This window comes from Hypomesus nipponensis, chromosome 2 (genome assembly GCF_054491055.1).
Source record: "Hypomesus nipponensis isolate SF chromosome 2, ASM5449105v1, whole genome shotgun sequence".
NCBI lineage: Eukaryota > Metazoa > Chordata > Actinopteri > Osmeriformes > Osmeridae > Hypomesus > Hypomesus nipponensis.
The window spans coordinates 1,142,501-1,205,000 of record NC_140362.1 but is presented as its reverse complement, the minus strand read 5'-3'; the positions used below and the strand labels follow the sequence as shown (position 1 = coordinate 1,205,000).

At 51.2% G+C, this 62,500-nt stretch overlaps 1 pseudogene; it reads left to right on the top strand.

Annotated features, from left to right (window-relative positions):
• Positions 1-2,821: 2,821 nt before the first annotated feature.
• Positions 2,822-34,312, top strand: LOC146300321 (Na(+)/H(+) exchanger beta-like; annotated as a pseudogene).
• Positions 34,313-62,500: the final 28,188 nt, after the last annotated feature.

The window sequence follows — 62,500 nt, the reverse complement described above, 5'->3', positions numbered from 1 at the left end:
CGGCCTCCTCCACCCCAGCCTCCTCCACCCCAGCCTCCTCCTCTCCAGCCTCCTCCACCCCAGCCTCCTCCACCCCTGGCCTCCACCCCCCCTGGCCTCCACCCTGGCCTCCCCCAGCCCGGCCTCCATCGAAGGAGAAGTGTGTAGCGCAGCTCTCTGCCTGATGTCGAGACAGTGTCTCATCTGGCTCATGGGCAGAACCAAACACACGCGCCAAGACCAATGTGTTTGTATTGTTGATAAAGTGTTATTACTACTACGACGAGTCGTCCTGCACGGCTGACTGCAGCTGCTGCTGTTGTTGTTGTTGCTGGGCTGGGTGGTTTCTCCGGTCCTGAGGGCTGGTCTGGGCAGTCGCAAGGCTGTCACAACATCCTGGTGTCGTCCCGCAGGCAGGAGCTCAGTCTGGCCTCACCAGGAGCCTGGATGACAGCATGTGTTGTTCACATGGCGGGTGGAAGGCCCTCATTACAGCATGTGTTGTTCAAATGGTGGGTGGAAGGCCCTCATTACAGCTCAGAGAGGAGAGACACCCTGGGAGCTGGTGGCAGACCACTGAGGAGGAGGAGGAGAGGAGAAGGACAAGAGGAGGAGGAGGAGGAAGAGGAGGAGGACAAGTGGAGGAGGAGGAGGACAGGTGGAGGAGGAGGAGGAGAGGAGTAGGAGGAGGACAGGAGGAGGACAGGAGGAGGAGGAGGAGAGGAGGAGGAGGAGAGGAGGAGAGGAGGAGAGGAGGAGAGGAGGAGAGGAGGAGAGGAGGAGAGGAGGATAAGTTCTGGATGAGTTATTGATGTGTTATGGATGAGGAGAGGATGAGGGGAGGGAGCCAACATGAGGACACTAATAACTCACCACAGGCCGTGTTGTAATCATTAATTCATTGCAGGTTATACAACATCACTATCCAACTGTTATGCCGATTATTTATTCATCAGCTGATCTGTTTCACTAGCAATGTTTTTACATTTGTGGTGAAATAAATATCTATGTGAGTAAGTGTGTGTGTGTGTGTGTGTGTCAAACCAGGTGGGAATTATATTTTGGTTGTTCTATTGTGGTTTTATCTATGACTGGGGGAGTGATGAGTTTCTCTGACAGGAAACCCAGTCTGAGGTCAGAGACTGGAACCATGTGACCCAGTCTGAGGTCAGAGACTGGAACCCAGAACATGAGTCTGTGTCCAGCTGCAGCTCCATGTTCCACGTTCTCCTGATGGTCACAAGGTTGCTTCCCTTCCTACGCTGGGTTTTTGGGTTCCTTAAAATCCATGTTGTTGTGCTGTTGTGGTGAGTCCCAGGACAGGGCTCAGGCTGGCTGACGTCCCTCTGAGGTAAGGCACAGCAAGCACACAGCAGTCATGCTGCACCTCACCAGGCTGTTGTTAGCATGTTCCATCTGAGACCAGTCAGTGCTGCCGGTCTGTGGTCTCCCAGGCCTTGGGGTATCCATGGAGACTGAGGGGTTGTGGGAAACAGTAATAGCATGGGGGGGGGGGGGGCACCTGCGAGGGGGGTGAAGACCTGGTTCAAGGAATCCCCCCGCCCTCCACTGCCTCAGCTGAACCCTGCCTGTTAGAAACGTTCATGACCATGATGTTCAGAGGGCCCTCTATCATCACCGGGTTGAGAATAGCTGAGGTCCACAGATATGTGTTGGTCTCAGTCATTTGGGTCACATTCTCACCACAGCCAAAGTCACTTGTGTCATTTCCTCAAAGGGAATGCCATTTTAGAATCATGTTGTTGCAATTTGTTTCCAGACACACACCAATATAGACACACACGCAAACACACACAAACACAAACACAAGAGGTGCACACACATATAAATGCCGGTGTGGGTCCTTCTCCACAACACAGGGTGGAGTGAGTGTGTGTACTTATGTGTCCCCTTACAGAGCATGCCAGAAGAAATGCTTGGGTTCTCTCAGCTTCAAATGAGATCAAATTAACTTTGGAGGAGTGGCAGGGTTAGTCCATGTTGGTTCCTGATTCCTGATTATGACCTGCAGCAGAGCACAGCACACAAAAGCTCTTGTTTGTTTTTGTGTATTGTTGCTTTTGTGTGTGTGTGGTGTGTTTGTGAGTGTGTGCACGTGTATATGTGTGTGTATTGTTGCAGTTGTGTGTGTGTGTGTGTTGTGTGTCTGTTAGTGAGTTTGTGTGTGCTTTGTGACATGTCATGACTGAGCAGTGAAAACCACTCTCACAGTTAATCACCCATGTTCATGTATGCAGACACCTGACACAGTAGCTTACACCTGTCGGTCTAGAATATGGCTCAAGCCCTCAAACACAGTTTCAACCATCCTGACCTCTGGCTTAGAGGATTCTGTTATTCATGTAGATCAGGTTCTTAGGTCTGGTCATACAAGAGCAGTAACACTGTTTTAACAATGGGCATTCCAGTATTACATTATCATTCAAACACTGTCTGACACAACCGGAATGTCAAGTCAGTGTTGCTGGATGTGATGGGCACAGCCACTAGTGTTACTACATAACTGGATGTTGAAAGGCCTTTTAATCAGTGAGGGTGGACTTTGAGCTGCAGTCCTCGACTACACAAAATGTATTTTCCAAGATCAAAGTTCTAATTTGGCAGTATAGGCCTACTGTAAGGCTGTGAGCTGCCGTAAACAAATGTGTTCTGTAGTCCAGGGGCAATCCAAGCCACAGAAACCACCGCCCACGCGGAAGGGGTGGAGAACGTGCTGCCTCTAACCGGCTCTGCCTGACAGGCTTGGAAGTCACAGTCGACAGTGAAAGATTTCAATACATTGTAGGGGGTTCCCTTGCACAACTACAGCCTCCTCTCCAGTAGGGGTCACTGTGGTGTAGACATCGACCGCTCCCCACTCTTCTGTCATCTATAAAACCTCCGCGAAAAGGGTGTGCGTTTTGAAGGTTGAATTTCAGTTTGCGGATCATTTCAAACTCAACAGCTCGATCGCCGTGACAGCATCACGGGGAGACTGCGCGCGGGATGCGTTCAAGATGGTAGCAAATTGAGTGTCTTGTGCCCCGTCAGGCATCATCCGAGTTCAGAGGTCTTGTCTAGTCTTGTTGGGACAGGGCTCGCGCGTAACGTAGGCTGCAGGGAATATGCGAAGTTGACATTTTTCCGGATACTTATAAATGTGCAGCGTGACAGCTCTGTGTATTTATCTCAAGGTCAGTATAGATCCGTTGTCCTTTAGTTGGATACGTTTCTTGGCTAGTAGGAGCTTCAGAATGCGACTGTCGATTTTTGTTCGCCAGCATCTGCAATGACCCCTTCAAGAGAGGACGTTCCAACGGCGACAGTCTGAAGACAAACTTATCAATTTGAAGTGGGATTCTGAGCACACGTTTCCTAGCATCTTAGGTCGAGTATGTCGCGTGGAAAACATTGTTTTCCAGCTGTGTAGCTGACGGTTCACCCTGAACGTTTCCTGCTTCACCTGAGAAGGACCCCACAGACCGCTAGCCGCAGTCTGCTAGCCTGGCTCGGTCTGCTCCGTGGGTTCTACCGTAGACCCATCACAAGTTTTACCGGAATATGAGTAGTATTACAAGCAGTCACCACTTCATTTCCTTCGTCTATACGTTTTGACGCCAAATACTACCATGACTACTAGTTACATGTCAGACAGCCGCTCCGGCTACGGCAAAAGTTTCGTGAGACTGTGGCTTCTGGTGCTGCTGGTGTTCCTGGTCCTCGGTACCGTGTTTCCTCTGGGCGCTGCCAGATCGCCCGACACCAGCGCCTCGGACAGCTCTGCGGGACCGGACCACCTGGGCCAAGACTCCAACCACAACCACAGTAAAAAGGCGTTTCCAGTGCTGGGTGTGGATTACCCCCATGTACGCATTCCTTTCGAGATCTCGCTATGGGTGCTGCTGGCATCTTTAATGAAATTGGGTAAGTTCTTGTTTGGGTGTTTGGAGTTGTGTATTTCAAGCACCGAGAGCTAGCTATCAATTAGTGTGGTTTTTCCGGGTTGGTTAACTTAAACACCGATATAATAACAGGGTAATGCATTGGTCAGCTATTTCTTTGAATGTGTCCTCTCCTAGGTTTAGTACAAACGATTCTGACAGTGGTTAATTATTTACACTTGGTACAAAAAATTGTGTTTTAAGCATCAGAATTAGTGGTGTGTTCTGTCTAGTTCCAGCTAGAGACCCAGAACACCTTCGCAGTTGAGCTATGTTTCCAAAACTTGTGTGGATGTGATTCATGGTGACAGCTGTGAAACGATACATTTGGACATCCCGTTTTACCGTGACGCTACGGTGTGCAAGAGCTGCAGAATGCTAGCTCAGCTGGCTAAATGCGATTCAGTGACAGAGGTGGAGACAGAAGTGGTTTAAGTCACTAAACACATGCTTTTATCTGAAGCGACATGACTAAATAGTGCATGATGAAAGTACAGTGGGAAATAAAGGATCAGAAGTGCAGTGTTGATGTTCAGACACAGCTTGACTCAGCAGAATGCGCATCTCTGAGGGAATGACCATGCTGCAGTCACCACATGCTGTTCTGTCACAATCATTATTGCTTTTAAGCCAAGGGGTTGCTACTGAAGGATGTTACAAAACTGGTATCAGAGGGCACACACATACACTGACTGTCATTATTAGACGACTTAGGAGTTTTTCTGTTATGATTGGATCTTCTGCTACTACAACTTTTCATTTCCTCCTTCGTCACTTGCCCCTCCCTCCCTCCCTCCCTCCCTCCCTCCCTCCCTCCCTCCCTCCCTCCCTCCCTCCCTCCCTCCCTCCCTCCCTCCCTCCCTCCCTCCCTCCCTCCCTCCCTCCCTCCCTCCCTCCCTCCCTCCCTCCCTCCCTCCCTCCCTCCCTCCCTCCCTCCCTCCCTCCCTCCCTCCGCTGTGAGTGTCTCCTTATGCATTTCTTATCCTGCAACTTATCAGCTCGTGTGACATCACCATCCTCTCCCAGGGAGGGGAGGGGTAAAGGAGTGAATGGGATATAGTCTGTTCAGAGGTAGGCCTATTTACTAAGGAGGGAGGTGATTTCCTGAGGGAGGTGGGAGGCAGGCTGGAACAATGATGAGGTCGCATTGTGCTGTAGTGGGTTATGACAGCTTCCTGTTCATGCTGGTGACCCAACTCTGCACAGCAACTCACCACTGCTACCAGGCCTGCCCTCCTCTCCTCCTCTGCCCTCTCTCTCCCCCTACCTGCCTCCTCTCTCCCCCTCTGCCCTCTCTCCCCCTCTCTCTCCCCCTCTACCCTCTCCCCCTACCTGTCTCCTCTCTCCCCCTCTGCTCTCTCTCTTCTTCCCTCTCCCCTGTGTCGTTGCTCTTCCTACCAGTCAATACGGTCATTAGGTGTTTTTAGCTGTAAGAGCGTGCGTGTCGAGGTCTCTGTTGGGTTTTCCAGTGTGTCCTCTGCTGTCTGTGCAGAGGACTGGTGTGTGTGTGTGTGTGTGTGTGTGTGTGTGCGTACACTGGGAGGGTGTGTAGAATCAGTGGTGTGTGTCTGCTAAACATTGTTTATCTGTTAACGGAATCTAAGTGTCATGCCTTGTTTAGTGCTAATGACCCTAGCACTGCCCAACATCGCGGAGTGGAAGTTCTCCAGGAAGGTTGCTAGTAAAGGAGATTAGGAGGGCTGTGATTGGAGGTCTGGGGCCAGCCTTGTGTTGTGTTTTACTGCTCAAATCTTTAGCTAATGTGTGACACCACTGTGGCCATGCAGTGTCTACATGAGCTGTCGGCCAGCTCATTACTATACTCTCTTGCTCACACACTCAGTAGTCTTAGTGCCATGGTAGGTCCTGTCCTGCTGGATCAGTAGTCTTAGTGCCATGGTAGGTCCTGTCCTGCTGGATCAGTAGTCTTAGTGCCATGGTAGGTCCTGTCCTGCTGGATCAGTAGTCTTAGTGCCATGGTAGGTCCCGTCCTGCTGGATCAGTAGTCTTAGTGCCATGGTAGGTCCCGTCCTGCTGGATCAGTAGTCTTAGTGCCATGGTAGGTCCTGTCCTGCTGGATCAGTAGTCTTAGTGCCATGGTAGGTCCTGTCCTGCTGGATCAGTAGTCTTAGTGCCATGGTAGGTCCCGTCCTGCTGGATCAGTAGTCTTAGTGCCATGGTAGGTCCTGTCCTGCATCCTGGGTCAGGCAGAATCTCAGCAGGACAGAAATGCTTCAAGCTCTATTCATTATTGATGAACACCGCCAGGCCGGGGTTAGCTCACATTGACCGAGGACACACACACACACACCCTTAACGGGCAGTATCCCCAGGGTTTAGCTCGCTGGTGTCTGTGTGTAGAGGGGAGGCCTGGAGGGGAGGCCTGGAGGGGAGGCCTGGAGGGGAGGCCTGGAGGTGAGGCCTGGAGGGGAGGCCTGGAGGTGAGGCCTGGAGGTGAGGCCTGGAGGGGAGGCCTGGAGGTGAGGCCTGGAGGTGAGGCCTGGAGGTGAGGCCTGGAGGTGAGGCCTGGAGGTGAGGCCTGGAGGTGAGGCCTGGAGGGGAGGCCTGGAGGTGAGGCCTGGAGGTGAGGCCTGGAGGTGAGGCCTGGAGGTGAGGCCCGGGGGGGTTGAGGCCCGGGGGGCTGAGGCTGACCTGATGGTGCTGCCATGGTGACACCTTGAAGGGCAGGAATACTGCAGACTCGCTAGCTGCCAGTACCCAGAAGAATGTGTGTGTATGTTTGTGCGTGTGTGAAGACTGACCCCTATGCGTCTGTGCTGTGCTAGTGCGTGTGTGTGTCTATATACACAAGACATTTAGCACTGTTCATTCAGATGCTGTTGGCCTCATGTCTCGCTGTGTGGGCCGTGTTCCCTGCTTGGTACCAGACCATGGCTGAGTGCAGCAGGCCAGCCCCCATGCTGGCTCCTCTTATCTTCTGTCAACACACAACACGTCTCCCAGGGGCTCCAACCTGGGAGTGTCTGTGTGCTACCACTATTATCTACTGTATCATTTCACTGTGTGCAATCAGTCTAGCGAGGGCTGAGGAAGGAAGGAGGGAGGGGGGAGGGGGTGAGGGAGGAGAGGGGAGGAAGGAAGGAGGGAGGGGGTGAGGGAGGAGAGGGGGGTGAGGAAGGTGGGAGGGAGGGAGGGAGGGAGGAGAGGGGAGGTGGGGTAAGGGAGGAGGGGGAGGAGAGGTGGGGTGAGGGAGGAGTGGGAGGAGAGGAAGGAGGGAGGGAGGAGAGGGGAGGTGGGGTAAGGGAGGAGGAGGGGGAGGAGAGGTGGGGTGAGGGAGGAGTGGGAGGAGAGGAAGGAGGGAGGGAGGGAGTGAGGGAGGAGAGGGGAGGAGAGGGGAGGTGGGGTAAGGGAGGAGGGGTAGGAGAGGTGGGGTGAGGGAGGAGTGGGAGGAGAGGAAGGAGTGAGGGAGGGAGGGGGTGAGGGAGGAGAGGGGAGGAAGGAAGGAGGGAGGGGGTGAGGGAGGAGAGGGGGGTGAGGAAGGTGGGAGGGAGGGAGGGAGGGAGGAGAGGGGAGGAAGGAAGGAGGGAGGGAGGGGGTGAGGGAGGAGAGGGGAGGAAGGAAGGAGGGAGGGGGTGAGGGAGGAGAGGGGGGTGAAGAAGGTGGGAGGGAGGGAGGGAGGGAGGGAGGGAGGGAGGGAGGAGAGGGGAGGTGGGGTAAGGGAGGAGGGGGAGGAGAGGTGGGGTGAGGGAGGAGTGGGAGGAGAGGAAGGAGGGAGGGAGGAGAGGGGAGGTGGGGTAAGGGAAGAGGGGGAGGAGAGGTGGGGTGAGGGAGGAGTGGGAGGAGAGGAAGGAGGGAGGGAGTGAGGGAGTGAGGGAGGAGAGGGGAGGAGAGGAGAGGGGAGGTGGGGTAAGGGAGGAGGGGTAGGAGAGGTGGGGTGAGGGAGGAGTGGGAGGAGAGGAAGGAGTGAGGGAGGAGGAGGAGAGTTGGGGTTAGGGAGGAGGGGGAGGAGAGGTGGGCTTAGGGAGGAGAGGGGGGGTTAGGGAGGAGAGGGGGGTGAGGGAGGAGAGGGGAGGTGGGGTAAGGGAGGAGAGGTGGGGTTAGGGAAGACAGGGGAGGAGAGGTGGGGGGAGGGAGGAGAGGTGGGTGGAGGGAGGAGAGGTGGGGTGAGGGAGGAGGGGGGGGGGTGAGGGGGGAGGAGGGAATGATGCTGCACAACTAACGTGGTCAGGGGCAGGCTGACACCTGTGGGTGTCCTGTTCACTCTGCGTAGAGCTGCACGTTGACTGCTGAGAGCCGCGGTGTCACCCAGGACCGAGAGCACAGGTCATCTCAGCTAGCTGCTGTTTGCTGGATGACTAACCACAGCTCAACACTCAGAGATATCATTCATTGAAACGCCACTCCCTGAGGCGGGAAGAATACATGGTTTCTCTCTGCAAGGTTTGTTGTGTGAAACGTTGGAGGAAAACCCCTGTTCGACAACTGGGCCATATCGCTTTGTGTCCGGCTTTAAAAAAAACATTTTAACAATGTTTTACAGCAGCAGTTTCAAATTGTGAGATTTGCATAGGAAAGAGGTGTCAATGGACTTTGAGGTTCACTGTATGTCCATTTTCCCCTCCAAACTGTTGTTATTCATCTATGACAAGTTAAAATTGTTTTAGCAGTCAATGACCCATTTAATCCAGATTTTAGATTGATGGTTAATATCTGCCATCAGTGTCTCCTCGTCGCTGCGCTCTGTTGTCACGTGACAGGGAGCTAACTAGCCAGCAAAATAAATATAAAACATAAACATTTTAGTTGTGGTGCTCCTTCATATTTGCTGGTGCTCCTAACTAAAGTCAAAAAGTGCATTTCAAGCCCTGGGTCCTCGCCGCAGCCCACTCAGCCTGGGTCCTCACGGCAGCCCACTCAGCCTGGGTCCTCACCGCAGCCCACTCAGCCTGGGTCCTCACCGCAGCCCACTCAGCCTGGGTCCTCACCGCAGCCCACTCAGCCTGGGTCCTCGCCGCAGCCCACTCAGCCTGGGTCCTCACCGCAGCCCACTCAGCCTGGGTCCTCACCGCAGCCCACTCAGCCTGGGTCCTCGCCGCAGCCCACTCAGCCTGGGTCCTCACCGCAGCCCACTCAGCCTGGGTCCTCACCGCAGCCCACTCAGCCTGGGTCCTCACCGCAGCCCACTCAGCCTGGGTCCTCACCGCAGCCCACTCAGCCTGGGTCCTCGCCGCAGCCCACTCAGCCTGGGTCCTCACCGCAGCCCACTCAGCCTGGGTCCTCACCGCAGCCCACTCAGCCTGGGTCCTCACCGCAGCCCACTCAGCCTGGGTCCTCACCGCAGCCCACTCAGCCTGGGTCCTCACCGCAGCCCACTCAGCCTGGGTCCTCACCGCAGCCCACTCAGCCTGGGTCCTCACCGCAGCCCACTCAGCCTGGGTCCTCACCGCAGCCCACTCAGCCTGGGTCCTCGCCGCAGCCCACTCAGCCTGGGTCCTCACCGCAGCCCACTCAGCCTGGGTCCTCGCCGCAGCCCACTCAGCCTGGGTCCTCACCGCACCCCACTCAGCCTGGGTCCTCACCGCAGCCCACTCAGCCTGGGTCCTCACCGCAGCCCACTCAGCCTGGGTCCTCACCGCAGCCCACTCAGCCTGGGTGTAAACACACTGGAGTTGCTTTCAATGCAAGATTCCCATCTTCCCATGTGTGGCTTCAGTTCATGGTTATCTCCCAGAATGTGAAGAGGTGCTAAACAGGCTTTAAAGGCATCTACAGAGTATCCCACTGACCCTGCAGTCGTGAGTAATGATGGCGTCTGTTGAAGAGCTTCCTATGGTGACGTCACTGTCGACCTGTCTGGTGATAAACCAGGAATGAGAGACATCTCATCTCATGGCAGGAAATCTGTTTTGGGTCGAAGAGACGCCTCAATCACCGGCTCTCACTGACAGCTTTTCACACCACACGTCTGTCTGTCTGTCTGTCTCTCTCTGTCTCTCTCTGTCTCTCTCTGTCTCTCTTTGTCTCTCTCTGTCTCTCTCTGTCTCTCTCTGTCTCTCTCTGTCTCTCTCTGTCTCTCTCTGTCTCTCTCCCTGTCTCTCTCCCTGTCTCTCTCCCTGTCTCTCTCTCTCTGTCCCTCTCTCTGTCAGGGTTAGGGAGTGGAAACAGTGAGTCTGATGAGGTGAAACCCTAGCCCTCTCCCTGCCTCTGTCCTGCTTAACCACCACATTTACATTATCTTTGCATTGTGCTGGGTTAACCTACAGCTGCTGTAACACAACACAGGACACACAACACAGCCTAACACCACACACAGGACACACAACACAGCCTAACACCACACACAGGACACACAACACAGCCTAGCACCACACACAGGACACACAACACAGCCTAGCACCGCACACAGGACACACAACACAGCCTAGCACCACACACAGGACACACAACACAGCCTAACACCACACACAGGACACACAACACAGCCTAACACCACACACAGGACACACAACACAGCCTAGCACCACACACAGGACACACAACACAGCCTAGCACCACACACAGGACACACAACACAGCCTAGCACCACACACAGGACACACAACACAGCCTAACACCACACACAGGACACACAACACAGCCTAGCACCACACACAGGACACACAACACAGCCTAGCACCGCACACAGGACACACAACACAGCCTAACACCGCACACAGGACACACAACACAGCCTAACACCACACACAGGACACACAACACAGCCTAACACCAAACACAGGACACACAACACAGCCTAGCACCGCACACAGGACACACAACACAGCCTAACACCACACACAGGACACACAACACAGCCTAGCACCGCACACAGGACACACAACACAGCCTAGCACCACACACAGGACACACAACACAGCCTAGCACCACACACAGGACACACAACACAGCCTAACACCACACACAGGACACACAACACAGCCTAGCACCGCACACAGGACACACAACACAGCCTAGCACCACACACAGGACACACAACACAGCCTAGCACCACACACAGGACACACAACACAGCCTAGCACTGCACACAGGACACACAACACAGCCTAACACCACACACAGGACACACAACACAGGCCAGGAGGAAGTGATGCAGGCCATATGAGGCCTGGGGAGGAAGTGATGCAGGAATGTACAGTGAGAAACCTGTGTGTGTGTGTGTGTGTCTCAATGTAAGCAAGCTCTGGCATGTAAAGTAAGCACTCAGCGAGAACATTAAACAAAACATTCAACACATTGCTCTCCCCTCCTCCCCTGCTCTCCCCTCCTCCCCTACTCTCCCCTCCTCCCCTGCTCTTCTCTCCCCTCCTCCCCTCCTCCCCTGCTCTCCCCCCCTCCCCTGCTCTCCTCTCCCCTCCTCCCCTGCTCTCCCCCCCTCCCCTGCTTTCCTCTCCCCTCCTCCCCTGCTCTCCCCCCCTTCCCTGCTCTCCTCTCCCCTGCTCTCCCCCCCTCCCCTGCTCTCCCCTCCCCTCCTCCCCTACTCTCCCCTCCTCCCCTGCTCTTCTCTCCCCTCCTCCCCCCTCCCCTCCTCCCCCCTCCCCTGCTCTCCCCTCCTCCCCTGCTCCCCCCCCCGTCCCTCCCTCCAGGTTTCCACCTCATCCCCCGCCTGTCCTCCATTGTGCCTGAGAGCTGTCTCCTGATCGTTGTGGGGCTGCTGGTGGGGGGGCTGATCCGGCTGGCGGGGGAGGAAGTCCCCCCCGTGCTCGACTCCCAGCTCTTCTTCCTGTGTCTGCTCCCGCCCATCATCCTGGATGCGGGCTACTTCCTGCCCATCCGGCCCTTCATGGAGAACGTGGGCACCATCCTGATGTTTGCTGTGGTGGGCACTCTGTGGAACGCCTTCTTTGTGGGCGGGCTGCTGTTTGGGGTGTGCCAGATCCGGGGCACCAACCTGGGCCAGGTGGAGCTGCTGCCCTGCCTGCTGTTCGGGTCCATCATCTCAGCCGTGGACCCCGTGGCCGTGCTGGCCGTGTTCGAGGAGATCCACATCAACGAGCTGCTGCACATCCTGGTGTTCGGGGAGTCCCTGCTCAACGATGCCGTCACCGTGGTGAGTGGAGGGGGAGGCCGTCACCGTGGTGAGTGGAGGGGGAGGGGGGAGGGGGGCAGACAGACAGGTCTGGGGAGACTGGAGGAGACAGACATGGGAAGTGGTTTTTCTGCTGTTTCAAATCATTTAAAACTTTATTTGTTTTTTTACAAGCAATGGCACAGCAAGCTACACAGATCAGAAGCTACCAGAGATGAAAAGTAACAAAGTACAAATACTTTGTCACTGAACTTTTCTGGTATCAGTACTTTTACTGCACAATGTATTTTTCTGACCACTTTTTAATACATTTTACTCCTTAAATGTTTTACGCATATCTGTTCTTTTTACTTCTTACATTTTCAAGTTTGTTACTTCAGTTGTAATCTGTATTTGGTGCCATGATAAAAATTATTTCTTGTCATTGTGCACCTTTTTTCATTTTCATGCATTTTCAAGCACAACAAATGTAAGCTTGTCTACTTGGCTACCATGGAGCAAGGCAAACTTGATGAGAACTCTACTGAAGGATTCTACCGTACTCTACTGTGCTCCGCTCTGCTTGACTTTACTCTGTTTTAGGCTTCTCTGTTCTCTCCCCTCCTTTCACTGTGTGTGAAGAAAAACTTTAGAAAAAAACCTTAATCCAAAAAAGTTTAGAAAGGTTCTAAAAATATTTTCAAAAAATAGTTTTGACCACACAATCAAAAATTTGTATTTATTTTTTCAAAAGGTTGCAACAATCTTTTCAAAAAAAGCTTTGAAAGGTTTAAACAATATTGGTGATTTGTTTTCAAACAGGTTTGCATCATTGATGAGTACCTGATGAGGACTGTACTAAACTCTAATGTACTCTGCTTTACTCTGTTTGACTCTACTCTGTTGTAGGCTCTGGTCTTTCTCCCCCTTTCTCCTTTCCTTTCACTGAGTGGGGAAAAAAAGTTTCGAAAGGTTGAAAAAATTGTGAGCTGTGTCTGTGAGCTGTGTCTGTGAGCTGTGTCTGTGAGCTGTGTCTGTGAGCTGTGTCTGTGAGCTGTGTCTGTGAGCTGTGTCTGTGAGCTGTGTGTCTGTGAGCTGTGTCTGTGAGCTGTGTGTCTGTGAGCTGTGTCTGTGAGCTGTGTGTGTGAGCTGTGTGTCTGTGAGCTGTGTCTGTGAGCTGTGTCTGTGAGCTGTGTCTGTGAGCTGTGTCTGTGAGCTGTGTCAGTGAGCTGTGTGTGTGAGCTGTGTCTGTGAGCTGTGTCTGTGAGCTGTGTGTCTGTGAGCTGTGTCTGTGAGCTGTGTGTCTGTGAGCTGTGTGTCTGTGAGCTGTGTCTGTGAGCTGTGTCTGTGAGCTGTGTCTGTGAGCTGTGTCTGTGAGCTGTGTGTCAGTGAGCTGTGTGTCAGTGAGCTGTGTGTCAGTGAGCTGTGTGTCTGTGAGCTGTGTCTGTGAGCTGTGTGTGTGAGCTGTGTCTGTGAGCTGTGTGTGTGAGCTGTGTGTGTGAGCTGTGTGTGTGAGCTGTGTCTGTGAGCTGTGTCTGTGAGCTGTGTCTGCGAGCTGTGTGTGTCTGTGAGCTGTGTCTGTGAGCTGTGTCTGTGAGCTGTGTCTGTGAGCTGTGTGTCTGTGAGCTGTGTGTCTGTGAGCTGTGTCTGTGAGCTGTGTCTGTGAGCTGTGTCCTTGAGCTGTGTCAGTGAGCTGTGTGTCGCTGTTAGCTTCCAGCAACGCCAACCTTCAATAAGTGATTGTAACTGGGTTAGTAGCAGCTATGTGATTGGCCACTAGGCGTCTTCCGTGCCGACCAGCCGCCATGACAGGTGACCTACTTTCTGTGTTTTCTCTACGAGGGAAATCTATTTCCAATTACCACCCCCCCATCCTACCCCCCTGCCCTGCCCTCAGACACACTGCTGCAGCTAGACAGTGTGCGCCCTTGCCTAACCCTACACACACACACACACACAATGGCAGAGGAAGTGGTTAATCCAGCTAACTGGTCAACTTCCTGTTTGCATTTCTTCAATTTTTTCTTCTGAAACGTCCATCCCTTCTCCTCTCATCTCTCCATCTCTCCGTCCCTTCTCCTCTCCACCATCTCCTCATCCCTTCTCCTCATCTCCCCTCCATCCCTCCTCCTCATCTCTCCCTCCATCTCCTCTCATTTCTCCTCCATCTCCTCTCATTTCTCCTCCATCTCCTCTCATTTCTCCTCCATCTCCTCTCATTTCTCCTCCATCTCCTCTCATTTCTCCTCCATCTCCTCTCATCTCCCCTCCATCCCTCCTCCTCATCTCTCCCTCCATCTCCTCTCATTTCTCCTCCATATCCTCTAATCTCTAACTCCTCTCTGCTGTCCTGTCACAGTGTGTGAAAAAAGTTTCAAGTTGCCATTTTTTTTCAAAAATAGGTTTGCATCATTGATGAGTACTTAATGAGGTCTCTACTCTACTGTACTCACTGATGCTCTCTTTATCCCTTCCCCCCTCTCTGTCTCCCCCGTCCCAGGTGCTGTACCACCTGTTTGAGGAGTACTCTGGTGAAGGCACGGTCACCATGATGGATGCCTTCCTGGGTGTCATCTGTTTCCTGGTGGTGTCGCTGGGCGGGGTGCTGGTGGGCGCCATCTACGGGCTGCTGGCAGCCTTCACATCCCGCTTCACCTCCCACACGCGCGTCATCGAGCCGCTGTTCGTCTTCGTGTACAGCTACATGGCCTACCTGTCAGCTGAGGTGTTCCACCTGTCTGGCATCATGGCGTGAGTACGCACACACACACACACACACACACACACCTCCTGTCACCCTCTCTCTCTCCCCTTTCTTTTAAAGAGCTGGAGAGTGATAACTCATTTCCAAGGTAGATGAACTGTCAGGATGTTTGTCAGGGTTATGAATCAGACCTTGGGAGGGGAAGGAGGAGGAGGGAGAGGAGGGAGAGAAGAGGGGGGATGGGAGAGGAGGGGAAGGAGGAGGAGGGGAGGGATAGGAGAGAAGGGGGACCTCCCAGTGCAGCATGGTTCTGGTTCTGGGCAGGCTACAAGCCTGCAGCCTTTCAGCTTCCCTTATCTGCTGGACCAGCCAGAGAACCCAACACACCTGTATACCTGAAGGAGCCTTTTACTCACCCTCTCTCCCTCCAGACTGATTGCCTGTGGAGCCACAATGCGGCCCTATGTGGAAGCCAACATATCCCACAAGTCCCACACCACCATCAAGTACTTCCTGAAGATGTGGAGCAGCGTGAGCGAGACGCTCATCTTCATCTTCCTGGGCGTGTCCACGGTGGCCGGCCCGCACGCCTGGAACTGGACCTTTGTCACCGCCACCGTCATTCTCTGTCTACTGGCCAGGGTCATAGGTGGGTCTGGTCAGGGGTCAGGGGTCAGGGAGGGTCATAGGGTGGGAGGAGAGAGAGGGTGGCAGGGGTCAGGGGTAGGGCTGTCCCCAACTAAGATTTTCTTTGGTCGACCATGACTTGTCTAAAAAGTCTGAAAATCGACTAATCAAAATTTGAAATGCTTTTTTTTTTTTCACTAAACAAAACGTCCAAACATTTTCGCGATCTGACTCTATGGCTGCTGGACATTGCAGATTCAGCCTCTAATAGCCTACCAATAATAAGACTTGTATCACCAGTCCTTTTGTAACCGAATGCCGATGGTATTTAGTATCTCCTACAATGTACTACAAATAAAAAATATTGTTTGTTTAAATCATCAGAGCGCGCTTATCTCTGCCTGAACTTGCAGCATGCGAACTTACGTAGAAGCTGAGTGGGGAACAGTGCAACAGAGAAAGATTTTGTTGTCTTGGCTGGAGAAGATAATGTCATTCGATTTGGATGTGATTCTTACAATTGTCATATTCATTTTTCAACCCAGCGCGTTAGCATGAGCGAAATAGTGCTAGGCCAACTTACGTTTTTCAGGTGGTAGGCTACATCATATTCAACATCGAACTATGAAAAATAAACCGTTGTTGACAGAGTTTGCATTCAACGTTTTTCACCCGGTACTTTGTAAATGTAAATGTACTTTAATGAAAGGCTGCCATACCACAGATTTCTTTGCCATTTTGACTAATAACACAGACAAAGTAGACTATGGCAGAGTTTGTAGTTCTGCAGCCAATTGTGCTCGTGCCGTGTGCAAAATACCAAATCAAACGAAAGGGAAAACAGTAACACTTTTTCTTTTAAATTATCTAGCCTATTTTTAGAGTTGCTTTACTTGTTTTAAATAATATAATCTACAATTTCTGTAGAACATTTCTTTAATTCAGTAATGATGACACAAGCGGGAATCAGATCTCACACTGCCATACGGCAGCTTTACTAAAAAAATCTTAATCAACCAAGAGCATGTCGACCAGAAAACCGACTAGTTGATTGAGTGGGGACAGCCCTAGTCAGTGGTTATAGGTGATGTAATTACTGCACTGAATTAGGAAACGCATAAGCAGAATATCCTCTATTGTGTACAGAACAGAATAAGGCATCCTGTCATTACACAACACTTTTTACCACAAATACAAACACACTGTCTAAAGAACTTCTACTTTGATTCCCTGTGTCTTGTGTTTAAATACAGGATGTGCGTTGTGTTTACACACAGGATGTGCATTGTGTTTAAACACAGTATATGTGTGTTGGACATTGTTCAGTTTCACCAGTGGGGCAAGTTTCATGTCTCTAAATGTGTCAAGAACTTCCCAAACATGTCATCAGCGAACACACACTATATGCACACACACACACACACACACACACACACACACTCTCTACAGTCGTGGCCACAAGTTTTGGCAATGACAAATGTTGTGTTTTGCAAAGTTTTCTGGTTCAGTATTTGAGGAAAACATTTTCACATTTCTATAGAATACTGGAATACAATATGGCACATTTCATTTTTTATTTATTTTTTCATAAGCTTTTTGGGGGTGAACATTCTCACTATATGCAAATAGTCCCCTCTTTAACAGCAGTCAATCGGCTCTTAAAATCCAATCAGAATGATAAGAGTGATTTCACCTGGCTAGAACTAGCTCACACTTTCCCCTGTGCTGATGATCTGACTGACTGAAATTATGTTAGCAGTCATTTTACATTTACATTTAGTTATTTAGCAGACGCTCTTATCCAGAGCGACTTACAGTAATATTACATTACCCCCGAGGCAAGTAGGGTGAAGTGCCTTGCCCAAGGACACAACGTCATTTGGCACGGAGTCGATCCGGCAACCGTCTGATTACTAGCCCGACTCCCTCACCGCTCAGCCATCTGACTCCCTAATTTTATGCCAAGGCCCAGCAAGCTTTGCAAACACAAAATGAATGTCGCTCCCAATACTTTTGTCCACAGCTGCACACACACACACACACACTTCCATTCTAATGCCACTTGTCTCACCTGTGTTCTCCAGGTGTGGTGGGCCTCACCTATGTGATCAACAAGTTCCGCATTGTGAAGCTCACCACTAAGGACCAGTTCATCATCGCATACGGAGGCCTGCGGGGGGCCATCGCCTTCTCCCTGGGGTACCTGCTGGACGAGGTCCTGTTCCCCATGCGGACCATGTTCCTCACCGCCATCATCACCCAGATCTTCTTCACTGTCTTTGTACAGGTGGGAGCAGGGCTAAGGGAGAATCATCTCTCTCACCTCGTCTTTCTCCTCTCTCTCGCTCTCTCTCGCTCTCTCTCGCTCTCTCGCTCTCCCCTCTCCTCCCCCTCTCTCCTCTGTACTGTCTCCCTCCCCTGTCTCACTCTCTACTGTCACTCTCTCCTCTCTTCCCTCTCGCTGTGCTGCTAGGTAAGCATGAGGTTGAGCTAGCATAGTCAGCGCTGTGTTGGTAGGTTAGCATGCAGTTGAGCTAGCATACTCAGAGCTGTGCCGCTAGGTTAGCATGTGGTTCAGCTAGCATAGTTAGAGCTGTGCCGCTAGGTTAGCATGATGCAGCTAGAATAGCTAGCTGCTATGTTGTGCCAAAATGCAAATAGGCTAAACGCAACAGGGCAGGGTTTTAAAAAGAACCCTCTGTGAATGTCAGAATGATCTCCAGTCATGGTCACTCACTCAAAGAATATATAGAATGTTCTAAATTAGAAAAGAGTTTAACTTAATTGGTAAGTGTGCAAGTTTCAAAGGCCTGCTTTGATTTGTTATTCAGAATTTTTTTGTGTGGTCACGACTCATTTCATCCTTGCTTCAGAGCAACTTTGCTTTGAAGTTCACAAACACACACACACCCTGACCCCCTCCTGTCTCCAGGGGACACACCCTAACCCCCTCCTGTCTCCAGGGGACACACCCTAACCCCCTCCTGTCTCCAGGGGACACACCCTAACCCCCTCCTGTCTCCAGGGGACACACCCTAACCCCCTCCTGTCTCCAGGGGACACACCCTAACCCCCTCCTGTCTCCAGGGGACACACCCTAACCCCCTCCTGTCTCCAGGGGACACACCCTAACCCCCCTCCTGTCTCCATGGGACACACCCTAACCCCCTCCTGTCTCCAGGGGACACACCCTAACCCCCTCCTGTCTCCAGGGGACACACCCTAACCCCCTCCTGTCTCCAGGGGACACACCCTAACCCCCTCCTGTCTCCAGGGGACACACCCTGACCCCCTCCTGTCTCCAGGGGACACACCCTAACCCCCTCCTGTCTCCAGGGGACACACCCTAACCCCCTCCTGTCTCCAGGGGACACACCCTAACCCCCCTCCTGTCTCCATGGGACACACCCTAACCCCCTCCTGTCTCCAGGGGACACACCCTGACCCCCTCCTGTCTCCAGGGGACACACCCTAACCCCCTCCTGTCTCCAGGGGATGACCATCCGACCGCTGGTGGATCTACTGGCTGTGAAGAAGAAGCAGGAGACCAAACGCTCCATCAACGAGGAGATACACACCCAGGTGACCTTTCACCCCTGACCCCCCACCCCCCCACCCTGACTCTCCCCTCCTGCAGTGTAACCCTACAGGAGGGTATCTCTCCAGGAGCAGGGTTGGAGTGTAACCCTACAGGAGGGTATCTCTCCAGGAGCAGGGCTGGAGTGTAACCCTACAGGAGGGTATCTCTCCAGGAGCAGGGTTGGAGTGTAACCCTACAGGAGGGTATCTCTCCAGGAGCAGGGTTGGAGTGTAACCCTACAGGAGGGTATCTCTCCAGGAGCAGGGTTGGACAACTCATAGCACAGATTTATAATTTCATGTTGTTAAAGGGGTCATTGATTGCAGACATGAATTTACCTTGTCACAGTTGAATAACGACAGTTCAGTGGGTCAAATGGACATACAGTGAACCTCAAAGTCCATTGACACCTCTTTCCTATGCAAATCTCACAATTAAAATTAGCTGTAAAACAGACAGTTTTGAAAAATCCCCCGTTGTGACATCACAACAGGGGATTGTCTCTTGCTCGAACCATTTCACCGAGGACAGTTTTGAAAATCTGGGACAATGTAAAGCAGGATGCTTTACAAGAGGTGCTGTTCAGACCTTATGTTCATCACAACCACAAGCTGTAGTATGATGCTGTCGCTAACAGTTATTAGCAATGCTAACGTATCCTGCCTGTATCTAGCATCGGTAGAATGTAGTTTATTAGCAATGGGGCTAACGTTATTTCATTTTCCTGACTGTTTCATTCAAATAACCTGTGTTGTCATGTAAATCTACAATTCAACATGCATGCATGTATTTCCATATCTATTTTTCAACAACGTTACCCACCTAAGTCGATCCCGTTTGCTTCGACAACAGAAGTGGAAACAACTAACATTATCATTTCAAATGATATCTAGTCAGTCTGTTGAAAACAGTGTTGTGTCGACACGATATATTTATTTGTACGTTTTTTTTTCAAGTCTCCACCTTCGATGTTTCAGTGAGTTCTGTTGGCCGTGTTGCGTCTTTGCTCCGTAGCTTCACTCGTTGTAAACCAACCAATCAGCACGCAGCTTATCTATATATATTCATGAGCATACCATAGAAGGAGAAAACATCTTGTTTTTTCCACAGGGCTATTTCACAGGATGCATCAGGGCTCATAGAACAGCACCCAGGCCATTTTCAGCCCAACTAATGTTACATACCCTATTCGGAGACCATAAGCAACTGTGTGAAATACCCCAAAAAACAATGACTCCTTTGAATGGCCTGTTGCCTCCCCCTAGTGGTCAAGCAGAAGTAGAACAGCTTTGACCTCTATAACAAGTCTGTTTTGGTGGTTTAATAAGAAGCCCATGTTATTCCCCGATTCTGCTTCACCAGTAATTGAGCTGTTCTTTTCTCTTATGAAGTGATGAATGGTTCTCATCCACTCAGGCCTCCCTGACATCCTGCATGTTGCCAGGTTTGCAGTACAGTAACCCCCTCTTGGCGCTGTGATCCCTGCAGTTCACATAAGCGTCCTTGAGTTACCAGTGTTCAGCTCTGAGTGCCTTCTGGTGCTATTAATACACCGGGGATAGAATTATGCATAAACACACACACACACACACACACACACACACACACTACATGCACAGCCTACAGAAACACACAGCGTCTCTAGAGGGTGAGTCATCAGCTCACCGGACTACAAGAACAGACCTCTAATGGCTCCCCACCTCCTCCTCTCCCCTCCCCTCACCTGGAGCATTTCTCGCATGCAGCCAAACACAATACCTTCGCAAACAGAAATAAAATCTACGCAGCTATTAAGTGGTCTGTTTCCATAGCAGCGCCTGGCATCAAACATGTCAGTGGCAAACTGCCGCAGCAGTTATCACCATGGTAATCACCATGAGGCATGAACTCTGTCTCTGTCTCTGGTTAGAGGTGTGTCTGTCTGTCCGTCTGTCTCTGTCTGTCTCTGGTTAGAGGTGTGTCTGTCTGTCCGTCTGTCTCTGTCTGTCTCTGGTTAGCGGTGTGTCTGTCTGTCTTTCTTTGTCCATCTGTGTCTGTCTGTCTTTCTTTGTCTGTCCGTCTGTCTCTGTCTGTCTGTTTCTGGTTAGAGGTGGGTCTCAGTGAGCTGATCATGTGACTTGCTCTGTCCTGGTCACGTGACCTGCTCTGTCCTGGTCACGTGACCTGCTCTGTCCTGGTCACGTGACCTGCTCTGTCCTGGTCATGTGACCTGCTCTGTCCTGGTCATGTGACCTGCTCTGTCCTGGTCATGTGACCTGCTCTGTCCTGGTCACGTGACCTGCTCTGTCCTGGTCATGTGACCTGCTCTGTCCTGGTCACGTGACCTGCTCTGTCCTGGTCACGTGACCTGCTCTGTCCTGGTCACGTGACCTGCTCTGTCCTGGTCATGTGACCTGCTCTGTCCTGGTCATGTGACCTGCTCTGTCCTGGTCACGTGACCTGCTCTGTCCTGGTCATGTGACCTGCTTGTCTCTGTCCATAGTTTCTGGACCACCTGCTGACAGGGATAGAGGACATTTGTGGCCACTACGGACACCACCACTGGAAGGACAAGTAAGACACACACACACACACACACACACACACACACACACACACGCACTCTCTCTAGCAAGTAGGCAGCTTCTTCCCTCAATAAACAAATTCTGTCTTTTACACACTGTAACAGGAGTTATATCTTACAGCATCTTTCACCTGCCCTGTCTCTCCCCTGTCTCTCCTTTCTCCCCTGTGCTCTCTTGCTTCATCTATCTTTGTGTTTCTATTCTCTTGCCCTCCCCCCTCCCCCTCTTCCCTCCCTGTCTCCCTGCAGGCTGAACCGCTTCAATAAAAAGTATGTGAAGAAGTGTCTGATCGCGGGCGAACGCTCCAGGGAGCCGCAGCTCATCGCCTTCTACCACAAGATGGAGATGAAGCAGGCCATCCAACTGGTGGAGAGCGGGGGGGAGTCAAGCTGCCAGCCACCGTACCTGCCGCTGTCTGCATGCAGTGAGTCTCCTCCTCCTCTCTATCCTCCTCCTCCTCTCTATCCTCCTCCTCTCTATCCTCCTCCTCTCTATCCTCCTCCTCCTCTCTCTATCCTCCTCCTCCTCTCTCTATCCTCCTCTCTCTATCCTCCTCCTGTCTCTATCCTCCTCCTGTCTCTATCCTCCTCCTCTCTCTATCCTCCTCCTCTCTCTATCCTCCTCCTCTCTCTATCCTCCTCCTCTCTCTATCCTCCTCCTCTCTCTATCCTCCTCCTCCTCTCTCTATCCTCCTCCTCCTCTCTCTATCCTCCTCCTCCTCTCTCTATCCTCCTCCTCCTCTCTCTATGCTCCTCCTGTCTCTATCCTCCTCCTCTCTCTATCCTCCTCCTCCTCTCTCTATCCTCCTCCTCCTCTCTCTATCCTCCTCCTCCTCTCTCTATACTCCTCTCTCTATCCTCCTCCTGTCTCTATCCTCCTCCTCTCTATATCCTCCTCCTCCTCTCTATATAGTCCTCCTCTCTCTATCCTCCTCCTATTCTCTCTATCCTCCTCTCTATATAGTCCTCCTCTCTCTATAGTCCTCCTCCTCCTCTCTATAGCTCCTCTCTCTATCCTCCTCCTCTCTCTATCCTCCTCCTCCTCTCTCTATCCTCCTCTCTCTATCCTCCTATCTCTCTCTATCCTCCTCCTCCTCTCTCTATCCTCCTCCTCCTCTCTCTATCCTCCTCTCTCTATGCTCCTCCTGTCTATATCCTCCTCCTCTCTATATCCTCCTCTCTCTATATTCCTCCTATCTCTATATAGTCCTCCTCCTCTCTCTATATTCCTCTCTCTATCTTCTCTCCTCTCTATATCATCCTCCTCCTCTCTATATCCTCCTCCTCCTCTATCTCAATAGTTCTCCTCTCTATATCCTCCTCTCTATTATGCTCCTCCTGTGTCTATAGTCCTCCTCTCTCTATAGTCCTCCTCCGTCTATACTCATCCTCTCTATATCCTCCTCCTCCTCTCTATATAGTCCATCTCTATGTATCCTCCTGTCTCTATCCTCCTCCTCTCTATATATAGTCCATCCTCTCTTTATAGTCACTCCTATCCTCTATAGTCATCATATCTATATAGTATCATCCTCATCTCTGTATAGTTCATCTCTATATAGTCCATCATCTCTATATAGTCATCATCCTCTCTATATAGTCCATCATCCTATCTCTATATAGTCATCCTGTATATAGTCATCCTCTCTCTATATAGTCCTCCTCTCTCTATCCTCCTCCTCCTCTCTCTATATCTCCTCTCTCTATCCTCCTCCTGTCTCTATCCTCCTCCTCCTCTCTCTATCCTCCTCCTCCTCTCTCTATCCTCCTCTCTCTATCCTCCTCCTCTCTCTATCCTCCTCCTCCTCTCTCTATCCTCCTCCTCCTCTATCCTCCTCCTCTCTCTATCCTCCTCCTCCTCTCTCTATCCTCCTCTCTCTATCCTCCTCCTCTCTCTATCCTCCTCCTCCTCTCTCTATCCTCCTCCTCCTCTCTATCCTCCTCCTCCTCTCTCTATCCTCCTCTCTCTATGCTCCTCCTGTCTCTATCCTCCTCCTCTCTCTATCCTCCTCCTCCTCTCTTTATCCTCCTCCTCCTCTCTATCCTCCTCCTCTCTCTATCCTCCTCCTCCTCTCTCTATCCTCCTCTCTCTATCCTCCTCCTCTCTCTATCCTCCTCCTCTCTCTATCCTCCTCCTCCTCTCTCTATCCTCCTCTCTCTATCCTCCTCCTCTCTCTATCCTCCTCCTCTCTCTATCCTCCTCCTCCTCTCTCTATCCTCCTCTCTCTATCCTCCTCCTGTCTCTATCCTCCTCCTCCTCTCTCTATCCTCCTCCTCCTCTCTCTATCCTCCTCTCTCTATCCTCCTCCTCTCTCTATCCTCCTCCTCCTCTCTCTATCCTCCTCTCTCTATCCTCCTCCTCTCTCTATCCTCCTCCTCCTCTCTCTATCCTCCTCTCTCTATCCTCCTCCTCTCTCTATCCTCCTCCTCCTCTCTCTATCCTCCTCCTCCTCTCTCTATCCTCCTCCTCCTCTCTCTATCTTCCTCCTCCTCTCTCTAGCCTCCTCCTCCTCTCTCTATCCTCCTCCTCCTCTCTCTATCCTCCTCCTCCTCTCTCTATCCTCCTCCTCCTCTCTCTATCCTCCTCCTCCTCTCTCTAGCCTCCTCCTCCTCTCTCTAGCCTCCTCCTCCTCTCTATACTCCTCTTCCTTGTCTCTCTATCCTCGGGGGTGGGTGGGGGTCAGATCACCTTGCAGGTTCTAACCCCCCCCCCCCCCCCGCAGGAACATCCACCCTAAGAAGCCCCCCGCTGAGCGAGCCCTGCCTCAGCTGTCCAGGGGTCGTGAGGAGGAGATCAGGAAGATCCTCAGGGGCAACCTGCAGAAGACCAGACAGAGGGTGACAACACATACACACCTATACACACACATACACACATATTCTAAATTTGAATATATATTCGAATAGTTGTTAACAGAATTTTGAATATGAAAATTAATATTCGAATGTAAAAAGAAAAAAAAAAACTTGCGTGACTGTGCTTTGCGGGTTTTCCTCGTAATTGTGTGCCTCATTTTATTTAACGTTAACAGAAACATTACTAGTGTGGGCTAGTTGCTACTGTACTGACGCTTAACATGCAAAGTGCTCAGTGCGCCTGCATATACCTGCGCCATGATATCAACCCTCTGAACGCACGTGAGAACTTGACTTACAGTGGACACACAGGCGTTCACACACACAGGCGTTCACACTTCACACGCACGTCACGCTGGCGTTGTGCACACGTATGTTGCTGACGTGACAACAACTTCACACAGTGTCGTGTACACTACACCTGCCACGCCTCTCAAATACGCGAGGCCTACGCCTAGGTGAACACTCTGCCTAACTGTTTGATAGATATCTAGGTGTGTGCACAGGCAGGTGACATGTGTGCTGAGCTACTGACACCATAGCGCAGCACTGAAACACTTATGCACACCTGCCCGTCTAGATGCGTGAGCTATTAAGGCAATGCGTAAATCGCTGTTTCGAAATTAATGTTTTTAATGTTTTCGAACATGAATTACATATTGGAAATTACCTAAGGAAAGTTAATTTTTGGACAATGAGTTGGTAAAAATGGCTCTGCGCTTCTAGTGATGAGGATGTTCATCACTGATCAAAGTATGCAAAGCACAGGTCACCTGCCTATACGCAGGCCTTATCAAATATAATATGCACAATTTACGCTTGTTTATATGCACACCTAGTTATCAAAGTGTAAGGTGTTTGCTCCAACTCTCCAGAGTAGCCAACACGTACTTCAACAGTATCAGGTACGCGGTGAACGCCCTGAGTGCAGCTACGCTGACTCTGATCACACCCCATACCTCCACACACTACACACACACTACACGCCATACACTCTCACACACACACACCTACACACACACTACACGCCATACACTCTCACACACACACACACATATACAAACTACACACACAATACAGACACACACTCATCTATATATATACACACACAAATATAAATGTATTTCCACACACACACGTATGTGTGTGTGCTGCTGTGCCTCTGTCTGTGTGAGTGAGCTGAGGGTGCGCTTGTTTTGTGTGTCTTAGCTGCGCTCCTACAACAGACACACCCTGGTGGACCCATACGAGGACGGCTGGGGAGACTTCCTGCTCAAGAAGCAGAAGATGATCGACCTGGAGAAGAGGGTGAGCTCACACGCGCACGTTCTACACTCACTCACACACACACACACACACACACTCCACTGTGGTGGAGGATTTGCAGCAACTGCATGATCAAATAGTCAGGATGCTTTGGGAAATCAATTATTAACTAGAGAAGGTACAATTTCCCCAGAAATTGTGGGGTGTGCTCCTGTTTTTTTGTCCAGCTGCCAGCAGGTAGCAACGCTAGTGCTAAATAAGTACCGTATTTCTTAAAAAAAAAACGCTGTGGCGTTTATTACACAATGATCATTTTTGGTGTGGCGTTTATTCAAGGGCGGCTTTTAATTGGTAAAGACATTTAGAGAATTGTAGCTGCGGCCATAGACAAACAAAGAATAGACAAGGAGGTCAAACACAAAGTCTAGTGTAACATTGAAGCCGCGCGTGTGTCTACATTGTGTAGAAATCTGAAGCGGCATGCAGAAACATTCTTACATTTCCAGCTTTCAAACAGAAAGCTGTGCAGAAAGCACTCACCAGCAGCAACAGAACTGTGGCACGCAAACTTGGGGTTGACGAAAGGCGAATTTGCCAGTGGTGAAATCAACTAGTTCACTATATTGTAGGCTACATGTAATTGTTGCAATTACGATTAGCCTATTATAATGTAAATTTTGATTTCAACCAATGACATAATTTAGAATTATATAATTGCATTCAGTATTAAGTGACTTTATTTAATAAGAGTATACAGTACCTTTATTTTGAAGGTCTTTTGGAATGCTCGTGAGAGAGAGTCAATAAGCTAACAGCAAGCGAAGCACAGGCAATTTAATAATAATATATATGTGAGAGAACAATGGTTGTGCTCGCCAAAGGCTTGAGCACACCTAATGAACACCAGATGGTAACAAAGATCTAACGTAGATGTATGAAGAGGCAGCTCGCTAGTGGACGTGCCCCAGGATAGAAGGATCCTAGACCCAGACAGACACTGCCTTTTATACAGGATAGGTCTAACATCTCTCAATCCAATCAGTTTACGTCTGTCACAAAGTCCTTTCTATGATCAACTAATCAATAGTTTGGCTCCATCCTGACTTTACAGGATAAAGTCACCCCTATGGTTTCTAAAACTAAACAGTCTCTATTGTTTCTCACGGATCACAACATTTCCCCTCAGCAGCTCAAATCACATTATTAACCCATGAACCCTGATATGTCTCTTCCTGTGTCTATCTCCTGTCTCTTCCTATGTCTATCTCCTGTCTCTTCCTGTGTCTATCTCCTGTCTCTTCCTGTGTCTATCTCCTGTCTCTTCCTGTGTCTATCTCCTGTCTCTTCCTGTGTCTATCTCCTGTCTCTTCCTGTGTCTATCTCCTGTCTCTTCCTGTGTCTATCTCCTGTCTCTTCCTGTGTCTATCTCCTGTCTCTTCCTGTGTCTATCTCCTGTCTCTTCCTATGTCTATCTCCTGTCTCTTCCTGTGTCTATCTCCTGTCTCTTCCTGTGTCTATCTCCTGTCTCTTCCTGTGTCTATCTCCTGTCTCTTCCTGTGTCTATCTCCTGTCTCTTCCTGTGTCTATCTCCTGTCTCTTCCTGTGTCTATCTCCTGTCTCTTCCTGTGTCTATCTCCTGTCTCTTCCTGTGTCTATCTCCTGTCTCCTCTCTGAATTCACTCAGTCAGTCAGCTGTTTGTAAAGCAACTGTGAACTGTCTGTTCATCAGTCAGCTCTTCTAAGCTGCGTGACTCAAACCCTGACCTCCTGCATGCTGCAGCTCTTGGTCTCAACACGTCTCTTATCAATAGACTCAGACTTCTCTCAGAATAAACCTCTCTGTAACACATACATCTTACACACAGCATTAGATGTCCTGTCCCCACACGCAGGCTTGTGTTTCTATCCCAGTGGGGACTGACCGGTCACTCCCAGGGTTTCCCTTATTGTAACTCTGACACTAAAATCTCCTGAAAACCCTTGTGAAGTCGTTGTATGAGGCCCAGCATAAATGCACCACAAGGTTCTTCATGTTTTACCACTGCACTTGTGAGGGCATGTGGTCCCCACAAGTGCAGTTAAACAAGACCACACACACTCACACATAAACGCACACACATTTTGCAACTTCTAATTGATCACTCTATAATTATGTCAAATTAATGAGCTGATGTTTTGATTAATCTGATCATCATAGAAGCCTTGTTTGTGAAAGCCAAACCTGAGAAACTTAAGTTCAATATTCAGATCAAGCTGGTCTCATAGCGATGTCTAAATTAAAGTATTTTGGTAGGAAAACTCAATAATCCACAACAGTTGTGACTGTAGAGCTGAGATCCTTGGTTTGCTGCTGTGCGTGTGCCTCGTGGGAGCAGCATGTGCTGAATAAGGTGTTGATGTCAGTGTTGTTCCCCCAGATGACAGAGATGAGTAACTACCTGACAGTGCCAGCGGCCCCGCCTGACTCCCCCACACAGTGCAGAGCACGCCTTGCCTCAGGTGAGAAGTCCTGCTGGCTGTCCTCCAGCACGCCCCCTAGCCCCCCTCAACACCTCTCTACCCCACACACAGCCCCCCTCAACACCTCTCTACCCCACACACAGCCCCCCTCAACACCTCTCTACCCCACACACAGCCCCCCTCAACACCTCTCTACCCCACACACAGCCCCCCTCAACACCTCTCTACCCCACACAGCCCCCCTCAACACCTCTCTACCCCACACACAGCCCTCCCCTCCCCATCTCTCTACCCCACACACAGCCCCCCTTAACACCTCTCTACCCCACACACAGCCCCCCTCAACACCTTTCTACCCCACACACAGCCCTCCCCATCTCTCTACCCACACACAGCCCTCCCCATCTCTCTACCCACACACAGCCCTCCCCATCTCTCTACCCCACACACAGCCCCCCTCAACACCTCTCTACCCCACACACAGCCCCCCTCAACACCTCTCTACCCCACACAGCCCCCCTCAACACCTCTCTACCCCACACACAGCCCTCCCCTCCCCATCTCTCTACCCCACACACAGCCCCCCTTAACACCTCTCTACCCCACACACAGCCCCCCTCAACACCTTTCTACCCCACACACAGCCCTCCCCATCTCTCTACCCACACACAGCCCTCCCCATCTCTCTACCCACACACAGCCCTCCCCATCTCTCTACCCCACACACAGCCCCCCTCAACACCTCTCTACCCCACACACAGCCCCCCTTAACACCTCTCTACCCCACACAGCCCCCCTCAACACCTCTCTACCCCACACACAGCCCTCCCCTCCCCATCTCTCTACCCCACACACAGCCCTCCCCTCCCCATCTCTCTACCCACACACAGCCCTCCCCATCTCTCTACCCCACACACAGCCCTCCCCTCCCCATCTCTCTACCCCACACACAGCCCTCCCCATCTCTCTACCCACACACAGCTCTCCCCTCCCCATCTCTCTACCCACACACACAGCCCTCCCCTCCCCATCTCTCTACCCACACACAGCCCTCCCCTCCCCATCTCTCTACCCACACACAGCCCTCCCCATCTCTCTACCCCACACACAGCCCCCCTCAACACCTCTCTACCACACACAGCCCTCCCCATCTCTCTACCCCACACACAGCCCTCCCCTCCCCATCTCTCTACCCACACACAGCCCTCCCCATCTCTCTACCCACACACAGCCCTCCCCATCTCTCTACCCACACACAGCCCTCCCCATCTCTCTACCCCACACACAGCCCCCCTCAACACCTCTCTACCCCACACACAGCCCCCCTCAACACCTCTCTACCCCACACAGCCCCCCTCAACACCTCTCTACCCCACACAGCCCCCCTCAACACCTCTCTACCCCACACAGCCCCCCTCAACACCTCTCTACCCCACACACAGCCCTCCCCTCCCCATCTCTCTACCCCACACACAGCCCCCCTCAACACCTCTCTACCCCACACACAGCCCCCCTCAACACCTCTCTACCCCACACAGCCCCCCTCAACACCTCTCTACCCCACACAGCCCCCCTCAACACCTCTCTACCCCACACACAGCCCCCCTTAACACCTCTCTACCCCACACACAGCCCTCCCCTCCCCATCTCTCTACCCACACACAGCCCTCCCCATCTCTCTACCCACACACAGCCCTCCCCATCTCTCTACCCACACACAGCCCTCCCCATCTCTCTACCCCACACACAGCCCCCCTCAACACCTCTCTACCCCACACAGCCCCCCTCAACACCTCTCTACCCCACACAGCCCCCCTCAACACCTCTCTACCCCACACACAGCCCCCCTTAACACCTCTCTACCCCACACACAGCCCTCCCCTCCCCATCTCTCTACCCACACACAGCCCTCCCCATCTCTCTACCCACACACAGCCCTCCCCATCTCTCTACCCACACACAGCCCTCCCCATCTCTCTACCCACACACAGCCCTCCCCATCTCTCTACCCACACACAGCCCTCCCCATCTCTCTACCCACACACAGCCCTCCCCATCTCTCTACCCCACACACAGCCCCCCTCAACACCTCTCTACCCCACACACAGCCCCCCTCAACACCTCTCTACCCCACACAGCCCCCCTCAACACCTCTCTACCCCACACAGCCCCCCTCAACACCTCTCTACCCCACACAGCCCCCCTCAACACCTCTCTACCCCACACACAGCCCTCCCCTCCCCATCTCTCTACCCCACACACAGCCCCCCTCAACACCTCTCTACCCCACACACAGCCCCCCTCAACACCTCTCTACCCCACACAGCCCCCCTCAACACCTCTCTACCCCACACAGCCCCCCTCAACACCTCTCTACCCCACACACAGCCCCCCTTAACACCTCTCTACCCACACACAGCCCTCCCCATCTCTCTACCCACACACAGCCCTCCCCATCTCTCTACCCACACACAGCCCTCCCCATCTCTCTACCCCACACACAGCCCCCCTCAACACCTCTCTACCCCACACAGCCCCCCTCAACACCTCTCTACCCCACACAGCCCCCCTCAACACCTCTCTACCCCACACACAGCCCCCCTTAACACCTCTCTACCCCACACACAGCCCTCCCCTCCCCATCTCTCTACCCACACACAGCCCTCCCCATCTCTCTACCCACACACAGCCCTCCCCATCTCTCTACCCACACACAGCCCTCCCCATCTCTCTACCCACACACAGCCCTCCCCATCTCTCTACCCACACACAGCCCTCCCCATCTCTCTACCCACACACAGCCCTCCCCATCTCTCTACCCCACACACAGCCCTCCCCTCCCCATCTCTCTACCCACACACAGCCCTCCCCTCCCCATCTCTCTACCCACACACAGCCCTCCCCATCTCTCTACCCCACACACAGCCCCCCTCAACACCTCTCTACCACACACAGCCCTCCCCATCTCTCTACCCCACACACAGCCCTCCCCTCCCCATCTCTCTACCCACACACAGCCCTCCCCATCTCCCTACCCACACACAGCCCTCCCCATCTCTCTACCCACACACAGCCCTCCCCATCTCTCTACCCCACACACAGCCCCCCTCAACACCTCTCTACCCCACACACAGCCCCCCTCAACACCTCTCTACCCCACACACAGCCCCCCTCAACACCTCTCTACCCCACACAGCCCCCCTCAACACCTCTCTACCCCACACAGCCCCCCTCAACACCTCTCTACCCCACACACAGCCCTCCCCTCCCCATCTCTCTACCCCACACACAGCCCCCCTCAACACCTCTCTACCCCACACACAGCTCCCCTCAACACCTCTCTACCCCACACAGCCCCCCTCAACACCTCTCTACCCCACACAGCCCCCCTCAACACCTCTCTACCCCACACACAGCCCCCCTTAACACCTCTCTACCCCACACACAGCCCTCCCCATCTCTCTACCCCACACAGCCCTCTCCTCCCCCTCTTTCTACCCCACACACAGCCCTCCCCATCTCTCTACCCCACACACAGCCCTCCCCTCCCCATCTCTCTTCCCACACACAGCCCTCCCCATCTCTCTACCCACACACAGCCCTCCCCATCTCTCTACCCCACACAGCCCTCTCCTCCCCCTCTTTCTACCCCACACACAGCCCTCCCCATCTCTCTACCCCACACACAGCCCTCCCCTCCCCATCTCTCTACCCACACACAGCCCTCCCCATCTCTCTACCCACACACAGCCCTCCCCATCTCTCTACCCCACACACAGCCCCCCTCCCCATCTCTCTACCCCACACACAGCCCCCCTCAACACCTCTCTACCCCACACAGCCCCCCTCAACACCTCTCTACCCCACACACAGCCCTCCCCTCCCCATCTCTCTACCCCACACACAGCCCCCCTCAACACCTCTCTACCCCACACAGCCCCCCTCAACACCTCTCTACCCCACACAGCCCCCCTCAACACCTCTCTACCCCACACACAGCCCCCCTTAACACCTCTCTACCCCACACACAGCCCTCCCCTCCCCATCTCTCTACCCACAGACAGCCCTCCCCATCTCTCTACCCCACACAGCCCTCTCCTCCCCCTCTTTCTACCCCACACACAGCCCTCCCCATCTCTCTACCCCACACACAGCCCTCCCCTCCCCATCTCTCTACCCACACACAGCCCTCCCCATCTCTCTACCCACACACAGCCCTCCCCATCTCTCTACCCCACACACAGCCCCCCTCAACACCTCTCTACCCCACACAGCCCCCCTCAACACCTCTCTACCCCACACACAGCCCTCCCCTCCCCATCTCTCTACCCCACACACAGCCCCCCTCAACACCTCTCTACCCCACACAGCCCCCCTCAACACCTCTCTACCCCACACAGCCCCCCTCAACACCTCTCTACCCCACACACAGCCCCCCTTAACACCTCTCTACCCCACACACAGCCCTCCCCTCCCCATCTCTCTACCCACACACAGCCCTCCCCATCTCTCTACCCCACACAGCCCTCTCCTCCCCCTCTTTCTACCCCACACACAGCCCTCCCCATCTCTCTACCCCACACACAGCCCTCCCCTCCCCGTCTCTCTACCCACACACAGCCCTCCCCATCTCTCTACCCACACACAGCCCTCCCCATCTCTCTACCCCACACAGCCCTCTCCTCCCCCTCTTTCTACCCCACACAAAGCCCTCCCCATCTCTCACTCCCGGAGCATCTGCATGTGTGAGCTGACCTGATAGCTGGTGTGGTGCTGTTTCTATTGTAGGCAGTCATATGAAAGCTGGCCACATTCACAGGGGGGCTAAAGACAGCTCAGGTATGTGAGGGGGGGGGGGGGGTATTGGGTGAGGGGATGTCCGGGGGGGGGGGGGGTACTGGGTGAGGGGATGTCCGGGGGGGGGGGGGGGCGTCCCCATGCATGAAGCCCTCCTTGTTGCATGCTAACATTGGGCAGAGCTGTAGAGGGGGGCTCTCATGCTGCCTGAAGTGTCATGTGACTGTGTCATGTGACTGTGACCATAACGCAGGGCTCAACATTAAGGCTTGTCCGCTTGTCCGGGACAAGTGGATTTTTCTGTAGGCAAGTGGAGAATAAGATCTCTACAGACCGTGCAGCTAATTTAATTACTACATACTTACTACATACATTTAACTGATACGAATGCTGCTAATGCTTGCCAGGTAAACAGCTGTCGACGCTAGCTAACATCAACACCATTTTTAATTTTTTGTAAAATTATCAATCTTTACCCGGACAAGTGAAACGTTAACGTACTTGTCCAAAGGACAAGCGCCTCAAAAAGTAAATGTCAAGCCCTGCAACGTGTCCTGTCCACCTGTTCTCCAGTGAGTGTTTGTGAGTTCTGTTTGTGTGGTTACTGCCCTGTATGTGGACCTCCAGAGTCATCCCCCTCCTGACTCTGTCTCCCCCCTGACTTTGTCTCCCTCCTGACTCTGTCTCCCCTCCTGACTCTCTCTCCCTCCTGACTCTGTCTCCCCCCTCCTGACTCTGTCTCCCCCCTCCTGACTCTGTCTCCCCCCTCCTGACTCTCTCTCCCTCCTGACTCTCTCTCCCTCCTGACTCTCTCTCCCTCCTGACTCTCTCTCCCTCCTGACTCTCTCTCCCTCCTGACTCTCTCTCCCTCCTGACTCTCTCTCCCTCCTGACTCTCTCTCCCTCCTGACTCTGTCTCCCCCCTCCTGACTCTGTCTCCCCCCTCCTGACTCTGTCTCCCCCCTCCTGACTCTGTCTCCCTCCTGACTCTCTCTCCCTCCTGACTCTCTCTCCCTCCTGACTCTCTCTCCCTCCTGACTCTGTCTCCCCCAGACCCGCAGGCCTACAATCTGAACCCGTCCGACAGCGTGCCCACCATCCAGGTGGACCTGGCTTCTCCCCAGTCCCCCGACTCCATCAACATGCTGGACGAGTTCCACAGGCGGGGGGGCCAGGGGGGCCAGGGGGAGAGCAGGGGAGGTGCCATGAAGCCCCCGGTTCCAGGAGGTGGGAAGCAGGGGGAGGGGGGAGGCGTCAGAGGGAGGGAAGGATCCCCAGCGGCTGGTCCGGTGTCTGAGCGACCCAGGACCCACCGGAGACGAGGACGAAGATGAGCCCTTCCTCCCCTAGCCCCGCCCCTTCCTCCCCTAGCCCCGTGCCTTCCTCCCCTAGCCCGTCCCTTCCTCCCCTAGCCCCGTGCCTTCCTCCCCTAGCCCCGTGCCTTCCTCCCCTAGCCCCATGCCTTCCTCCCCTAGCCCCGTGCCTTCCTCCCCTAGCCCCGTGCCTTCCTCCACTAGCCCCGTGCCTTCCTCCCCTAGCCCCGTCCCTTCCTCCCCTAGCCCGTCCCTTCCTCCCCTAGCCCCGTGCCTTCCTCCACTAGCCCCGTGCCTTCCTCCCCTAGCCCCGTCCCTTCCTCCCCTAGCCCGTCCCTTCCTCCCCTAGCCCCGCCCCGGTGTCTGAGCGACTCAGGACCCACCGGAGACGAGGACGAAGATGAGCCCTTCCTCCTCTAGCCCCGCCCCTTCCTATCTTAGCCCTGCCCCTTTCTCTCTTAGTCCCATCCCTTCCTGTTTTAGCCCTGCCAATCCCTGCCCTGGCCCACACTTCCTGTCCTAGTCCCTCCTTTCTTGTCACGGCCCCGCCCCTTCATGTCCTGGCCCCTCCCTTTCTGCCATAGCCCCTCCCTTTCTACCCTAACCCTGTCCAAGCCCTGCCTTTCCTGTCCAAGCCCCGCCCACAAGGCGACATGGGAAGGGCTTAGCTCAGGCAGAGACAAGAGATAGAGCCATGCATCCAGGACGCCACTGTTCAGCTCTTAATGTGTCACATCCACACTCTGCAACCTGCCCCCTCGTCACTTACTTATGGAGCAGACACACATAGTTATGTAGTTATCAATAGTTGTATATATTTATATAGCTATATGCTATGATGTCACTCTCAGATGAACGTTAAGGAGAGGACTAATTCATGGACAGGAAACAGGAGCAGTTTCTCACGCTTGGAGTCATTGGAAATGTAATCTTATAAATTGTGGCTTCTGAAAGAGAACGTTGCCTTAAATTGCGTCACGCCTAAGATCATCCCTGTCACTTTGGTGCATTTTATCACAGAGAAACATATTTTTCATATTTCTTTTATGAACGTATTTCTCTTCAGGGGTAAACTGTGTCTCTCTGTCTCACTGACCTGTCTGCATAGCTAGGCTCATCCAGGAAGTGAGCAGAGCTCCACTTCCTGTTTGGACCTCTGGGTCAGGCAGACTACAAGATAACCTTTGACCTGGAAGCAGTTTCTCCAGCTGCTGTGTTCCAGCGAGATCTGGAGCCTTCCTCAGATCCAGGACAGAACTCTGCGACGCTCCGAGATCTACGACTTTCTGAGTCAACCCACCCTGGAAGCCAATCACTAGTCACTCCAAATATGTTTGATTGTTGTTGTCATGTTACATACTGTATGTCTTGTACTGTGGTAGCCAGCGCGGGTGTCTGTCTCCTCCAGGGCGGCGGCCCAGAACTAGACCCTAGACCACTAATTACACAGCTGATGCTATGACACAGCAGAGACTCTATAACAGGTGACACAGGCATGACACAGCAGAGACTCTAACACAGGTGAAGTACAGCAGGCACGACACAGTGAAATCTCCTATACACCATTATGAGATGTGAATCGCCACGTGGAGCGTAGCCCCTTTAAAACAGACGTCCCCTGCTGCTGCTGTTTGGAAGCGGCATCCCTCAGACCCAGACACACAACATGTCTCCTTTCTGAGATACTGCATCTGTGGCCCTGTACAGTGTGTGGGGTGTGCTGCACAGTGTGTGGGGTGTGCTGTACAGTGTGTGGGGTGTGCTGCACAGTGTGCTAGTCTTTACACACAGCCGTAGAACTACAGTGGTATTATGTTGTGATGTTGGTGTCAAGGGTGATTGTTGATTACCTGTGACTTTTTAGGTGTTCTTGAGGTTTGTTTTGATTTCAATGCCTTCAGGGAAGCACAGCCACTCAGGCCTGGGAGTCACAATAGGGAGGTGGGGAGGTGGAGAGGGAGGGGGGAGGTGGGGAGGTGGGGAGGGAGGTGGGAGGTGGAGGTGGAGAGGGAGGGGGGAGGTGGGGAGGGTGGGGGGAGATGGAGAGATGGTGAACCAGGTGGGAGTGAGACATGGGAGGGTGGGGGAGGACATAGAAGCAGATGGGTAAAACCAGGCTTGAGTGATGTCACTTCCTGTCATCAGCCCCTCTACTGTGTGTAATTTAAGGACGTATTAATTGCTAAGCACCTTCACGGCCTGTTCCTTCGGACATGTCAGCACCTCCTTAGTGTTCACTCCTGTGACTCTTTGGCGTTTACTTCCTGGTTTAAATGTAAATGACCAATGGAGGAGAGCGGACATTGTGATGTCATCCATGACGACGTCAAACAGTTGAACCATTTCTGTTCAGTCACCTGAAAGAAAAGGTTTACATTTTAACTGGTTTAACCTTGCACACTCATGAACCACGGTTCAACCAAACATAAATGTCTGTTTGTGTTCGCTGGTGATGGTTTAGCAGTTCTCCATTGTTTCTCTGACATCTGACCTGGTTCATCAGAAGTGTCTTCACAGAACAGCCACGAGAATGATGTTGGTCCTGCTGACCTCCCTGCCGGCCTGATACACTTTGTCAAATGCTTTACATTGGTTAATTTGCTTTATTTTGGTTCATGTGCTTTACATTGGTTAATTTGCTTTATTTTGGTTCATGTGCTTTACATCGGTTAATTTGCTTTATTTTGGTTCATGTGCTTTACATCGGTTAATTTGCTTTATTTTAGTTCCCAAATGATCTTGGTTCTAATGCTTTATTTAGGGGTAAATGTTTTTTTTTTTATTATTCAAATGCTTTGTTTAGGTTCATGTGCTGTTATTTGTGTTTGAATGCTTCCCACGGGATCAAGAATAAGAGCTTCATGTTCAGGTGCCATCAGCATCCATCAGGTGCTTCTGTGTTCCTGAGTTTTATTTGTGCAAGTGTGTGTCACATGAGTTGATCTGTCTCTGTCTCTGCTTCATGTTTCAGTCACCACCCTGTCTTCAGTCCTCCCTGGATAGTAATTATGAGTGTAACTTGATAGTGTTGTGGAGACAGGACTGCTCAGCCTAACTCTGTGTTGTGGAGACAGGACTGCTCAGCCTAACTCTGTGTTGTGGAGACAGGACTGCTCAGCCTAACTCTGTGTTGTGTCCAGACATCACATCAACAGGATTGTTCAATCTCTGTATGTACAAGACGTGTTTATGTAGGAACTGTCAACCATGTGATGATCTGCCGCATGATTTGACCAATGAGATTGTAGCTTCAGGCCTACGGAGGTGTTGCTGTCCAGCTGAGCTAGGATCAGGGTGTGTTGAACACTGAGTGGTTGTAACTTCCTGTTCCTCTCCTGAAGACACGGTGGGTCGAGCAGCAGCTTGAGGCCCATCACCACCTACTGTGGAGCCAGACCAGCCTGGTCCTGGAAGCATCAGCATGTTCACTAACCATGTCTGTCTGCACCAGCCACCCCTCCCTCCCTCCCTCCCTCTATCATCAGCTCTTCTCTAAACACCAGTTCTCATATCCTTCAGCTTTACATTCATTCATGTTAAGAGCAATACATTTGTGTTTTGTGAAAAACATTTTCAAAACTACTTGGAGACATCCAGGGGGAGCGTTTAGCCTAAAGCCCAGTCTGGTTTGGCCTGGTATGGCCCAGTTTGGCCTGGTGTGGCCCAGTTTGGCCTGGTGTGGCCCAGTTTGGCCTGGTGTGGCCCAGTTTGGCCCGGTATGGGACGTCCTGGTGGGACGTCCTGGTGGGACGTCCTGGTGGGACGTCCTGGTGGGACGTCCTGGTGGGACGTGCTGGTGGGACGTCCTGGTGGGACGTGCTGGTGGGACGTCCTGGTGGGACGTCCTGGTGGGACGTCCTGGTGGGACGTGCTGGTGGGACGTGCTGGTGGGACGTCCTGGTGGGACGTGCTGGTGGGACGTCCTGGTGGGACGTGCTGGTGGGACGTCCTGGTGGGACGTCCTGGTGGGACGTGCTGGTGGGACGTGCTGGTGGGACGTCCTGGTGGGACGTGCTGGTGGGACGTCCTGGTGGGACGTGCTGGTGGGACGTCCTGGTGGGACGTCCTGGTGGGACGTCCTGGTGGGACGTGCTGGTGGGACGTCCTGGTGGGACGTCCTGGTGGGACGTCCTGGTGGGACGTCCTGGTGGGACGTCCTGGTGGGACGTGCTGGTGGGACGTCCTGGTGGGACGTGCTGGTGGGACGTCCTGGTGGGACGTGCTGGTGGGACGTCCTGGTGGGACGTGCTGGTGGGACGTCCTGGTGGGACGTCCTGGTGGGACGTCCTGGTGGGACGTGCTGGTGGGACGTCCTGGTGGGACGTCCTGGTGGGACGTCCTGGTGGGACGTCCTGGTGGGACGTCCTGGTGGGACGTCCTGGTGGGACGTGCTGTTCACTGTCCTCTTTGTCTCGTCTGACGTCTTGTCTCGTTTTTGGCTGTTTAATTTCTAAGCTAAATTATTTGTTGATCATTTGCAAATGTGTCGTTTGCAATAATAGTAAATAATAGTTTTATTTTGTATACAGTCGAAAAATATTATACAAATCTATAACGGTACTGTACAATCTGAGTCCATGACACTATGTTCACACTGTAGATGTGTAGCTTCTGCATTCCAACCCTGTATTTTAACTAACAATCTGTAATCTAAAAATAAAACTACATACCAAATTAAAAGTTTTACTTTATCACAAGATTGTGTTTTTGTACTGTGTTTTTATTGACAAACTATATGCACTACATGTCATGATAAAAAATAAAATAAAGCGCTTATTACAAACGTACTGTGGCTGGATGTGTAGCTGTAACCAGAGGGGGGCGCTGTGTAGCAAGAAAACGGATACAGCATCTCTATAGTCACCTTTTCAACTGAATGTTTGTTTTGGTTTACGTTCTAACTGGAGCATGACGATTTAATGCTTTTTGAACAGTCAAGGATTGTGTCTGCCTAGCTGGCAGTAACAACCCCAGAATGAGTGCGTGAGCCTGCCAGATTTTAAATGCTTCTCCCCAGCGCCGCCAGACTGCACGGAGAGCCACTTAAATATGCATGAGCGGTCTGGGCGCGGAGCGGCTCCACAGGCCCGGCCAGTATGTTTATTTATTATCGCTCTGAGTCAAATCGCCGGCAGCAGCCTGGCCTGTGCGGACCACAAACATGCGCATGTTAATACAACACGTGGGCGCAATCACCGCGAGGACCAGCTGTCCTCCTCTTCTGAGGTGAGGAAGGGGAAGAGGGGCCTGTTTAAGGATTTCACCCTAAACGCACAAATGCAGTTCGTGAGTATGTGCCGCTGGACTCGAGTATACGGAATATGTAGATATACTGTTAGTACTAGTATACAGTATATGTAGATGTGTTAGTACTACCAGGCGGAAATATTAATGATGTTGATCTATTCTCTGTGGTGTTAGTGTTAACACATGACAATTGAACCTGTGGACACTTCCCCCCTTCCCCTCACACACACATACAAGCTCTCTATCACACGCACACACACTCTCACACACACTCTCACACACACATACAAGCTCTCTATCACACGCACACACACTCTCACACACACTCTCACACACACATACAAGCTCTCTATCACACGCACACACACTCTCACACACACTCACACACACATACAAGCTCTCTATCACACGCACACACACTCTCACACACACATACAAGCTCTCTATCACACGCACACACACTCAGGTTAGAACAGCTTCTATACAGTTATGGAGATCATACAAGCTTCTGTCCACAGCTGCCAGAAATGAACCATATTAGTGGTCCTCTGTCCTTGTGTTCAACAGTCTTAAACCCTGCGGTTGGTTTCCTGTCTGGTTGCCTTCGGAGGGATACAGGAAGCGGTCTGACTGGTTTCCTGTCTGGTTGCCTTCGGAGGGCTACAGAAAGCGGTCTGACTGGTTTCCTGTCTGGTTGCCTTCGGAGGGCTACAGGAAGCGGTCTGACTGGTTTCCTGTCTGGTTGCCTTCGGAGGGCTACAGAAAGCGGTCTGACTGGTTTCCTGTCTGGTTGCCTTCGGAGGGCTACAGGAAGCGGTCTGACTGGTTTCCTGTCTGGTTGCCTTCGGAGGGCTACAGGAAGCGGTCTGACTGGTTTCCTGTCTGGTTGCCTTCGAAGGGCTACAGGAAGCGGTCTGACTGGTTTCCTGTCTGGTTGCCTTCGGAGGGCTACAGGAAGCGGTCTGACTCGGCCTGTTTGTTTGTCCTTCTTCAGCTGTGGTAAAATCACCGTGACTTACCTTCCTGTCACCTTCCTGTCACCCGCCCCCTAGTGGGAAGACCACAAGCGTTACAGACAATATGGCGAGGCCCGATGAATCAGTGTGTTCTCTGGTGAGAGCTTTTATGATGTGAGGGGTCTGTGCCAATCTCATATCACATCATTTGGTTGTCCGGTCTTTCCCAAATCAGAAGCCCTGGGTTGATGCCGCGGTCCGGGCCAAGCTGAGAGCCCGCACTGTCGCCTTTAACTCTGGGGACCCTGATGAGTACAGGAAGGCCAGATACGACCTTCTCAAGGCCATCAAAGCAGCGAAAAGGACTTACAGGACCAAGGTGGAGTCCAGCTACCATGGCTCTGACCCCAGGCGCATGTGGAGTGGACTTAAAGCCATTACTGACTACAAAGGGAGAGGCTCCAGTGAGACCCAGTCCTCTGTCTTACTGCCAGACAAGCTGAATTCCTTCTAAGCTCACTTTGAGAGGGACAGTGACCCCCCTGCAGTGAAGCTACATGAAGGCCAGGCCAGTGGTGTGCCTACACTAACTGTAGCTGAGGTGAGGCTGTGCTTTAAGAAGATCAACCCTCGCAAGGCACCTGGCCCAGACGGCATTTCAGGTAGGGCCCTCAGGGTCTGCGCTGACCAGCTGGCAGGGGTCTTCAGTGACATCTTCAACCCCTCCCTTAACCTGTCTGTACTCCCCACCTGCTTCAAGAGGACCACCATTATCCCTGTGCCCAAGAACACCAAGGTCACATGTCTGAACGACTATCGCCCAATAGCACTGACCTCTGTCATCATGAAGTGCTTTGAGCGGCTTGTCAAATCATTCATCTGCTCCTCGCTGCCCCCCACCCTGGACCCTATGCAGTTTGCATACCGGTCCAACAGGTCTACAGACGATGCCATCGCTCTGACTATGCACACTGCTCTCTCCCACCTGGACAAGGGGAATACGTGTACTGATCACCAACACAGGTAACCCCCAGGGCTGTGTGCTCAGCCCTCTCCTGTTCTCCTTGTTCACTCACGACTGTGCGGCAACGCACAGCTCCAACCTCCATGTTAAGTTTGCTGACGACACAACCATCGTGGGCCTCATGTCTGACAGTGACGAGTCAGCCTACAGAAAGGAGGTTGACACCCTGACATCATGGTGCCAGGACAATAACCTCTCTCTCAACATCAGCAAGACCAAGGAGATGATTGTGGACTATAGGAGGCGGAAGGAGGAGGAGCATGCACCCCTACTCATCAACGGATCTGAAGTGGAGAAGGTCAGCTGCTTCAAGTTCCTCGGGGTGAACATCAGCAATGACCTCACCTGGTCTGTTCACACGGACAAGGTGGTCAAATCGGCCCGTAAGCGCCTCTTCTTCCTGAGGAGACTGAAGAAGTTTGGTATGGACTCAGTCATCCTCACTAACTTTACAGATGCACTATAGAGAGCATTCTGACTGGTTGTATTACAGTGTGGTATGGGAGCTGCACAGACAGGGACCGCAAGGCCCTACGAAGTGTGGTCTGTTCTGCTGAGTTCATCATCGGCAGGAAGCTCCCAGCCCTACAGGACACCTACCACACACGTTGCCTAAGGAAAGCCGGCAGGATTCTAAGGGTGCTTTCACACCTATTAGTCCGTTTGCTTGGTCTGAATCAGTGGATGAGTTGCTACTTTGTTGCATTTTTCATTAGGTCCGGTTAGTGTTCACACGGTCCCGTTTTAAGCGAACCAACGTTTGAAAAAAAAACTGACATTTTAAAAAAACAATGACACGCGGTCATACAGGTTGTTAATCTATTGGACAGAAAATGTGTGAGGGAAAATCACTTCCTTGTCACGAACAACAATGTACAGCAGCGATCGCAATACTATCTTTAATTGTTATGATTTGGTATTGCACGACCACGTTTTTGGGGTTGCTCGTTTGTCTTTTACTCAGGATTATATCCAGGTTATCAAACCATGGGAACTATATGTTTTCGTCTGACGAGCTACCACTTTTCCATAGAACATCACGCACTTTTAGCTGTCTACGTTTTTAACTTTCAACCAACATTGGTCCACTGTGCAATAACGACGCTTTATTTCAGTATATCACTAAATAATTTAAATACCTCGCTACTCAAATGTGTCTTCACAAGTATCTCTGCAATATGATTATCAGCCCATATTTGCCGTTCCTTCACTTCATAATTCACCCACGTTTTCCCTCAACTCATTTCGCTGCTAATGAGTGGCACGGCTGTCTCCGCCAAGTGTAAATTCCTTTTTCAACCCACAATGCACTACATTTTGGTTTGCTTGCTGGAATAGGTCAATATTAAGGGTGCTTTCACACCTATTAGTCCGTTTGCTTGGTCCGAATCAGTGGATGAGTTGCTACTTTGTTGCATTTTTCATTAGGTCCGGTTAGTGTTCACACGGTCCTGTTTTAAGCGAACCAACGTTTGAAAAAAAACTGACATTAAAAAAAACTATGACACGCGGTCATACAGGTTGTTTATCTATTGGCCAGAAAATGTGTGAGGGAAAATCACTTCCTTGTCACAAACAACAATGGAGCAACAGCAGCGTATTGCGATCGCAATACTATCTTTAATTGTTATTTGGTGTTGCACGACCACGTTTTTTGGGTTGCTCGTTGGTCTTTTACTCAGGATTATATCCAGGTTATCAAACCATGGGAATGATATGTTTTCGTCTGACGAGCTACCACTTTTCCATAGAACATCACGCACTTTTAGCTGTCTAAGTTTGTAACTTTCAACCAACATTGGTCCACTGTGCAATATTGACGCTTTATTTCAGTACCTAGGCCTATATCACTAAATCATTTAAATACCTCGCTACTCTGTCTCCACAAGTATCTCTGCAATATGATCATCAGACCATATTTGCCGTTCCTTCACTTCATCATTGCCCCACGCTTTCCGTCAATAATTTCGCTGCTAATGAACGGCTGTCTCCGCCAAGTGTAAATTCCTTTTTCAACCCACAATGCACTACATTTTGGTTTGCTTCCTGGAATAGGTCAATATTAAGTCCAATTACGTTCACACCTAAAGCGAACCGAACCATGGTTCACTTGGAACCGGACCGAGTCCCATCTTTTTAGGGGGACCATGGTTCGGTTGTTTGGTCCGCACTAGAGTTCGAATGCGTGTTCTCACCTCTCCAAACGAACCGTACTTTCAGAGAAAACGGACCATGGTCTGATTGAAACGGACCAAACATGTCAGGTGTGAAAGCACCCTAAGTCCAATTACGTTCCTAAAGCGAACCGAACCATGGTTCACTTGGAACCGGACCGAGTCCCATCTTTTTAGGGGGACCATGGTTCGGTTGTTTGGTCCGCACTAGAGTTCGAATGCGTGTTCTCACCTCTCCAAACGAACCGTACTTTTAGAGAAAACGGACCAAACATGTCAGGTGTGAAAGCACCCTGAGAGACTGTTCCCACCCATCCTTCAGCCTCTTTACCCCGTTGCCTTCTGGCAGGCGTTACCGCAGCATCCGGTCGCGCACACGCAGACTGGACAACAGTTTCTACCCAAGGGCCATCAGGCTTCTGAATGGACACTGATATGGACATTTATTTACTGCACACTAGTCACTTATACACTGTCACTTTCAGCTACTAGTTGCACTATCAGTAACTTTGCACTACTGTACCTCACTGTACCTCGCCATCAAGCTCCTGTATGGTCATTGACATAGTCACTGATCTGCAATTTTGCACTATTGTACTGTACTCCACTTAGGTTAGAATAGGTTATAGGGTTGAAATAGTTTTTATGTGCATTTAGGGTTAGTATAGTGTATTATGTATTGTTATCTTTAATTTAAGAAGTTAGTTAGTATAGTTATTATAGTATAGTAAGAAGTTAGTATTAGGGTTAGTATAGTTGATTATTTATTGCTATCTGTTTATTTGGGAAGTTTCACTTATTTAAGCTCAGCATAGATGTAAATTATGTTTTGTGTACTTATATGTTATGTTATGCCAGGTGCTTGCGTTGTCTTGTCTTAAGAATTTCAGTGCCCAGTCAGACCTTGTGTTGTTCTGTGTACCTAAAATAAAATAAAAATACTTGATTTGACCTTTCATCATTGTTTGACGGAGAGAGGTGTTTCATGAATAAGCGTCAAAATAATCGTAATATTTTTTGGGGGTTCAATTCAACATTTCTTTAACACATTCAAAACAGCCCCTAAAATCCACATATCAGATCTGAGACCAGATTTTCCTGTAACTTTGTCAGCTCGTCAGAGACGACTAGAGAGGATTGGCCACTAGATAGCGCTGTGTTACTAAATATGCGTTTCACTGGAAATACCACACTGTTTTCACAGAACAGTTCAGCAATTTAACAAGTAGCCTATATGTGTGTGTGTGATATGTATACACTAACACACACCCACACTGCGGTATAATTAGTTTACACAGGGTTACATAGGGTTATTACATGACTGGCACACATATGCATGAGTCAGCATGATGAGAGGAGAGAAGGCCAATAATGTTCAGACCTGCTTAATGATGTGTTTGCTTCTACATTTCACTCTCATTGACACGGTCTGTATACCTTCAGTATATAGAGCCACAGTAGTATATAGACTCACAGCATATAGACCCACAGTATAGACCCACAGTAGTATATAGACCCACAGCATATAGACCCACAGTATATAGACCCACAGTAGTATAGAGACCCACAGTATATAGACCCACAGTAGTATATAGACCCACAGCATATAGACCCACAGCATATAGACCCACAGTAGTATAGAGACCCACAGTATATAGACCCACAGTAGTATATAGACCCACAGCATATAGACCCACAGTAGTATAGAGACCCACAGTATATAGACCCACAGTAGTTTATAGACTCACAGCATATAGACCCACAGTAGTATATAGACCCACAGTAGTATATAGACCCACAGTAGTTTATAGACTCACAGCATATAGACCCACAGTATAGACCCACAGTAGTATATAGACCCACAGCATATAGACCCACAGTAGTATATAGACCAACAGCATATAGACCCACAGTAGTATATAGACCCACAGTAGTATATAGACCCACAGTAGTTTATAGACTCACAGCATATAGACCCACAGTAGTATATAGACCCACAGTAGTTTATAGACTCACAGCATATAGACCCACAGTATAGACCCACAGTAGTATATAGACCCACAGCATATAGACCCACAGTAGTATATAGACCAACAGCATATAGACCCACAGTAGTATATAGACCCACAGTAGTATACAGACCCACAGTAGTTTATAGACTCACAGCATATAGACCCACAGTAGTATATAGACCCACAGTAGTATATAGACCCACAGTAGTATATAGACCCACAGCATATAGACCCACAGTATATAGACCCACAGTATATAGACCCACAGTATATAGACCCACAGTAGTATATAGACCCACAGTATATAGACCCACAGTATATAGACCCACAGTAGTATATGGACCCACAGCATATAGACCCACAGCATATAGACCCACAGTAGTTTATAGACCCACAGCATATAGACCCACAGTAGTATATAGACCCACAGTAGTATATAGACCCACAGTAGTATAGAGACCCACAGTATATAGACCCACAGTAGTATATAGACCCACAGTAGTATATAGACCCACAGTAGTATAGAGACCCACAGTATATAGACCCACAGTATATAGACCCACAGTAGTATATGGACCCACAGCATATAGACCAACAGCATATAGACCCACAGTAGTATAGAGACCCACAGTATATAGACCCACAGTAGTATAGAGACCCACAGTATATAGACCCACAGTATAGACCCTCAGTAGTATATGGACCCACAGCATATAGACCCACAGTATAGACCCACAGTAGTATATAGACCCACAGTATATAGACCCACAGTATATAGACCCACAGTAGTATATAGACCAACAGCATATAGACCCACAGTATATAGACCCACAGCATATAGACCCACAGTATATAGACCCACAGTAGTATATGGACCCACAGCATATAGACCCACAGTATATAGACCCACAGCATATAGACCCACAGTATATAGACCCACAGTAGTATATAGACCCACAGCATATAGACCCACAGTAGTATAGAGACCCACAGTATATAGACCCACAGTAGTATATAGACCCACAGTAGTATATAGACCCACAGCATATAGATCCACAGTAGTATAGAGACCCACAGTAGTATCTGGATAAGAGCGTCTGCTAAATAACTAAATGTAGTATATAGACCAACAGTAGTATGTAGACCCACAGTATAGACCCACAGTAGTATCGAGACCCACAGTATAAGACCTAAAGGACTAATCGTTGTGTTGGGCAATAAAAGCAGTAAGAATTGTCTTTAATGTGCCTCTTAGATGTCGGTGTTTAAATTGGTTTGAGCCAAACACACTCTGCATTTCAGCTGGGTGATGGTGGATCTCAGACTAGCGGTCCCTGCAGAATTCAAACTGTGAAGCTTCTGCCTCACAGAGACAGCTCCCTCTCAGAGCTGCATCTCTCCTGTCCTCCCTGCTCTCCCCACAATCATCCATCCCCCCCTCTCACCTCCCCTCCCCCCCCCCCTCCCTCCACCCTCGTTCCTGTCCATCATGTAGAACACCGTTGCAAGGACAAACCCCCCTGCCCCCCCCCCCCCCCCCTCATATCCACGAGCGACGGCTGGCGTCAAACAAACCATCACTTCCTGTGTCTGGCTGCATGTGGCTGCAGCACTCCAGGAAACAGGAAGCGTCCAGATGTTATTCATCCAGACACCCCGGCTCGGCCGGCACGCGCCTGACGGAGCAAACACAACCTGACTCAGAACCCTGCCGGCAAGTCTGGGAGGATAAATGAAGCTCCCCGCCAGGCTGGAGCAAGCTGGAGATCTGAGCTGGACCCTGCTAATTCTCTACGACATCACTACTCTTCATGTCAGCTTCCATCCAACAGCTACAGCAGTTTCTGGAGGCGTCCCACACTGGACTGCTCTTCACCCGGTCTCTGGAGGAGGGGAGCCCACACTGGACTGCTCTTCACCCGGTTTCTACCAGTTTCTCAAGAGTTGTTCCTGGTCTTCTCTGAGGGTGTAGGCTGGCTATGGGTGCTGACCTGTGGACACCTGCCTGTAAAGAGAAGATGTGTGTCAGTGCTGCTGGAGGCCAGGCTGGCCTGTGGACAGCTGGGGTTCTCTAAGATGGATCCACCGGTGACAAACTACTGGAAGAAGCCTCAAGGTCATGTTACCAAGGTTACAGACCTGGGGCAAGCTAGAAACAGACAGTGCCACACTCACATCCTTCACCATTTCAATAAAGGACTGCATATACCATCTAAATCAGACAGGCAATTAAAACACTGTGAATCAATAATTGACAGAGAGCCGTCAGAGCAGCTGTAATGCACCATGATCCAGCAGGGTCACTGTCGAGGCCGTTCTGAACGTGTCATGGCCAGCTAACATGCTGCACATGTGACAGGCATTCAGCAACCCCCGCACACACTCCATAAACACCCCACCCCCCCCCCCCCCCACAGGCCTGCAGCAGCCCCCCACACACTCCCCACGCTCGCAGACCAGGCCTCGACGCAGTGATGAAAGAGCTTGGAAGCTCAAAGCAAACGCCTGCGTTCAAGGACACAGATCTGCCTTTGCAAGCACAGAGTCTCTTTGTGATGAAAAATTGATGTGTTTGATTTCACCTCTCCATTGTAGCAGTGTGAGCAATCACATTCATCCTTGTGGCGTTGGCCTCTCGCTCCCTCCCCCCAACAGAACCCTGCCTCCAGCAGACCCCTCTACCTGATGAGGGAATCTAGGTTGTTTCACAATAGCAGTTTCTTCCAGCTGAATAAGAAATTATGATAATCAGCATGTTTGTGAGAGAGAGAGAGACACAGAGAGACAGAGAGAGACACAGAGAGAGACAGAGAGAGACACACAGAGAGAGAGAGAGAGAGAGAGAGAGATCACTGCATCACAGGATTTTTCAGAGCTGAAAAAATGGCAGCCCAGGCACAGCTTTGCTCACACACACACGCACACGCACACACACACACTCACTCCAATTCACACATTATGACACACACTCACACACACCTGAAACTCTGTCTCTTGCAGTACCACCGAGGTTCCTCCAGTCTAAGGTCTTGGATTCAGGGAGGAACCTGGGTGTCTAAGGTTCTGGGAGGAACTTGGTTGTCTGAGGTTCTGTGAAGAGCCATGCAGCTTCATCTCCCAGGAGAAAACTCAGGAGACGTTAGCTTGTAGCTTGTGACGTGTCTTTGGTATGAACCTCAATAATTCACAACAGTTCTGACTGTAGAGCTGAGATCCTTGATTTGCTGCTATATGTGTAATGACAGAGATGAGTAACTACCTCACCATGCCAGATGCCCCTTCTGACTCCCCCACACAGTGCAGAGCACGCCTGGCCTCAGGTGAGGAGTCCTGCTGGCTGTCCTCCAGCAGACCAGTGAAGCTGTGAAGCATCTCTAACACAGGAGACGTCAGCTGTGAAGCATCTCTAACACAGGAGACGTTAGCTGTGAAGCATCTCTAACACAGGAGACGTCAGCTGTGAAGCATCTCTAACACAGGAGACGTCAGCTGTGAAGCATCTCTAACACAGGAGACGTCAGCTGTGAAGCATCTCTAACACAGGAGACGTTAGCTGTGAAGCATCTGTAACACAGGAGATGTTAGCTGTGAAGCATCTCTAACACAGGAGACGTTAGCTGTGAAGCATCTCTAACACAGGAGACGTTAGCTGTGAAGGATCTCTAACACAGGAGACGTTAGCTGTGAAGCATCTCTAACACAGGAGACGTTAGCTGTGAAGGATCTCTAACACAGGAGACGTTAGCTGTGAAGCCTTCACATCTCAAACAGGTCAGATTACAGACAAGACTCCTGCCCTGCCAGGTCAATATGAGAAATATGAAACCCTCACCTTTGACCTCAGGTGGGGGAGAGAGAGGGAGAGAAAAGACAAAGAAAGACAGATTTTCTGCAAGAGTATCCAGTTTCTCAGTAGGTGTGTGGATATTGCTGTGCTCTGCTCATCTGTTAATGGGCACCAGGTGAGTAATTGGGACATTTATCTTGTTTGTCTCCAGACAACAGTAACTCCACCAATCACCAGGACTCCCAGAGGTAGGCCAGACCAAACTTTGAAACTCTTAAGCTACTATCGACAATGGATTGTTCCGGTTGTAGAAAGTGATGAAAATCAGTCCGCTTATTTACGAACCCCAAACAGTGAATCACAAGGGGGGTATAAATGCCACGATGCTCAAAAATAATTTCATTTGGATTCGTTTGCACTTACAACTGTAATATAGCCTTTCAAGAGTTTGACATGAAAGCGTCTCTAATTGAGAGTATTTTCTTCCTCTGTCAGTGTCGATAAATATCCCATCCACCCCCTCATGCATCACTAGTCATATTTTAAACAACGACCACCCTGCGTGTGGCGTTCCGTTAGACATCCGTGTCTGTCAGTATGTTCTCGGGGAGATTCTCGTGTATTTGACAGGGTTTGAGTCAACTGCAGAGGAAAATCTCTCAAAACGCCGAACAACCCGCTTGGTTTTTACAGCAGTGGGCGCTTGAATCCTCCCTCCTCTCTCCCTCGCGCCGCTGAGCCAGTGGGCAGACGCGGTACAGCAGAGTGCGCACGAGAGGCAGACGGCGGGTGGGAGACGCCGTGTTTTGATGGGATATCGAGACAGTATTTGACGTTGAATTGTAGACGGAATTGTATGTTACGGATTATTTTTATTTTTTATACATAACTTCGCACGTCCGCCAATTCGCGGTTCGTCGTCGCTTGATGGTGTGCGCGGTTTGCTGAGGCTACCGACGAGGAAGAGGAGCCCGTTCAGTTTCCTAACGGTGGGCGACATTACTAAATATGCGTTTCCAGCCATTCATCCGTCTACCGTGATGGATACAAACCTGTAAACTCGTGATCCATGCGACTGCTGATTATTTGTGACATGCAACGGAAAGCACAGGATAAACGGACCCGCTGTAGAAATGCTCCCCGCTCCAGTCGATCATCCGGCGATGTCTTATTAATGATTTTGCTCAACGTGGAATAATGAAAAGGGGAACAACTTGAACTGATTCCGTGGCGGATGCACTTCGTAGTCTAATCTTTTAGGACCGAATTCAACACAGCTGGTCGTTGGGAATATTTCAAGGTTTGGTCCTGTTTTAAACCATCGTATTGCACTGTCCTAAAGGTTTGGGCTCGTGAAATTTGAAGTGCGATCTCTTCAAATCTATGACTGGGAGATTCGTTGAATTGTATGCACATAATCTAGCGTTTTACGTTTTCGATGTTAGATATTAAAACAAACATGATTGCTAAACCGTAGCCTAAAGTTAACCTTTATCGATGCATATTAAGCCAACAGCCATATAAGGAGAGTTTGGGGTTTACTCAGAAAGAGACAGGGGTGTGTTTTCAGCCCTGCATATCAACTTTTTACACATGCAACAAGCACACAGGGGAGCCCATAGCCGAGTTGAGCAGTGCCCAGCATTTGCATAACATTTTTACTGATCTTATTAGCCTAAATCCTCCCACCCCCAAAAAACTTTAAATGGTTTTCCGAAAACTGCCTGGTGTGTCAGCATCGGGCATGGGTCTTCGTTTATCGCAGAAGTTCGTGTTTCTGCTCTTTCTGTCGGGGCTGGTCACCCTGTGCTTCGGGGCACTGTTCTTCTTACCGGACTCTGTTCGTTTGAAACGGATTTTTCTGTCAAAGACGGAGACTCCGCCAGTTACGGTGGGCTCGGAGAACGATGCTCTAGAGCATCGAAAGGGATCAAAAGACCAGGATCATCATCGGGGTTTAACGTCGCCAAAGGGCGAGACGAGCACGAAGCTCAAAACCCGTAAACCTTCGGTTTCTTATGAGTTAAAACTGGAGGATAGACTCCCGGGCAATAAGGCCCAGGAAGAGAGAACTCTGTTGAGGAGTAAAACGGAGTCCGCCGCGGAGAGGGTGACCTCCCCGGATCACGGAGCCAGCACGGATACTCGCGACTATGTCAAGTTCAAGAAATGTCTGCTGAAAGCGGTCCCGGGCACGGAGCCGGGGACGGCGAGCGACCCGCAGACTCTTCTGCGTCGGGAGAAAGTGAAAGAGGTAAGTTGTTAAAACAATGTCCTTCAGAATCCTTTACATGGCAACCCGAGGTTTCTCAATAGCCTATGTCAAAATAGTTAAGCATGTGTCAACAACAAACACGCACGAAAGCACAGCATCAGATCATTATCGATTATGTTGTGACCCAGGGCTTTAGAAGTTACATAGTGATGTTTCTGTCCATGTCCATGTTGTGTATCGTCTCTGAATTGACGGTGTCATCAGTTACGTATCTGTTGTCTCAGTCCAGCTCAGGGTCAGCTGCTCACGCGCTCCTGGACGGCCCGCTAGCTGCAGATACCGCTGGTGACGCTTCAGTGTAGCTTTGTGTGTCTGTGTGTGGGTGTCTGTGTGTGAGCTTTCGTGTGTGTGCACGGGCCAGAATGTGCGTGTGTCTGCTTGTGTGTCTTCTGTGTGTGTGTGTGTGAGAGAGAGAGGGTCAACACACACACACACTCAGACGCACTCACATACATACAAGCAGACCACACGGACACATACCCCCCCCACCACAACCCCCGCACACACTACCTGGTGTGATAGAGGAGCTTGGAGAAGCTCTCTCTCTCTCTCTCTCTCTCTCTCTCTCTCTCTCTCTCTCTCTCTGTGTGATAGAGGAGCTTGGAGAAGCTCTCTCTCTCTCTCTCTCTCTCTCTCTCTCTCTCTTCTGAATCTCCCTGTCTCTTCTGTCTCTCTGTTTCTCTCTTCTGCTTCTCTCTGTCTCTTTCTCTCTCTCTCTCTCTCTCTCTCTCTCTCTCTCTCTCTCTCTCTCTCTCTCTCTCTCTCTCTCTCTCTTTCTCTCTTTTGCCTCTCTCTCTTCTGCCTCTCTCTGTCTCTCTCTTTCTCTATTCTGCCTCTCTCTGTCTCTCTCTTCTGTCTCTCTCTTCTGTCTCTCTCTTCTGTCTCTCTCTTCTGTCTGTCTGTCTGTCTGTCTGTCTGTCTGTCTGTCTGTCTGTCTGTCTGTCTCTCAGTGTTGCCAGTGGGCTGCTGATGTATTTAAAGCCTATCTCTCTCTCCCTCTCTGTCTGTGTCTCTCCCTCCCTGTCTCTGTCTCAGCTCCTTGATGCTTCTAGACGTTCCTTTTAGTTTCCATGGATTCAGGCTTTTTTGCTCCTTGAACAATCCTGGAGGTTTCCCCTGCCAGCTCAGGCCTCAGCTGACCCAGGGAGTGTGTGTGTGTGTTTGAATGTGTGTGTTTGGATGTGTGTGTGTAGTGTAAGCCATGTGCAGCTGGAGCAGATTTGTGCCGTAGCTAGATGAATGACGCACCACAAACACCACAGATGAACAGAGCAGAAGTAAATGTTATTGTCTTTGCAGGATGAATGTACATTCACTACATAAAGTCTGTGTTCATTCTATATTCACTAAAACCATAAAGGGTATGAATACATTCACTCACATCTGACACACGCTGGATAAAAGGATAAATGGGCGGATGGCAGAATTACAAATGAACAGAACTACAAAGGACTCTCGCCCCCCCCAACACACACAGAATTATCAGCCTGTTGCCCCCCCCCCCCCCCCACAAGGGCAGGGCAGGAGGTTTGAAGGCAGGGCAGGGTGAGGCGGGAGGTTTGGAGGCAGGGCAGGGTGAGGCGGGAGGTTTGGAGGCAGGGCAGGGTGAGGCAGGGTGAGGCAGGGTGAGGCGGGAGGTTTGGAGGCAGGGCGGGGTGAGGCGGGAGGTTTGGAGGCAGGGCGGGGTGAGGCGGGAGGTTTGGAGGCAGGGCGGGGTGAGGCGGGAGGTTTGGAGGCAGGGCAGGGTGAGGCAGGGTGAGGCAGGGTGAGGCGGGAGGTTTGGAGGCAGGGCGGGGTGAGGCGGGAGGTTTGGAGGCAGGGCGGGGTGAGGCGGGAGGTTTGGAGGCAGGGTGGGGTGAGGCGGGAGGTTTGGAGGCAGGGCAGGGTTATTGCGGCTCATTGGGTCCTCTGAGGTTCTACTTCCTGGTTGCGTCCTGAACAGCAGATCTGAGGAGAGCAGGGCTGTCCCTCCCTGTGCCTGTTTAAAATGTGAGCAGACACTAGGCCCAGACAAGGTCCACACCAGAGCATGTGTAGCTGCCTGCTGGGTAATGATAGGCAGAACAAACACTGTACAAAGACAACTGTACAAGCACACAGACACACACACACATGCACACACACACATGCACACACACACATGCACACACACACATGCACAGACTTGGCCTTTTCTTTATCAGTCTTAACATCACACACATCAAAAGAGAAGTGCTTCTGTTGTTCTGCATCTCTGCTATGTTGAAGATTCTCTTGTGGAGCTTCTGAGTTTAGTCTGGCAGTGTTCCCTCCACAGCTGTGATAGTGTGCAGCGCTGGGTGTCCCTCCCCTCTGCTGCGTTTCCATCTGAGCCAGCAGAGCAAATGTCAAATGCTGGTGTTTATCACATGAGCCAATTACTGTCCATACAGACCTAGGCCTGGAGACGGTGGCCTGGGTCTCTTTGACAGCTGTTGCTGCTCCTGGAACACCGATCTGGAACACTGCTCTAGTCTAGAACACTGATCTAGTCTGATACACTGATCTGGAACACTGATCTGGTCTGCAACACTGATCTGGAACACTGCTCTGGTCTGGAACACTGATTTGGAACACTGTTGTAGTCTAGAACACTGATGTAGTCTGGAACACTGATCTGGAACACTGCTCTAGTCTGGAACACTGTTCTAGTCTGAAACACTGATCTGCTCTGGAACACTGCTCTAGTCTGGAACTCTGCTCTGCTCTGGAACACTAATCTAGTCTGGAACACTGCTCTGCTCTGGAACACTGCTCTAGTCTGGAAAACTGATCTGGAACACTGCTCTGATCTAGAACTCTGCTCTGCTCTGGAACACTGATCTGGAACACTGCTCTAGTCTGGAACACTGATCTGGAACCCTGCTCTAGTCTGGAAAACTGATCTGGAACAATGCTCTGATCTAGAACTCTGCTCTGTTCTGGAACACTGATCTAGTCTGGAACACTGCTCTGCTCTGGAACACTGATCTGGAACACTGTTCTGGTCTGGAACACTGTTCTAGTCTGAAACACTGATCTGGAACTCTGCTCTGTTCTGGAACACTGCTCTGATCTGGAACACTGCTCTGCTCTGGAACACTGATTTAGTCTGGAACACTGCTCTGTTCTGTGTTCTGAGCCTGTTGTAGAGTCAGTAAAACAGCCTGTCAGATTCTCCAGCAGGAAACAGCAGTGACACGGGTACAGGAGCAGGAAGTGGAACAGTGGAGCTGTTAGCTTACATCCTTTCTGCTCCCACAGCAGTTTCTCCTGTGCTGCCTTTATGTTGAGGCGCTGCCTGCAGGCTACGACTCTGCACTATCTTGCTCAAGAGGAGAGTGTGATCGTGTGCTTTACAGTGTGTGTGTGTGTGTGTGACAATGTGTGAGAGTGTCTGTGTGAATGCATATGTTTGTGCCTGTGTGTGTGTGTGTGTGTGTGTGTGATGTTGTCTGGGTTGAGGAGGAGGTTACACACGTAGAGGGAAGAGAGCAGCGGCCCAGCTCTGCTCTGAGGGCTTTACTGACACGCGAGCATGTGTGTGTGTGCGTGTGTGTGTGTGTGTGAGAGAGAAAGTAGAGAGAGGTTGGAGAAATAAAGAGGAGAATTCATAGAACAATATTAAAGTATGCTGGTCCAGCCTCATGTGGATTATATACATGTTCCTGTCATAGGTGTGTGTGTGCAGGAATGTAGTGGGGGCTAAACGCACGTAAACGCCGTTTACGATCCACTTCTAAATTGCGGAAATTGCGTTTATCCACTTCTAAATTGCGGAAATTGCGTTTATCCACATCTAAATAGCGTCTATGTGCGTTTACGCACATCTAAGTGCGCCTAATATTCTGCTGTTTACACTTAGTGTAAATAAATACATTTAGTGTATTTTTACACCAAAGACTACATTTCATATTGTTTAACATATAAACGCTGTTGTCAATCATTTCATCTGTGCTGTATGGTCTGTGTCCCTCCAATCAATGCGGCTGCAGCGGCAACACCAATCAGGCTCCACGAAGTATGTACACACATACATGTTGTGGATTAGTCTACCTGTTCGGAATGGATTAATCAGCCATGGATATCAGGCAATTTTTTTAAAGACCATCGAGTGCTCCCGCTCCCACAGATGCCTGCAAAAGGTACAAGTACACATTAAGATCGATTCACGTTTGTAAACATTGTTTTGGTTCGCACAACATCGCATTAAGACAGGGACAAACGCAGGGGCGGTTCTACACGGGGGCCTACAGGGGCCAGTGCTGACTGAATAAAAATAAATATATATAAAAATAAAATAAATATATATATATATATATATTATATATAAATATATATAAATATAAATAAAAATTTACTTTGTTTTGTTTTTTTACACGTTTTTCTTCTTCTAGTAGTCATCATGAAATGAGGAAGGGACATTGCAGCCTTTTTTGCCCCAGTAAATAAAAAAGTGAGAGAAACATATTAAGGTATTGAGAGAGCTGAGGAGCTGGAAGAGGGAGAGCCAGAGCCGTTAGTATGATTTAAATGTAAAGCAAATTTAAAGTATTTAATGTTTAAATATCATTTGTTTCTGTTTATTAATGTGCCCCTCTGATTAAACACTGCCCCATCCCCCCCCCCCCCCCCCCCTCAGGAAAATTTGTCTAGAACCGCCACGGTACAAACGGCTAGCCTACCATTACGTAATAACGTGCTTTCAAATACGATGATGCAGATACAAGCCAACCTTACCGATTCCATCTAAATAGGCCTAATGAAACGTAATAATAAATAAATACATAAACAGGGTTCTCAGGCCTCTGTGAAGGGGCTGAGATACGTGTCTCACGGTCAATGCGTGTCGTTTTTTGGCGACCGTACGTTCGTTATTAGGTAAGCACAATAGACGCGAACACACGTGAAAGCTCAAGGGGGGGGGGGGGTTGTTCAATAAATACCAGCTGTGCAGTAACTTGAACGAGAGAGAAAGTCAGTGAAATGAGGAGAGAGATGGAGAGAGAGACAGAGAGAGAGACTGCAAAAAAAGTTCTGCTAAAATATAAGAAATTAACACTAAATTTGAAGAGAAAATGACTTAGTACTAGTGAAAGTACTATTCACTTTAGTTATTTTTGTTTAGATTTTGTTTAGATTTTGTTTCATTTTGTTGTCACTGTGTCTTACTAATGATTATTTTCTGTTCTTAAAACTATTGTGACTAGTGTTATTACTGTGTAGTTGTGCTAGCTGTGGTATATTTGTTGGCCCTTTTGTTCATCTGATCGTTTTGTTGTTGCCACATATTCCAAACAATACTGGCTGTCGTTCCTTATGTTTTTTTTGACTAGGATTGTTGATGTATAGTTATCTGTTGTTGTGCCTCTAGCTTTGGCAAAACAGTTGTAGTGACTGTCATGCTAATAAAGCTGAATTTAATTGACAGAGAGAGAGACAGAGAGAGAGACAGAGAGACAGACAGACAGAGAGAGTCAGAGAGAGACAGAGAGAGACAGTCAGAGAGAGACAGTCAGAGAGAGACAGACAGACAGAGAGAGTCAGAGAGAGACAGTCAGAGAGAGACAGTCAGAGAGAGACAGTCAGAGAGAGACAGACAGACAGAGACAGTCAGAGAGAGACAGTCAGAGAGAGACAGTCAGAGAGAGACAGTCAGAGAGAGACAGTCAGAGAGAGACAGTCAGAGAGAGACTGTCAGAGAGAGACAGAGACAGTCAGTTATTCCCCGTCTCGTGCGTTTATGATGTTATCCTGAGAGGGAATATTTCCTTCTGTGCTGACTGCATGACTCTGCCCATGCTTCCTGCTCTCTCAGACCTCAGCTCATCCGTGAGTGAGTGTGTGTGTGTGTGAGAGAGAGAGGGGGGATGTGTGTGTGTGTGTACGTTTGAGAACACCCAGGGATACCCTGTTTGCCACAGGCTTCGTAAACATCCACAGCGCAGCTGAGAGAGAGCGCTTCTTCTCTCCTCCCATCATCCTCTCCTCCATCCTCCTCTCCTCCTCCCCTCTCCTCCCATCATCCTCTCCTCCTCCCCTCTCCTCCCATCATCCTCTCCTCCTCCCCTCTCCTCCCATCATCCTCTCCTCCTCCCCTCTCCTCCTCCCCTCTCCTCCTCCCATCATCCTCTCCTCCTCCCCTCTCCTCCCATCATCCTCTCCTCCTCCCCTCTCCTCCCATCATCCTCTCCTCCTCCCCTCTCCTCCCATCATCCTCTCCTCCTCCCCTCTCCTCCTCCCCTCTCCTCCCATCATCCTCTCCTCCTCCCCTTTCCTCCTCCCCTCTCCTCCCATCATCCTCTCCTCCCATCATCCTCTGCTCCTCTGTTCCTCTGCTCTCCTCCTCTCATCTCCTCAAATCATCAAATCAAATTGTTTTTGTATAGCTCTTTTTACAAGTAATGTCACAGAGGGCTTCACATATGCCCCTAGAACTGCCCCTCAACCAACTTAAACCCTAAGGAAGACAAGGAAAAACTCCCAGGAAATCTCATTGACAAATAATGGAAGAACCCTTGTGAGGAGCAGTTCAGTGAGGGCTCTCCTCCTCCAGAGATGGTTGGTGACAGAGAAGTGAGGACCAGAGGCTAAACATAGTCATGCATCAAGAGTAGAGAGTAAAATGTGCAAATGGAAACACAGATATCCAGTTCCAACTCAGTCACATGTCAGTTTAGGGAGAGGGAGGATCAGCACAGCATCACAGGATGGTGTGCACATCTTTCCTCTCCTCCTCTCTTCTCTTTCCTCCTCTCACCTCCTCCTTTTTCTCCTCTCCATTCACCAGCAGCAGATGTAAGAGGGGGGAAGGTAGGAAAGGGGAGAGGGAGTGTGGACGTGTCCTAGATTGAACCTGCAGCAGACTGGTGGAAGGCCTGGTTCCTGATGCACAGTGCAGGCAGGCTCCCTGCCCTCCATACCTTTCTGCTTTCTGTGTGTGTGTGGTGCATCATGTTGGTGTGTGTGTGTGTGTGTGTGTGGTGGTGGTGTGTGTGTGTGTGTTGGTGTATGTGTGATGCAGTATGTTGGTGTGTGTGGTGCAGCATGTTGGTGTGTGTGTTGGTGTGTGTGTGGTGCAGTATGTTGGTGTGTGTGGTGCAACATGCTGGTGTGTGTGTGTGTGTTGGAGTGGAGCCATGCTCTGGTGGAATATTCCAGACTGCTGTGGTTGGTTATACCTGCTATACGCATATCTCTAACAGCTCTGAGGTGGTTACTTTGCACTGTCTGGTAGGTGACATGTCTAGGGGCAAGGGGCCAGGGGTTAGGAGCTAGGGGCTAGGGGCCAGGAGATAGTAGCTAGGAGATGGGAGCTAGGGGCTAGGAGCTAGGAGCTGGGGACTAGGAGCTAGAGGCTAGGAGCTAGAGGCTAGGAGCTAGGGGCTAGGGGCTAGGGGCTAGGGGCCAGGGGCTAGGAGCTAGGAGCTAGGGGCTAGGGGCTAGGGGCTAGGGGCTAGGAGCCCGGGGCTAGGAGCTAGTGGCTAGGAGCTAGGGGCTAGGAGCTAGGGGCTAGGAGCTAGAGGCTAGGAGCTAGGGGCTAGCGGCTAGGAGCTAGGGGCTAGGGGCTAGAGGCTAGAGGCTGGGGGCTAGCGGCTTGCATCTCTTATCTCCTTGTGCATTCTGGGTAGCTTCGGCTGTCAAAGAGTTAACGACTTCTCTGGTGTAAACAGGAAGCAGGAAGTTTCATTCCACCAGGATAACCCAGACCCTTATCAATGAGTGACACACTAGATGCCACACACACACTCAAACAAACTCATACACATACACACACACTCATACACACACACAGACACACACAGACACTCCATCCTTTCCTCTTCCCACCTCCTCCTGCCCCCTCCTCCCTCTCTCCTTCCTCCTCCTCCCCCCTCCTCCTCCCTCCTGCCTCCTCCTCTCCCCCTCCTCCTCCCTCCTCTCCCCTCCTTCCTCTCTCCCTCCTCCCCTCCTCCTCTCTCCCCTCCCTCCTCTCTCCCCCCTCCTCCCCTCCTCCTCTCTCCTCCTCCCCCTCCTCCCTCTCCTTCCCCCTCCTCCCTCGTCCTTGCTCCTCCCTCCTCTCCCTCTCCTCCTCCCTCCTGCCTCCTCTCCCTCTCCTCCTCCCTCCTCTCCTCTCCTCTCCTCTCCTCTCCTCTCCTCTCCTCTCCTCTCCTCTCCTCTCCTCTCCTCTCCTCTCCCCTCCCTCCTCTCTCCCTCTTCCTCCTCTCTCCTCCTCCCCCCTCATCCCTCCTCCTCCCCCTCCCTCATCCTCCCACCTCCTCTTCTCTCCCTCCTCCCTTCCCCTCCTCCCTCCTCCCTTCCTGCCTAGATCTGAGTGTCAGTTATAATTCAACACTTGGTCGTTCACCACAGAAGTCAGGAGTGTATATGTGAAGTCTGGTGTGTCAGATGTTTATAAATAAATCATGATGAGGAGTTCTGCTGGCATCTAACAGAACACACATACACACACACACACACACACACACACACACATACACACACAGAACAGAGACAGATACGCACACACTCGTAGCATCAGACCAGGCGTTCAGAACAGCATGAGCGCTCTCTTTGTCCTCAGTCCCACTCCTGTCCTCATGAACGCTGACGTGGAGAAACTTCTCCACAGCCCACACCCCCCTCCCCTCCTCCCTCCTCCCCCCTTCCCTCCTCTCCTTTCTTCTCCACTGCCTTCCTCCCCTTCCCTCCCTCTTTCCCACCTCTCCTCTCCTCCCCTGTCCTCCTCTCCTCCCCTGTCCTCCTCTTCTCCCCTTTCCTCCTCTCTTCCCCTGTCTTCCTCTCCTCCCCTGTCCTCCTCTCCTCCCCTGTCCTCCTCCCCTCCCCTGTCCTCCTCCCCTCCCCTGTCCTCCTCCCCTGTCCTCCTCCCCTCCCCTCCCCTGTCTTCCTCTCCTCCCCTGTCCTCCTCTCCTCCCCTGTCCTCCTCCCCTCCCCTGTCCTCCTCCCCTGTCCTCCTCCCCTGTCCTCCTCCCCTCCCCTGTCCTCCTCCCCTGTCCCCTCCCCTGTCCTCCTCCCCTCCCCTGTCCTCCTCCCCTGTCCTCCTCCCCTCCCCTGTCCTCCTCCCCTGTCCTCCTCCCCTCCCCTGTCCTACTCCCCTCCCCTGTCCTCCATCCTCTCTGCTTCCCTCCCCTGTCCTCCATCCTCTCTACTCCCCTCCCCTGTCCTCCATCCTCTCTGCTCCCCTCCCCTGTCCTCCATCCTCTCTGCTCCCCTGCTCCCCTCCCCTGTCCTCCATCCTCTCTGCTCCCCTGCTCCCCTCCCCTGTCCTCCATCCTCTCTACTCCCCTCCCCTGTCCTCCATCCTCTCTGCTCCCCTCCCCTGTCCTCCATCCTCTCTGCTCCCCTCCCCTGTCCTCCATCCTCTCTGCTCCCCTGCTCCCCTCCCCTGTCCTCCATCCTCTCTGCTCCCCTGCTCCCCTCCCCTGTCCTCCATCCTCTCTGCTCCCCTGCTCCCCTCCCCTGTCCTCCATCCTCTCTGCTCCCCTGCTCCCCTCCCCTGTCCTCCATCCTCTCTGCTCCCCTGCTCCCCCACCAGAGCAGTGCTATTGTTGTTTGTCTGTGTTGTTATTGTGGCGAGGACTTTCAGACAGAGACCCATTCAAAGCTGAGCACACTGGTTCAACATCCACACATTCACAACCAGCGGCCATCGTTTGTGCTCTGAGCTGTGCAGGGGACAGAAGTTAGGAAGGAGGGCTGGTCTGACAATGTGACTTCATGTGTTTAGTTGAGGTGTAGAACAGAAGCTCTAGGGGATCTATAACAACCTTGTGCTGCACAGCTGTAAAAGTCCAGCCCTAACCCTGACATCACAGTCCACAGCCTGTGTGAACCCTGACACAGTCCACAGCCTGTGTGAACCCTGACACACAGTCCACAGCCTGTGTGAACCCTGACACAGTCTACAGCCTGTGTGAACCCTGACACAGTCCACAGCCTGTGTGAACCCTGACACAGTCTACAGCCTGTGTGAACCCTGACACACAGTCTACAGTCTATGTGAACCCTGACACACAGTCTACAGTCTATGTGAACCCTGACACACAGTCCACAGCCTGTGTGAACCCTGACACACAGTCTACAGTCTATGTGAACCCTGACACACAGTCCACAGCCTGTGTGAACCCTGACACACAGTCTACAGTCTATGTGAACCCTGACACACAGTCCACAGCCTGTGTGAACCCTGACATCACAGTCTACAGCCGGTGTGAACCCTGACACACAGTCTACAGCCTGTGTGAACCCTGACAAACAGTCTACAGCCTGTGTGAACCCTGACACACAGTCTACAGTCTATGTGAACCCTGACACACAGTCCACAGCCTGTGTGAACCCTGACACACAGTCTACAGCCTGTGTGAACCCTGACATCACAGTCTACAGCCTGTGTGAACCCTGACACACAGTCTACAGCCTGTGTGAACCCTGACATCACAGTCTACAGCCTGTGTGAACCCTGACACACAGTCCACAGCCTGTGTGAACCCTGACACAGTCTACAGCCTGTGTGAACCCTGACACACAGTCTACAGCCTGTGTGAACCCTGACACACAGTCTACAGCCTGTGTGAACCCTGACATCACAGTCTACAGCCTGTGTGAACCCTGACACACAGTCCACAGCCTGTGTGAACCCTGACACACAGTCTACAGCCTGTGTGAACCCTGACACAGTCTACAGCCTGTGTGAACCCTGACACACAGTCTACAGCCTGTGTGAACCCTGACATCACAGTCTACAGCCTGTGTGAACCCTGACACACAGTCTACAGCCTGTGTGAACCCTGACACACAGTCTACAGCCTGTGTGAACCCTGACATCACAGTCTACAGTCTATGTGAACCCTGACACACAGTCTACAGCCTGTGTGAACCCTGACACACAGTCCACAGTCTGTGTGAACCCTGACACAC